This window comes from Poromitra crassiceps, assembly GCF_964638095.1.
Source record: "Poromitra crassiceps genome assembly, chromosome: 1".
NCBI lineage: Eukaryota > Metazoa > Chordata > Actinopteri > Beryciformes > Melamphaidae > Poromitra > Poromitra crassiceps.
In genome coordinates, this window is record NC_139623.1 from 27,637,967 (window position 1) to 27,710,055 (window position 72,089).

Consider the following 72,089-nt stretch of genomic DNA (forward strand, 5'->3'; position numbering starts at 1 on the left):
AGCGGTTTCCTGTCTCCTGTATGTTTCAGGAGGCATGGAAAAGAAACACAGCAACACGCTTCTAAATCTAAATGGCTCGTTTTACTTTAAAAAACTCCCAGATGGCACGTTTGCTTTAACCGTTCAACATACAGAAGAACGACACTATGCAGAAACATGTGCCCAGCACTTCTCCAAAGTAGCAGAGCAATTGGACATTGCAAGGAAGGTGACGACAATCGGTACAGACAGTGCACGGAATATGATAGCAGCAGCAAAGATCATGCCATACAAACACATGCCGTGCATTGCGCATAGTATATAGAGGAGAGGACGATTACAACGTCAATCTGTGACGGTGGTTTTGAGAATGTATTGGCAAAATGCCGCAAACTGGTTGGACATTTCAAGCATAGACCAGCAAATGCAACAGAACTGCAACGAGAACAAGCACAGAAGACAAGAGCCTGAGCCTCTACTCCAAGACGTTTCCACCAGATGGAACTCCACTCTGAGCATGATCACTTGGCTGCTAAAAAACAAAGATGTCATCAGAGCTACACTTGATCTCCATCAGCAAAGGAACACTCCAGCCATGCTGACCAATGCAGAGTTTGATTAGATCCAAAAGCTTGAGACACTACTTGAACCCGGTGAGAAAGAAACAATCTGGAGCACACGGTCAAAGTTAAGGCAATTTAATAAGTGCAAGCAGACTAACGTTTCGACACACAAAGTGTCTTCTTCAGAGTCAAAAAAAGAAAAGAAAATCAGAGCTACACTTGATCTCCATCAGCAAAGGAACACTCCAGCCATGCTGACCAATGCAGAGTTTGATTAGATCCAAAAGCTTGAGACACTACTTGAACCCTGCAAGTAAGCTACTACACACACACTGTTACCTCCTGTCTACATTGCACTTCTATTGAACTGAAAATAAATCTAAAATTCAAGATCACAAAGTACATTTATTTGCATTCATTTGATTCCCAATCACGACACACTGGTAATAATGATTAATATCGAATAAAAAATGCATTGAATGCAAAATAATGGCATTTTAAACATGCAAAGATGCGATTAATTTGCGATTAACTATAGTTAATCGCAAGATTAAAGGATGAGTTTTCCGTGGGGAATATGAATATATATTAAATCTCACGCCCCTAAGGTTTTAGAATCCGTTGAAATTTTTGAAATTGGTTATTAACTGCCATGCCTATCAAGCATCTCTCACATTATTTCCATGTCGCTCTGACGCAAAACGCGTCAGAGCGACACCCCCCGCCTTGCGGAAGTCGTGCACCTATGAACTACAACTGTTGTGAGCCATGGTCCCGCCTCTAGAGGTCCTCCACGCCCCTTCAGAGGTCTTCAACAAAAACGAAAAGGCAGCCATCTTTTTCAACCGCCTAGCCTGCTGTAGCTAATATTAGCTTCCCATAGTTCCTTGCAAAGAGACCATATCTCGGGAACGGAAGCACTAATAGACACGGGACTGGCGGCATTGGAAAGCTCGTCAAATTTTACATCTAGTAGTAGGTGGGTTGAAGTAACGAAATCAACGCTGAGCAATGTACCCGTTTTTACACATTTTTACAGAAAATAGTTACAACATCAGATGCGCGTAACTCCTACGAAAATGCCTTAAAATGCATGATTTTTTTTTTTGAAGACATCTCCCGACATATATACTACAGTTTAAATTTGGTGCAATTTGGAGGCAATTTTATTTTCGATAATTTTCTTGTTCTTTGTATGTTTTATTGTCGAAGCCTTCTTCTTCTTCTTCTTTGAGTTTTATGGCGGTTGGCAAACATATATGTGCATTACCGCCACCTACTGGAGTTTGATATCAGCCAAATGCCTGAGGGGTGGGCATGAAAACGAAGGCCACGCGAGCCCAGTGCATTGTGGGAAATGTAGTATTTCGAGTCCCCGCACCCGCACCTCCCCCCCACCCCCCCCCCCCCCCCCTCCACACACAGAGTGGATTTCGGTTGATATCTCTGTGAGTAAACCTCCAATTTCAAAAATTTCAACGGATTCGAAAACCTTAGGGGCGTGAGATTTAATATATATTCATATCCCCCACGGAAAAGCCGGCCTTTAATCGCGATTAAGAAAATTAATCGTTTGACAAAAAAAAAAGAAAAAAGAAAGAAAATTAATCGTTTGACAGCCTTACTCCCTATATTTTAACACAAATATCTGTACTTTCTACTCCTTACATTTTCAAAACAGGCTAGTTACTTTTAGCCTGCATGACAGAGAAAAACGATGTAACGTTTGTTTGTCTCTCTCGTCTCGCGCTCTCCCAGCTTTCACGCATTATGTGCAGTTTTTTTGTGGAAAAACCATATCACACATTAATTAATTATTATTATTATTAATCAAAGTATAGTCTTTATACATCTTAAAACATGTTTGGGGGGATCTTTTAATTTGAATAATCTTCAAATTGTATTAATATGAAATGAGTTTCAGTTAGATTTGCACAGATGCAAAGCATTTGATACTCCCACCAAAGACAAGATATCTGCTTTGACATCACTGATTGGGGTGTGTGACATCATTGATTGGGGTGTGTGCCATCACTGATTGGGGGTGTGTGCCATCACTGATTGGGGTGTGTAGCCAGAAGTACAACAGGGTTGAACGTTTCAGTTAATAGAGATCAATTTTCTTTCCCTAGAAGTGGATGCAAGACTTAATTTGAATTTTTTTAATTAACTATAGGAAAAATGCTATATAGAAGCCACATAACCATGTAGCCTACAGCTTAAAAAAGAACCAGTGCTGATTCACTCTTGAAGGTAGCTACTGTACAGTACTGTATATTGGGCTGAAAACCAGAAATGCCACTTGCAGTTACAATGTTATAATTCTTGTGTGCATTTTTTCCCATGTTGTTGCAATTTGTGTACTATCGTGGACTTGCTGCACTGACCACATTATATACAATGAAGAAAATGATTGCATCATGTAACCCCAATACTTTTAATACTGTAGCACACTATAGTCACTTGATAGTAAGTTGAGTATGGTTGAGTATCAGCATCGGACTTTACAAATAAAGTGACCAGAAAATAACTAAGATGAAGATAATGTAGAAAATCCTTACCATAGTTGTTTCAGTGATTGATCCAAAGCTGTTAATGAAGATGTTACAGGTGACATTCACAGGGGGACCTGAGAGAAACAGCTTGTCATCATACACACATACTGTATGCAAGTATCATTGGCTGATGGTATTTTCACTTTTCTGTACCCAGCGACTGTCAATGTCTAATAAGAGTGAGAGACATCACTTGAGACCAAGCCAAACAGAACTGAAACTCTAACAACAGAACTGAAACACTAACAACAGAACTGAAACACTAACAACAACAGAACTGAAACACTAACAACATCATAACTGAAACACTGACAATAGAACTGAAACACTAACAACGGAACTGAAACACTAACAACAACAGAACTGAAACACTGGCAACAGAGGCCCATACCACGAATGGAGGATAAACAGATCCAGGATCTGTCCCTTGATCTGGTTTGGCTTAACCAGATCAAAGCAACCGTGCTATTCTGTACCACGATGCCAGTTGGGTCTGTCCATTTGGATTTCTTTATCAGCTCTGAGCTCGTGCACCGGAAAATGCTCGTGAACAGGAGCTCATCCCCATGAAAGAGTTTTGTAACAACTAGCCAATCACAATGCAATATGGACAGCTCCGGATTTTACAGTGTCAGACACGCCTATTTCCTCATTCATTGAAAGCCACATCAAAGTGGCAAATTAACTGAGCTTTACTGCATGTCACAATCAAAGTCTGCATTGGATATGAGTCTGTTACTGAAGGACTGTCTAAAGTTACCACTTTTATTCACATCAGTCATTTGATTTCTGCTGCCGTTTCTGCCTAGTGCCTACACAGCAGATTAATATAGGTCTACTCAATAAAACCTGCATGTGTTTTTTGCGAGTATGATTTCCAAAATCCGTAGGCCTATTTAGATCATAAATTAACGTTAGAAATATAGGCTCTGAATCAACACGGTGCGGCCGTAGTTTTAATTGAATTAAAAAATAGCCTATAAACTTAAAGATAGCACCTCCGTTGCACACAGTGCACCTTAGCGCGCTTTGGAGACGTTTATGGTAACCTTTTTACACAGGTGATTTAGTGATATTTCTCCACGCAGCGTTCAGCTGCAATCGGCAGGGTCAAACGTGCTTGGGAGCAAATAAAAATGAATACTTCACGCTGGAGGAACAAACCATAATCTTAAGGAAATATGAAGAATTCAAATATGTAGTCTAATAAAAACCAAATGCAACACTGCTGCACATAATAATCACAGAGAGGACTGGCAAAAAATGCAGATTGTCTCAATGCGTAAGTTATTCAGCTTGCTTGATTTCGCCACCGATGTTCAGCATCTCCGTTTGCGCACACGGTGCGCTTTGGAGACGTATATGATTAAATGGGTCTTGGTGGTCGCAAGACTCTTCTCTCCTTTTCCAGGAAGCTCATTGGTTCGTGAGCGGTGCCTTTTAAGGTTTAATCTTATCCTTGCAATTTAACCTGCTATCGACCAGGTTAAGTGCAATCTGGGAACCCATCGGTTAAACAAAACAAAAAAACTATTTTTTTCTCTAACCTCTGGGGGCAGCCCTGTTTCAATGTGGTGCAACAGGAACTCAAGAGAGGCGCGGTCGGCAGCGGCAGAAAATCCCTTTCCGCTCCCTGCAAGCTCTACCATTGGCTCCAACCGACCGGCTCTGCCCATTAATGGATTTATTTTCCGTTCCCTGGGTGTCACTCTCAAATCTGTGTGTTGCTATGAAACAATAACAACTCTAGCTCATTGCTAGTAGCAAGTAGCAACTTGCTATACGCTGAAAATGGTAAGTGTTGACAACACACCGGTCACGTTCACTTCATTTTAATCGGGTAAAGCGCAGCATCCGTGCGAGCGCTGTTGCACACCTTTTGACGGAGCCTTCCGACAGATTTTCGATGCAAGTCGAAAGTCTGTCTCGAGAGATTAGGTTAAGTGTGAAGCATAAGTTGCAATGGAAAGATATCTCGGTAAGAAGTTAACTAGCGTCGTAGCACGGCAAACCCAGGGTTAAACCTGAAGTTACCTCGCTAAGCCACTAATCTTGCTTCATGGTATAGGCCTCCAAACTGAAACACTAACAACAACAGAACTGAAACACTGACAACAGAACTGAAACACTAACAACAGAACTGAAACACTAACAACAGAACTGAAACACTAACAACAGAACTGAAACACTAACAACAACAGAACTGAAACACTAACAACAGAACTGAAACACTAACAACAACAGAACTGAAACACTAACAACAGAACTGAAACACTAACAACAGAACTGAAACACTAACAACAACAGAACTGAAACACTGACAACAGAACTGAAACACTAACAACAGAACTGAAACACTAACAACAGAACTGAAACACTGACAACAGAACTGAAACACTGACAACAGAACTGAAACACTAACAACAGAACTGAAACACTAACAACAACAGAACTGAAACACTAACAACAGAACTGAAACACTAACAACAACAGAACTGAAACACTGACAACAGAACTGAAACACTAACAACAGAACTGAAACACTAACAACAACAGAACTGAAACACTAACAACAGAACTGAAACACTAACAACAACAGAACTGAAACACTGACAACAGAACTGAAACACGAACAACAGAACTGAAACACTGACAACAGAACTGAAACACTAACAACAGAACTGAAACACTAACAACAGAACTGAAACACTAACAACAGAACTGAAACACTAACAACAACAGAACTGAAACACTAACAACAGAACTGAAACACTAACAACAACATAACTGAAACACTGACAACAGAACTGAAACACTAACAACAACAGAACTGAAACACTAACAACAGAACTGAAACACTAACAACAACAGAACTGAAACACTAACAACAACAGAACTGAAACACTAACAACAACAGAACTGAAACACTAACAACAACAGAACTGAAACACTAACAACAACAGAACTGAAACACTAACAACAGAACTGAAACACTGACAACAAAACTGAAACACTAACAACAACAGAACTGAAACACTGACAACAGAACTGAAACACTAACAACAGAACTGAAACACTAACAACAGAACTGAAACACTGACAACAGAACTGAAACACTAACAACAACAGAACTGAAACACTGACAACAGAACTGAAACACTAACAACAGAACTGAAACACTAACAACAGAACTGAAACACTGACAACAGAACTGAAACACTAACAACAACATAACTGAAACACTAACAACAACATAACTGAAACACTAACAACAGAACTGAAACACTGACAACAGAACTGAAACACTAACAACAGAACTGAAACACTAACAACAGAACTGAAACACTAACAACAACAGAACTGAAACACTAACAACAACAGAACTGAAACACTAACAACAGAACTGAAACACTAACAACATCATAACTGAAACACTAACAACAGAACTGAAACACTAACAACATCATAACTGAAACACTAACAACAGAACTGAAACACTGACAACAGAACTGAAACACTGACAACAGAACTGAAACACTAACAACAACATAACTGAAACACTAACAACAACAGAACTGAAACACTAACAACAACAGAACTGAAACACTGACAACAGAACTGAAACACTGACAACAGAACTGAAACACTAACAACAACATAACTGAAACACTAACAACAACAGAACTGAAACACTGACAACAGAACTGAAACACTGACAACAGAACTGAAACACTAACAACAGAACTGAAACACTAACAACAGAACTGAAACACTAACAACAGAACTGAAACACTAACAACAGAACTGAAACACTGACAACAGACCTGAAACACTAACAACAGAACTGAAACACTGACAACAGAACTGAAACACTGACAACAGAACTGAAACACTAACAACAACAGAACTGAAACACTAACAACAACAGAACTGAAACACTGACAACAGAACTGAAATACTAACAACAGAACTGAAACACTAACAACAACAGAACTGAAACACTAACAACAGAACTGAAACACTGACAACAGAACTGAAACACTGACAACAGAACTGAAACACTAACAACAACAGAACTGAAACACTAACAACAGAACTGAAACACTGACAACAGAACTGAAACACTGACAACAGAACTGAAACACTGACAACAGAACTGAAACACTGACAACAGAACTGAAACACTGACAACAGAACTGAAACACTGACAACAGAACTGAAACACTAACAACAGAACTGAAACACTGACAACAGAACTGAAACACTAACAACAGAACTGAAACACTAACAACAACAGAACTGAAACACTAACAACATAACTGAAACACTGACAACAACATAACTGAAACACTAACAACAGAACTGAAACACTGACAACAACATAACTGAAACACTAACAACAGAACTGAAACACTGACAACAGAACTGAAACACGAACAACAGAACTGAAACACTAACAACAGAACTGAAACACTGACAACAACATAACTGAAACACTAACAACAGAACTGAAACACTGACAACAGAACTGAAACACTAACAACAGAACTGAAACACTAACAACATAACTGAAACACTGACAACAACATAACTGAAACACTAACAACAGAACTGAAACACTGACAACAACATAACTGAAACACTGACAACAGAACTGAAACACTAACAACAGAACTGAAACACTAACAACAACAGAACTGAAACACTAACAACAGAACTGAAACACTGACAACAGAACTGAAACACTGACAACAGAACTGAAACACTGACAACAGAACTGAAACACTAACAACAGAACTGAAACACTAACAACAACAGAACTGAAACACTAACAACAGAACTGAAACACTGACAACAGAACTGAAACACTAACAACAACATAACTGAAACACTAACAACAACAGAACTGAAACACTAACAACAGAACTGAAACACTAACAACAACAGAACTGAAACACTAACAACAGAACTGAAACACTAACAACAACAGAACTGAAACACTAACAACAGAACTGAAACACTGACAACAACAGGTCAAACAAGAGCAGAATTATCCAGCAAAATAACATCTGCTCCTTCTCTTCATACTCTGCCTGTCTTGATAAATCATCTTATCCAAGATAAACACCATGAAATTGTGTTGTCATTTCCAGTACGCTCCCATTAGTATAGTCCATCTGTCGACCACTGAAACTCTAAATATTTCAGTGACTCATTTCCTAAGAGGCAATGATTTATTAATTTTCCTTTAGTTACATTAGTGTATTTATAGATAATCAGCTGGGATTTACCCAGTATGCACTGGCAAGGATGTGGAGCAAGTATGAAATATGTATGAAATGCCACTCCAGAGAAATGAGGAACAAGTATGTCAGAGGGAATCTTCTGGCTTAACTCGCAAGGAGGGATCAAGATTTGACTGAAGTGGGTCTATGGGGTGACATACAATATAGTGGTAACGACACATGTACTGTATCAAAGCAAATAAATGAATAGATTCTCATCACCTAAGGAGGGTCAACATATAGCCTAAGGTTAATGACACATTTCTTAAAATAATAATAATAATAATAGATCTTTGAGGAAGACTTCTGTGTAAAATCATCACCGCCTGCAGCATCTCTCACTTCTTATCATCTGTGAATGATTTGTGCTACTTTGCTGCCTGGATTGTTATGCAAAGCAACATAGCCTACTCACACCTGTCCTAACAGAGCAGCACCTAACTACTGCATAACATGTTACCTTTGAAGTTGGGCCTGATGCGAGCGTCATAGCCAGATGTCCGTCCCATCAGTTTGTCCAGAAAGTCAGAGGGGGAGGGCGGCCTGATTGCCTTGGTGGGGAACTTCATCTCCTTACCACACACAGACCTGCAGATGACAGTGAGAGCCCACCTCTGGTAGCAGCAAAAGAATGTCACCATGTTTTTGTTTTCTTTGTCAAAAGAACGGTGTTCACTGTGGTGAAACTGTGAATTAGCGTAAAAAATTAAAAGGCAAAAGAGGAACTTAATGCATTGAATTTCCCAATGGAAAAAGTATAATCAAATCTAATGCTGTGATTCCTGTAAGGTTTCTATGATCTATCAGTGTAGAAAGTTGATTGAGTGGTAGTGTACCTTTTTCCGGTATAAAATGTGAGTACAGTAGCCTTTTAAAATGATTTGGCGGAAAAAAGTGCAGAGGCACATGGTGAGATTATTTGTGAAATATCTCATTCATTGGGACACAAATTATTCCTCCACAGTATATTTCTTATCACCTAAAATAATTTTCAAAGTTGTTTCTGTCCAGAGACCAGAGGCCCATACCATGAATGTAGGATAAGCAGATCCAGGATCTGTCCCTTGATCTGGTTTGACTTAACCAGATCTTTGCAATCTAGCTAACCCGTACCCCGACTCTGGTTTTCAACTCGGTAAATTGATCCAGGTTTTTCTAATCCAGCTGAGAGTGCGTGCACATGAAAATGCTCGTGCACAGGAGCTCGTGCACATGAAAGAGGCGTGGTTTTTAACAACTAGCCAATCACAATGCAATATGGACTGCTCCAGCTTTTACAGCGCCACACACGCCCATTTCCTCATTCAAAGCGCAAATCAAGCGTTACTGTATGTCAAAATCAAAATCCACGTTGGATATTATTACGGTAGTCTGTACCGCTTTTATTCACATCAGTCATTTCTTTGAAGAGCGGTTTCTGCCTCCACATATATTCCTACAGCAGCTCAATTCACCCTCTCATAAATTCAATAAAACCTGCATGTCTTTTTTGCGAGTGGAAGTAATGTGTAATCTATCTCAGTCTAAATTTCCAAAATCCATAGGCGTATTTAGACCATTTAGGCTCAATGAATAATAATGATCTCATGATGTGTTTGGTCACACTGATGGAATAATTCCTATAATAGGCTATCAATAAAAATAATAATGATAATGATAATAAAATTAAAAAAGGCTGCTTAACTGAATCGACACGGTGCAGGCATACAGTAGATGTCATTGATAGCCTATATAAATGAATAGCCTAAATAGCCTATTTTGTGGTCACATATATTGACAGCAGAGTCGCATATCTCCGTATTTCATTAAGGACTATGCTGGAAATAATATTAAGTTCAATCACATCATACAGGCCAAAAGCAACACAGTTGCAGCTGCAAAATGCAGGAGTAGCCTAGATATGAATAATCTGTGTGCAGGCGATCCCATATAAAATTGCTTAGATGTAGTAGGCTATTCTGGCATGTATGACCATGTGCAACAACGTCAGCTCCGTTGCGCACACGGCACCGTGCGCTTTGGAGACGTTTATGTAACCTTTTTATGCCAGTTTAGTGATATTTCTCCACTCATCGTTCAGCTGCAATCGATCGGCGGGGTCAAACGTATCATAGCCTACTTGGGCGCACAAAAATTAATATAAAAACATATTCCAAAGTGGTAAGTAGGGCTTAATTTAATTATGTAGCCTGCAACAAGTGCAAGGCTTCAGTCCTCGATTAATTCAACAGGAGCCATGTTTTTTTCCCTTTTCCCCCCCATTTGAATGCAATCTATTTTTCATATGGGGATCCTATATGAATGGCGACTCGCTGTTTCCAGAGAGCTGGTTGGCAAGAAGGTGGGTCTTTCATGGGTTTTGATCTCAACTTAACCTGCTACAGAGCAGGTTAGCTATAGAGCATAAGTTGCTATGGTGATCTATCTCGGTAAGAAGTTAACTAGTGTCCTAGCACGGCAAATCTAGGGTTAAACCTGATGTTACCTCGCTATGCCACTAATCTTGCTTCGTGATATAGGCCTCTGTTCATTATCTGGAACTGTTGTCTCTCAGTTTGTTCTGCTAAATTGAGATTTGTTAAAAGAAAATATTTAATGCATTATAGGCCTACTGCAAAATTTAGGACGACGACGTCACAATTCTCTTGGCCAAAGGCTAGGGAAAAAGCTGTGTATCATGCTAGAAAAAACATACTGTTGTCTTTGTCAAATCATTACATCAAACACACACGCACGCACGTGCACACACACACACACACACACACACTAAAGCAAACAACATACACCTTTAAATAGTTCCAGTATGATTTGCTGGCTAAACAATACTTGCTTTGAATTCTGCTAAAAACTATAAATTCAATGATGAAATAAATTCCAATTATTAAAACAAAATTACTAGATTGTCTCTTACCTGCCTTGCAGAAAAATGACTGATGAGACCCATACCATACACAGGAAGTGTGATTGCATTCTCTTGTGGGAAAAAAAATCTTTACATAAAGGAGAACATATGTAGAAAATTAGACCAATGTGAAAAAAGAAAAGTCAGTGAAATAGAGGAGATAGGAAGTTGCTGTCTCTGCTATCCAGACTGTCTGTGGAATCATCTGCCTCCCACTCTCTCTCTGCAGGTGTACATAGAGGATGCTGCTGCTGGATCATTCAAAATGCAGGGAAGTTTTCTCAGCCTGTTTGTGTGGAGGACTTCAGGCTGAATCTCTTTTTCATGACCATGGCATGCTCCAGCAATTACTGCAAGAATATTTAAAGGCACAGCACCATTTTCAAAGTAGTATGGTCCCAAGCTGAAGATATAAACTCCTGACAGTGACAGCATCCAATTTTAATAGGAACACTTTTAATTCAAACCACAAGTGTTACTTGCTTTTAGAAGATTTTTCACAACAAAAATTGTAATAATAATGTTGCCATTTTTTAAGAATAAGATTGTGTTTTTAGCATCAGCTATAACCTGCAACAGGGACCACAGATGTAAACTAGCCTCAGGCTAATAATCTGGCATATTTACATTTCATGTAAATTTTATTTTATGTAATTGTGTCCCTGATTAAATAAATGAATAATGAATTGGAAACACACTCTGGACTCCGAGCATTTTTGAGTGTGTATATTTTGTAGTTTGAATTTTAGAGTAGTAAGCATCACTGACCAGGAAATAGGCCAGTACCACCCTAGTGTTACTTTTCCTTTACTGTTATTTTTTCCTCCTTGCCAACATCTGAAAGACTCGACTATTGTCTATCTTTTGGAGACACTTGTTCATTAAAATCAACACTTATCCAATTTATATGAATACAATATGTGAATTACAATATGTGAATTATGTGCTTAAGAGTACAAGCAAAGCACATCCCTCATAAGACTGTCAATTGAAGGACAAAGGTTTCTTGTGGAACGGGAAGAATATAACTAGATGTTTTATTTAAGGCGTTAAAAGGGAAATAGGGTTAAGAAATTAAGTTCCAAATTAATTCAGATCGGCTAATAATTTTTCTCTCCCTCTCCATCTTTAAGTGTAATTACGTGTTGTTCAGGGGTTATTTACCTCCCCCCCAGCAGGAATGCCTACTGCTCACGGGTTAATTATTTAATCTTCAAATAGCCAGACACATTCTAACATCCATGGAAGCACCGGTTTACATACTTACATAAAGAAGAGCAGCAAGGCAACTCAATCATTTCCTCATCTAAAATTTAAAGGCAAAGAAAGAGATGCAAGGTTAAGGCTGCACATGCCGACCTCACACTTGTAAGACCTTTCTTCGCTTCCCTCTGGTGTACAGTTCACCATCCAATAGGATGTGAATGTGAGAGAATAAAAAAACATGAATGCATTACTAATAATATGATGCACACACACACACACACCAATGTTTCTGCCTACATGAGCATTTCCACCTCCAGAGTAGATAAGTAGGCCAACCTTCATTTGAATGTTGTGGTTTTTCGTTTTACTTCACTTCGTAGTGCCTCCACACATTGATGTTACTGTAAGTGAATTTGCCAGCAATGCACAAATGTTAAATTGCTTCAGGACAGATGTGTTCAATCAAACGGAATGTTTTCTACATTGTTCAACTGAACACAACTGCAGCTCAGAAGGCAAGTTATCATCAGTGGCTAGTATGGAAGAATAAGAATAATTACAAATATGGGATCTCTTCACTTTAAAAAATAATTTTTATTGCAGCTTTTCTCAATACAAGCTGCTCTGATCACACAGAGGAAAACAATAATCCATGCTCAACATTCTAAGCCTGGTAATACTCTGGGGGAAAGGGGGAGGACGATCACACCATGACCACATCATCAAACATGAGCAAACAGGTTGGTGGCGGCATTAGGATGAGACTGATTGATCGATTTTTCTTGAATAACAACAAAAAAATAAAATTAACAAAAGAGTCCGCAGCTGATACAAACTCCAAATATGAAAATATCCCAGCAACATGACAAACAATTTACAGAAATCTTCCCATTTTATGCCATATTATTTTATCCCTATTTATCATTTGGGTCTTCCAGAGAGCCAGGCGATGACTGTCAAAGTTCAAAGCCTTCACATGTACAGTAGTGACGTCCCCTCCCATCGTTAGTGAAGCTTTCCACTCCAGAGGGTGTGGACCTAATCCTCATGGATGTTGAACAGCTTGGCCACTTCATTCAGATCTGCATGTTCCTCACCATCTTTGATTATCTACAAAAAAGAGTTATAAACACCATGTTATAAAAACATCAACCGATTTTTAATAACCAAATCTATTATTAAATCTATACTTGGTAGATATTACAAAGCCATGGACTACCTTTCTTGCAATGGGCATCCTGTTGAACACATTCCATAGGATAATGCCGACCACCACTTTGTCCCTCAGGTAGAAGATCACTCCTTTGCCGTAGTCGTCTTTCTGCTGCTCCATAGTGGGAGCGGGTGTCGAAGAGGCCACGGGGCTTACGGCCGTGGCCTCCGTCTCACTTTCTGAACGGATTCCAGTTCCTGCAGAGAATTTGAAGGGGAAGGCTCAATCTAGCCCTGGCTCATCAAATTCACTTTGTTTTTTAGATGATTAAGATGACTTTAACTAAATAGTGGATGCCCCTACCCGATTTCTCTGTAGCAGCTTTAGGCGTATCCTTGGCAGTGGCTTTGGCAAACACTCCTACTGTTGGTAGGCTGCTGTCGACTATCCCAATTGCCTCGTAGCCCACATCAGGACCGAGGTCACTCCTGTGAGACACAACATGAGATTGGTAAACATGTGGAAGAGAATTCAACATGTAGCATTCGTCTTCAGAGCAAGGAGCATTTGGTCTTGTTTGATGGTTTATTTAATCCCACACTAGTCTGAGCATCAGTGTTTGTGGAGGGTATCTACAGCTTTCAGGGAGCCAAACTTAAGGCTAGGGCTGCAACTAACAATTATTTTCATTATCGCTTAATCTGAGGAGTGTTTTTTCAACTAATCGATTAGTCGTTTGGTCTATAAAATATCACAAAATGGTGAAAAATGTCAATCACTTTTTCCTCAAATGTCTTCTTTTGTCCTCCTGACCAACAGCCCACAACCCAAAGATAATCAGTTTACTGTCATAGAAGACTAAAGAAACCAATCGATTATAAAAATAGTTGGTGATTAATTTGATGTCGATCAACTGATTAATCAACTAATTGTTGCAGCTCTATTTAAGACTAATAAGACATTTTCAGTGATATGTGTAACTGAATTAAAGCCAGATAAAAAATAATAATAATAAAGAAAGAAAAAACACACCATTTCTAATTGAACATAGCTAATGAAGGTTCTGAAACTATTAGGGGTGTCACGATACACTCAGTTCACGATACGATACGTATCACGATACTGGGTTCACGATAACGATACGATACGATACGATTTTAACAATATTTTTTTTTACTTGAATAATGACAATATATGACTGGAAAAGTACCGTAGTATTTTATTTGAAATGCACAAATACAAAACATGCTGTTGTGGGAAATTGTTATTACAATAACAACTAGAAAAAACATGAGATTGGAGATAAGGCTTATCTTGAAATAGAATGAGTTACACCGTCACTTAGATTTACTAAAAGGTTTCTCAGCAGTATAAATTCTCATTATGCATCTTCAGTTTTTCTTCAAACTCAAACAACAAGACTTTTCTTAGTCTATTTTTTTATGCATCTTCAGTTTTTCCTGTCAAGTAAACAGTTTTGCCAGAAACTCAATTGAATGGTTTCTCTCCTGTATAACTTCTCATGTGTCTCTTCAGAGACTTGTTCAACTGAACTACTTTCCACACATTGAACTTCAACAAACAAAGACGTTTCTTTGTCTACTTTTGAATTTTTTTTTTTTTTTTTTTTTTTTTTTTTTTTCACGATATGAGATTTCATCTCAACGATACATATCATGACGTTTTACTATCGCGAAATTTCGTGGGACGATATATTGTGACACCCCTAGAAACTATAAATGGGTAGGAAATTATTTGTTAAGAGACAGGCAGTCCAATTGTATTTAGCACAACAGATATAGCACAAATTATTAATTATTGTGCGGTCTCACGAAGACTCCCAGAAGTACCCCGGTTCTGATTAATTACCTTGGTATTTGTACCAGTCAAAAAATTCTCTGACTATTTGATGATGTGCAGGCAATGACAATGAGACTAATGACCCTGCTTTTTGTGGACTGCAACAGGCCTCAAGTTGCCACCAGAAGTTTATTTTACCAGTTGGCAAACAAATGTAGACATTACAACCTTCATGATACTTGATATTATGGCATCCCACTCAATAACCAACAATATCCCCTTGTGATCAAAGCAGCACCGTTTTTAACAGTCTTGGAAAAATGTTGACTGCCTTCCTCTGCCTGGGTAACACAGCCCTCTACTGGCAACTCCTAGCCCAAAATAAGGGACCTCTCAAGCCCTTTAAATATGTAACACTTTAGTATTCAGGACTTCAAAGCAATCATGCATGTTTGTCTTACTCCTAAAGGAATTAAAGCCGAGTCATTTTCAGAATTGTAAATGCTGACCCAGCCCCAAGTTATTTGAAGGAATTCTCTGCTTATGGAGCTGTACAATTCCCAATTTACTTTGGGTCTTGATTGTAGACCTACTTTCCTCCACTTCCATCTAGTTTCATGGCTCGCAGCCACGGTTCTCCTTTAGAAGAAGGCTTGAATTTTTGACTCAAGAAAACCTCCAGTCAGAATCATAAACAGCCACTGGTAGGAAATAGGAAGTATTCTAATACCCACCAGAACATGGACTGATGCCAGTAGGGTTTATTGGCTCCTGTCATGTTCTCTCCTGCTAGTCTTCCACTCACAACAGCATGATCATGGTGCTCCACTCGCCTGCGACCCAGTCTGATGTCGTAGAAACATGCAGCATCTCCTGCCTGTACAGAGAAGGGATTGAAGATATGTAGCATGCAATATTATAATATATATATTGACAGGTTTCCATTTAAATGAAACCTACACTGAGCTCCAAAGAATAGAGACATTATTAGGCCCCATGTCCACAGAGATGTACTGTGTGTGCTTGGTGTGTCCGTACATTGAGATAGAGGCACAAAAAGTGCTCAGCGGGCTAATGGGACAACTAGAACGACCGCACCGTGGACATACTGTATGCCTCCGCCAACAAGTGAGCAGTCTACATCCATGTCTGTCCAGACTGACGTTTGAGTCAAATGTGAAGAAATTCCGTCAAGGTGTTACTGAGATATGGTGTTACCGAGCTTGAAAATTACATTCATGAGGTCACAGTGACCTTGACCTTTGACCACCAAAATATAATCAGTTAATCCTTGAGTCCAAGTGGACGTTTGAGGCAAATTAGATGAAATTCTGTCAAGGCATTCCTGAGATATCAAGTTAACGAGCATGAAACGAGTGGTCGTGATGTCACAGTAACCTTGAACTTTGACGAATCAAAGAATTCAAAATCTAATCAGTTCATCCTTGAGTCCAAGTGGATGTTTGAGTTAAATTGGAATAAATTCCGTCAAGGGGTTCCTGAGATATCGCGTGAAAGAGCTTGGAAATGGGGTTCGTGAGGTCACAGTGACCTTGAACTTTGACCTTTAACCACCAAAACCTAATCAGTTAAGGCAAATTCGAAGAAATTCCATCAAGGCGTTCTTGCGATATCGCGTTAACGAGTTTGAAAATGGTGCTCGAGAGGTCACAGTGACCTTCACCTTTGATCACCCAAATCTAAATCAGTTCATCCTTCCGTTCAAGTTCATTTATTTGTTTGTCCCAGAAGGGCGATTTGATTTGCAGCAAAACATATAAAGGCAGACATAAATCACCAGGGAGACATAAAATCACAAGATAAGACACATGATAACCTAAAATAAGACATAAACAAGTACGCAATGTAAGACACATAAAACAATAAAAATCAGGATGGCAGTTCGAGGTATAAGTGGAAGTAACCCAGACAGGGCCTAGCTGAGGTAAAAAAGTAGCAGCACATCACATCCCTTTTTTAGGCAGCAGCAGTTCAAAGTGCTAGTGCAAGTGAGTGAGTAAGGCAAGGCTAGGCTTAGTAACCGCCTTACACATTACAAGAAGATGTAGCTACAATAAAGCTATTGTATTTGTATTTCCCCAGTAATACACATACATGTGTGTGAAATACATAGCAACAAATTTGTAAAACAAGCAATAGATAAAACAAAAACAAAAAACACAGAGGCTGATCATTCAGCGTAGTTAAGTCCCACAGTAAGCAACAAGTTACCTCCTCCTTACATCGGCATTTAGGGCCTGGATAGAAACAAGCACAAAGCAGAACTTATACCTATTTTTTGTGGCCCGTGGAACATTTAGGCGAAGGCCAGAAGGAAGCAGCTTGTACTCAGAGCTGAGAGGGTGAGAATTGTCCATACGAATGGACTTTGCTTTCTTAAGCACTTGTTTTTGGAAGACGTGATCCAGGCTACTGAAATTTACTCCAGCTATCTTTGAAGCCGTTCTCACAATCCTACCAAGGTGGTTCTTGTCCTTTATACTCAGGTTTCCATACCAGCAAATGATGGAGAAGGAGATTACAGACTCAATAAAGGCACTGTAGAACAGTTTCATTAATGATTTGTCGACCTGAAATTTGGCAAGCTTCCTTAAACAAAAGCAAGTCGACGTTTGAGCCAAATTGGAAGAAATTCCGTCAAGGCGTTCCTGAGATATTGCGTTAACGAACTTGGGAATGGCGTTCGTGAGGTCACAGTGACCTTGAACTTTGACCACCAAAATCTAATCAGTTCATCCTTGAGTTCAAGTTGACGTTTGAGGCAAATTTGATGAAATTCCGTCAAGAGGTTCCTCAGATATCGCGTTAACGAACATGGGACGGACGTACGTACGTACAACCCGAATCCATAATGCCTCCGGCCTAAAAATTGATCCACGTCTTTCGCTCAATTTGCCTGAAGAGGGCACTCAGGATTTAAAAGGTCAAAATGTCAATTCCTTCACTAAGTCTTACAATTATGAAGGTCGCCCTCCAAGCCAAGGTGAATCATATTACACCATCGTCTGCACTTTACTGATCGCTGTGCACTTTAACTCATTGAGTGCCAGCCACTTTTGGAGAACGGAAGCTCCCAGTGCCAGAGTTTCAGAGCGTTTTCAGTGATTTCTCGAGGCACACAGAATATTGTGTGATATTACTATGTAAACACCGAACACGCCCAAAGAACGATGAGACTCTCTTCTATCATCAGCAAAAAAAAGTTTATTGATATCATTTTCCGTTCTTTAGTTATGAGCCGGAGAAGATAGGTTGATTTCACCAAAAAGAGACGTTTCAAATTAGAAGCTGAGATAATTAGCCTTTTGTGAACTGAAGCATTTCAAGCACATGACTGACTCTGAAGCTAATATTTTCTGATGTGACACCTCAAAAATAATTTCCTTCAATAAAACAGTGAAAACAAAGGAATTTTGTTTGGCAAAATAATATTTTTTAGCTGCAACCAGCAGCGCTGGCCCCTGCGTGCGTTGCTGGTTGCAGCTTCTTGCTGGTCTTGATTTACTGCTGGTGGGCATCAGATATTCTAGCTTGTTTGCCAATCCTGTCCTGCTGTCTGGGTCTGTCTGGGTCAGTGTTGTATGCTGCCCTGCGTGCGTGCCCGCAGCGGCCAGGTAGGGGCTCAATTGTGGCAGCAGATTGGCTGCTGCAGGCACAGCTAACGTTATGCTTCATGCATATCGATGCATACCGATGCGATTTCCGTTTCCCCATGACTTCTTCTCTCTTTTTTCCTCGCCTTTCTCTAATCTGGAGAGCACTGTCGCCACCTAATGGGTCCGTAAAATAGTTTTTACACATTCAACATCCACCATACTTTCACAGGAGATGGATCTGGCTTTGATCCACGTCCCACCCTCAAAAAACGCAATTGACGACAATCGTCGTCATTGGCACTCTACGTTAGTATTTGAATTGACGACGATTGTCGTCATTGGCACTCAATGAGTTAATGCTACCTTGCACATTTATTTATCGGTCATTGTGTGTCACAAACAAGGTTCTTGATGTTTTACTTAGCCTTTTATTTATTCTTAACTACATGCATGTAACATGTCAACATGTCACTTGTGTTGTTCTTGTCTGTGTTTTTATCTGTATGCCTATATGCTGCAACTCAATTTGCCCTTTGGGACACTAATAAACTTGAACCATCATATCTGCTTTTATTTTATTAATTTGAGAAAAGTGCTATACACATGAAGTTATTATTATTATTATTACCAATTGGATAAATATGACCACCTGGCAAAGGTGTGACCAATCATAAAATTTACCGTAACTCCATGGCAGTTTATCCAGTTCCATGAAATGTGCATTGTGCAAAAGTTTAAAATAGGCGTATAGGGTCCACAACAAAGACCAAAAACATCTACCACTATTTGTACTGCTTAGCATTTGCCAAAATCTAAAAGGTTATAGTTTTGAATTGTGGATGTGGGCATGGCCTACCACATGAGAATATACAATAGGTTGAAACTTACTTTGAAGCAACACAATGTCATCTTTGATCTTTCCTACAGAGCTCTTGATGAGCTCAACACATGTTGAAGGATTTCAACTACAATATGAACACTGAACCTACCACCCAAATGTTGGACCTAGCTTGCAGCTCTGCATTGACCCGATAGCCCCCGAAGTCAGCGTCCACCTCCAGCCCCGCCGACTTCGCAAGGTCAACACTGGGCTCCAGGCCGACAGCTGCAACGATATGATCCGTTTTCACCTACAGTACAAGGGGAAGCAGAAGTCAATCAGTACCCAATCTGGGAACCGAGACAGCCCTACCCTTTTTCCCGGCTTCCTATACAGCGCCTCTCCTGCCACTGTCACTTCCTTTTCCGCGTTTCGGCTTTCGCTAATAACGTTAACGCAAAAACACACTGCATAGAAATCGTCAACTCGTCTCACAACAAGTGGAAATTGTATCGCCAAAGTCGCGGCGCAAGTTGTTATTCAGACTGTGTACAGTGGCGCACGGACACGGAAAAGGAAGAGACGTGGCAGGAGAGGCGCTGTAGGAAACCGGGAAAAAAGGTAGGGCTCTCCCAGAGTCTATTTTTCAAATAAAAATAGACTCTGGGTTCTCAGATTGATCAGTACCCAATAGGGTTTAATATTTTTCCCGAAAATGAGGCATACTGGGAAACGGGAAATGAAGCCCTCTTTCCCGGGAATCGCGGGAAATGTATTGTTTTTTTGTGTGTTTTTTTAATGCATCAAGGAGAAATATACCTATTAGTTCCCAACCTGACCGAATGTATTATTTGGTGGTATTAATTTTTATTAATTAAGGCAAAACATCGCAATTTAATGAACTTTTTAGGCTGTTTTTAGGCTGTATGTATTAGACTATATAGTGCCGTTAGGGTTTATATAATTCACCAATCGCCTGGATTGGCATATGAATAAATCCTGTAGTAGCCTAGGCTAACCATTTTCTTAGAGAGTTGTGGAAACTGCCATGGAAGGAATGCAGCCGTAAACGCGTCGATCAGCCCGTTTTCACGCTCTTTTACGCACACCATCAATGCTGTCTGATACCTGGCACCGTGTCCTTTTGGATATGGGCTGCCGCGCTGCGCTCTGGCGGCTGCACCGCTCGTCTTCCAGCCGTGCCCAGTCATAATCTCCATACCGCATACGGGAGCACGGCTTTATCAGACCATCTCCACCCCTCTGTGCACGGACATCGCCTACAACCAGACCATCATGCCCAACCTGGGGCACATGAACCGAGGACGCACAGCTGGGCTGATTGTCGTTTTCACCGCTGGTGAAGTTTGCACGGTGCTCGATCGCCGTCTCATAGGCTACTGCATTAACAGTCATAGCACAATCAATCCCCTCAAGCAACTCAGAAGTGTAGTAAAAAAGAAAAAAAACATTGTGGGCTTTGTGTTTATTAATTAGGCTAGGTGCAATAAGCTTTCAGTGTGTTCCACGGGCGCAGAGCGCACAAAGGCGCATGGCCAAAACATGCCGAAATAAAATCAGAAATTAATTTCACTCTGCAAAGAATGTCGCATTGTTGTCGGAGAGTATTTAATCTTAAAATCGGCCTTGCAATACCTCTTTATTTGGCGCTATATAGGTTGATTGATTGTTGGTTGATTCACTTTGATGTCTCCGAAATGCATATACATCGTGATCATTTAATGACTTACAATGCTTACAGTAGCCTAATATATTACATGTTCTTTTAAAACATAGGCTATATCATTTAAGAAAGTAAACTGTCTGTCTAAATATAGGCCTATTCCAATATGTTCTGCATGTAAAAATAAAAAACATATTCCCGGTTTCCCGTCATGAATTTCCCGGGAAACGGGAAATGAGTTGGATGGCGTTTCGCGGGATTAAACCCTAGTACCCAATAAGGCTCTTCATTTTCTGGATTACATTGAACGGACTGTGCAGAGATCTGGACTTACCACACGGCCATCCTTCAGATGAATTTCTACCTTATCGTCCTTGTAGGTTACAGCTTTCACCAAAGCTTCTGAAACTATTTTTACACCCTCTGGAAAACCAAAGAGAGAAGGTTTGATGGAAAGCGGAATACACAAAGGAAAAGCATTGTCCTTAGAGTGTGCAATTGGCTATGAGTGGCACAAGCTACAATGCAAAATGGACATGAACCTCTCTTGACTTTTTCTGTTGTCCAATTGCTCAGATACTCAGGCAGCACCTTTCCCATGTTGCCCCTCTCAGGGAACATCTGGATCACCTCCAGGTCAGACTCATTTGCTGAGAAGAGAGAGAGGAAGATGATGATCTAATGATGGGAGTAACAAAGTGATCTTGTTAAGCAACAGTATTGTCATTTCCTCCTGCTGCTCTGTAGTCTTACATCTCCTGCCAAGGGCACAGGCCAGCTCGCTGCCCAAGAAGCCCCCTCCAATGATGGTGATGGATTTGGCATTTCTGGAGACCTTGTCCAATGCTTTGAAGTCCTCAATCTGTACAGTATATGATATGTAAAAATACTGATTAGAGTGAAGTTACACTAAAGTAGGAAACACTTTACAATGGCATTTTTGTGCGTTATCCCTTTTTTCACCTATGGGGGGAAAAGTACAGTTGTAATCCATAAGTATTTAAAGAAAATCTTTAATACAGATTGTGGCAGATGTAAAAAGTGTACCTACATAAAACCAAAATATGTACTTACAACATACTGTTAGGGTTAGTAACACATTGGCACACACATTGACTTCCATCTAATTTATAGAGAGCAGTAAATATTAACATCTGAATTACTCCATGAGACTTTAGAAGAGATTTCCAGTGCCAAAATATGGTAAGCCTACAGTACATTCTAGTGAGGCTTTCTGTTTTCTGCTAGATTTTGCTGAAGCAAAGCACCCCCTGGTGGCAGAATACTGACCTTACGGAATAAACTTGTCCTCTCCATCACCTCGACTCCTGCTCTTTCGATTACCTGCAGATTTCTTGGCACTCCGCCTAGAGAAAACAGTTCAAATTAGCTTCCACCCAGGTATCTGGGTAGTGTAGAGGTAAAAGCACCCGCCTACCACCGCAGAGACCTGGGTTCAATTCCCAGCAGCGGTGAGAAACCGGTGGGGTATGTGTGCTGGTCGCTGCACTAGTGCCTCCTCTGGTTGTTCGTAGTGCCTGTTCAAGGGGAGGGCAACTGGGGGTAATAGCGTGATCCTCCCACGCGCTATGTCCTTCCTCATGGGGCAAACACACTGGAAACAGAAGCAGTGCCGCGCGTACATTCGGCTCTAGTCGGAGCATGGCCATTCACACACACCACAAGTGCTCTGATTTGCTCCGCGCCAGTCACAACTTGTACTGCCTGCCTGGACACAATCGCAGCTCGCGTCAAAAATAGACCAATCGCGGAAAGGGGGCACGGTGGCTCAGTGGTAGAGCTGTCGCCTCGCAGTCAGAAGGTCCTGAGTTCGATTCTCGCCTGGGACACTGTGGGCGCTGTGGTTGTGTTCCCCCCATATCTTCAGTGCCTACTGCCCAGGTGGGGTATCTCGTTGTAAGGGCCTTTCTGTCTGTGTGGAGTTTGCATGTTCTCCCCGTGCTCCCCCAGGGGGGTTCCTCCGTATATAACCCCCCCCCCCCCCCCCCCATTAAAAACATGCAGAAGATCAGATCGTCATCGTCATCCGACCAGTGACGACAACATCCGAAGTCGGTCCCCGGGCGCTGTACGAGAAAGCGACCACTGCTCCTGGCCTGCCCCCCGGAGGAAAGGACAAAGCCAGGATGGGTTAAATGCAGAGGACAAATTTCACCGGCCACCGTCAGCATGTGTGTGTTGTGGCCGTCCGTGCATGTGTTGATGTGTAACCGTGTGACAATAAAGACGGGCTTGTCCGTCTAAAATCGTGTTTTTAAGTCTTGCTGCAGGGCGCGAGCTGGGGTGATTAGTTTCCAGTGTGTTTGCACTGTCACTGTCAGGTGGAAAGAAGTGGCTGTCGACTACACATACATCGGAGGAAGCATGTGCTAGTCTACAACAAGTACAATTGGCGAGAAAATGGGACAGGGGGGCTTCCACCCAGTTTGTAGCTCCAGGTTGTTCAACAAACTTTTTAACGTGGCTTACCTGTGGCAATCAAACACTTGTCATAAGAAATCTTTTGAATGTGGCTTACCTGTGTATTTATAACTTATAACTTACCTGTGGCAATCAAACACTTGTCATAAGAAATCTCAGTGTCGTCATTCAGTTGCACTTTGTTTCCTCTCACATCCATGTGCACCACCTAGAAAGATTTAAATACTCTATGAAGTCTAAAATATATCCAGAAGAATACTCAGCAAAGTATACATGAAACAGCCAAAGAAATTAGTCTTGCCATGTTTTCAGTTGAACTTAATTTCTTTTACATTTGTCAAGAACTTATCCAACTATTTCAGTTATCAAATTTAATTATGAAATCAACATATTGTCCAACAATTACTGGAAAACAGTTGTACACAAACCTTTTTTCCAGTGAGAACAGCTACTCCTCCATTTTCTGCACTATCCAATTCTTCAGGACTAATGTAGAATGAGGGTGGCTGGAAGTGGATACTGGTGAATAAACGCAAAGGTGTTAAAATAACAAAGGACTGCTTTTCATCCTAAAATAAATTGTGTAACTACAGGTGGAAAGAATGATTAGCCTTTGTGATCCAATAACAAGTCATAGATAAAGCAGCTTAAAGTAATGATACATTATATAATTAAAAGTGTTGTTTTACTGCTCTTGATATGACTGATCTCTATATTACACAATGCTGACTCAATCTATACAGAGTTCATGACAGCTTTTAATTTGCTGTTCTAAACACTATGTTTCCTTGGGGAAAATCTTCTGTCGCACAGTAAGTGAAGCAATGAGGGCTTGTTTGGTATAAATGGCAGAATTCAAGTTGTTAACAAGAGCAGCGATAGCAACCATGGCTGAACAGACAAAGAAAAGGCCAGTGCCTACAGCACGGCTATTCAACTAAATTGTTCAGGGGGCCACATTGTCAGAAATCTAAGGGGCCGGGAGCTATTAATCCCATTATATGTACACTTGACACAATGCGCCACCACATTTTCAAAATTTGTATTTCACTACATTGCAAAAGTAGCTTAATTTTCATTTAAAAGTGCTTAATTTCAGTGCAACAAAAGCTGTGTTAAAGCCACAAAAATAAACACATATTTGAAACAAATCTACGGTAAGTATTCTACAACAACACGTCAGCCATTTGAAATATAATCTGGTCAATTCTGACATCTCAGCATTGTAAACATTTATAGTGCATCAGGAAAGGAAAACTGTAAACATTATTTCTTGTTTAGAACCTAGCAGAGTAGCACTCATGAAAAACTATTAACTCATTGAGTGCCAGCCACATTTGGAGAACGGATGCTCCCAGTGCCAGAGTTTCAGAGCGTTTTCAGTGATTTCTCGAGGCCCACAGAATATTGTGTGATATTACTATGTAAACACCGAACACGCCCAAAGAACGATGAGACTCTCTTCTATCATCAGCAAAAAAAAGTTTATTGATATAATTTTCCGTTCTTTAGTTATGAGCCGGAGAAGATAGGTTGATTTCACCAAAAAGAGACGTTTCAAATTAGAAGCTGAGATAATTAGCCTTTTGTGAAATGAAGCATTTCAAGCACATGACTGACTCTGAAGCTAATATTTTCTGATGTGACACCTCAAAAATAATTTCCTTCAATAAAACAGTGAAAACAAAGGAATTTTGTTTGGCAAAATAATATTTTTTAGCTGCAACCAGCAGCGCTGGTCCCTGCGTGCGCTGCTGGTTGCAGCTTCTTGCTGGTCTTGATTTACTGCTGGGGGCATCAGATATTCTAGCTTGTTTGCCAATCCTGTCCTGCTGTCTGGGTCTGTCTGGGTCAGTGTTGTATGCTGCCCTGCGTGCCCCCCCCCCCCCCTCAACTGCAAACCCCTCCTCCGTGGGTGTGTCTCTGGTGGGTCTCTGCTGAGTTTGCTCTGCACTGAAAAGTGCGCTACATCCAGCTTTTTTACAGCGTTCCGCGTGTATTTTTCACCGGCTCCCATCGCTTCCAGTTGAGAATAATAACAACTCCACAACTAATCATGCGGATGGGCTATCGCAGCGGACACGGAGTGGCTCAATTGTGGCAGCAGATTGGCTGCTGCAGGCACAGCTAACGTTATGCTTCATGCATATCGATGCATACTGATGCGATTTCCGTTTCCCCATGACTTCTTCTCTCTTTTTTCCTCGCCTTTCTCTAATCTGGAGAGCACTGTCGCCACCTAATGGGTCCGTAAAATAGCTTTTACACATTCAACATCCACCATACTTTCACAGGAGATGGATCTGGCTTTGATCCACGTCCCACCGTCAAAAAACGCAATTGACGACAATCGTCGTCATTGGCACTCTACGTTAGTATTTGAATTGACGACGATTGTCGTCATTGGCACTCAATGAGTTAATATTGGATCTTTTGTGTTTAGCTGCTGTATGTCAGAGCATTGTAACATTGTAGTGTAGGAAAATTACTGTAAACATTTTAACCATATTTCTTGTTTAGAACCTGAAAAACCATTTATAATGCATCTTTCTTGCATTAGCTACATCACAGCGCCATCTCCTGAAAAAACATTAATATTGCACCTTTCTTGTGGCTACATCACAGCATCTCCTGAAAAACATTTATAGTGCATCTGACTTGTTTAGCTCACATTAGCTACATCACATCTGAAAAACAACCATTTGGGTGTAATAAGTAAATTAAGTTTAATTGTTACAAGAAAAATCTCATCCGGATTTGGCCCGCAGGCTGCCAGTTGAATAGCCGTGGCCTACAGAAACTCAAACTTGATCAACAAGCGCTTTGCAAAAGCACCACAGCAACGGCCACTTATCACCAAAGATTAAAAAATGAATGAACAAATAATGAAACTAGAACGACGGCACCGCGGATATATGCCTCCGCCAACAAGTGAGCAGTCGACATCCATATCTGTCCAGACTTTGACGTTTGAGCCAAATGTGAAGAAATTCCATCAAGGTGTTACTGAGATATGGCGTTACCGAGCTTGAAAATGGCGTTCGAGAGGTCAGTGTCCTTGACCTTTGATCACCAAAATCTAATCAGTTCATTCTTGCGTGCAAGTCGACATTTGAGCCAAATTGGAAGAAATTCCACCAAGGCGCAAGATATTGCGTTAACGAACTTGGGAATGGTGTTCGTGAGGTCACAGTGACCTTGAACTTTGTCCTTTTTAGGTATATAGTTTTTTGTGTTTCTTTTTCAGACATCGGTTCAGTACCGTCAGCATTTGGGTGCGCACACCCAAGCAAAGAACAAAACAAAACAACAAACAGATGGAACAGAACCCACAACAAATAGTGTTTTCAAATTTCAGGCCTGGAGGGATTTCGAAACGTACCTCGACCGTAACGGCGGGGGCCCTCGCTGGCGACGCTAAATTTTTAGCTAACCTGTTCACATCTATGTTCGCAATGGCATCCCAAGTATCATCATACTATTATGGGATGCGATGCGAACAGTTGTATTATGGGATGTGCGTTTCCCAGGCAACAACATACGTTGACATGTTTTGGAACAGCGGCGCATGCTGGCACAATGCTCCTAAAAGCAAAATGCTTATTGTTTTGAATGATTTGGCATCTTCTATTACTGTCAACACTGTCAACACCAGTATTGCTGTATTGTAATAATATGCCATAAAGGTTTATTGAAATTTTGGGGAGAGCAAAAAAATTAAAAATTAAATCTTTTTCTGGCCTGGCGGGGGCGCCGTTGGCCTGGTGGGCCCGCCAGGCCTGTAGAATGGTAGGGGAAACACTGAAATAGTCATCAGATAAACTGCGTGTAAGAATATAATGCAACAGCAGCATTGACCATGTGAAAGCTTGGTCTGAAAACAAACTGTTTTCTCCCACCCCATGAACTTAATCCCACATCCAGATGACTGTACAGGTTTGGTTTAAAATAATCAAAAACAAACAAATTCAAACCGAGAGAAGAAGAAAAAAAAAAAGAAAAAAAAAGACAAAAAGCAAACAAACAAAAACCTTACGACATGGTGCTACCAACCTACTAACCTACGAGAACTTCCTGATTGTGTTAGTCCTCAGAGACCTGAGTCTTTCCATGCACACTACTGAGACCACATGTCTGTCAGCCACAGCTGAAAGGAAGGTGGAGAAGGGGGCTTCCAGTCTTTTGTAAGTATTTTGGCGACAAGCATCCCCTGTGTCAGGGATTGCTGCACAGCCATGGGGAGAAGTAAGGAGGATTCCGAGCAGCCAAAAATGGCAAGTTCTGCCTCCGGCTTAAGAGTTATCCTGTAGGCCTTAGAATACCAGTCGAAAACTTTAGCCCAGAATCCGGATATTAAAGGGCAAAGCCAGAAAGCGTGTGACAGTGTACCCTCTAACACCTGGCACCTATCGCATGGTGGTGAGACAGATGGGTAAATCTTGTGCAATTTCGATTTGGAATAGTGAAGACGGTGAGTAACTTTGAATTGGATCAGCTGGTGTCGGCTGTTGACTGAACAAAATTGGACCATAGACAAACTCCTATCCCATATAATCTGCGATAGATCAACACCGAGTTCGTCCTGCCATGCCTCTCTAATCCTCTCAGTGGAGGCCCTGTTATAGTTATCGAACAAATGTAATAGTCTAGAAATAAGGTGCCTGGAGTGGGGGGGACTCAACAAGACATCAGAAAAAGTGTGTTCGTCTGGGAGAACTTCAAAGTCTCGAAACTTATAACGTATATAATCTCTGATTTGTAGATATCTAAACCAATGCGTGTTGGGTAACTCAAATTTCCTCCTCAGAAGATCAAAAGAGGCAAAATGGCCATCTATGTATAAGTCTCTGATTAAACAAAGCCCTTTCTCACTCCAGGCACGACAGGTTCTGTCTGACCGCGCGGGCAAAAAGGTGTGATTAAAACAAATTGGTATATGAGCGGAAGCATCTGGTATACTCAGAACTCATCTGATCTGGTTCAGGATTTTGACTGAGTTTTTCACCACAAAGCTTAAATTCTTGAGAGCCCCTGGCGTTTCTAGTTTAGAGAATAACATTGCTGACAGGGAGGAGTCTGTGATAGAGCTGGCTTCCATCTTTAGCCAAAGGGGGGTCCCAGGAATGAAGCTGTCAGGAGTCCCCTGTCGCCAAAACATCGAGGCTCTAACGTTAGCAGCCCAGTAGTAGTGCCTGAATACTGGTAAGGCCAGTCCGCCTTCAAGCCTGGGTTTTTGCAGATGATTTTTCGAGATTCTATGATTCTTATCATTCCAGATGTAGGATAGGATTATAGAGTCCAATTCTTTGAAAAACTTTTTTTACACAAATAGAGGAACCTGGGGAGTGACAACATTTTTACGGAATTTATGCAGCCAATCATAGACAAAGGGAAGATTTTTCCTGCTTTCTATGCATTGTTTAAGTCTTAAAACAAAGTCACCAAAATTCAACTTAAATATTAATTTAGGATCTCTGGGTATGGTGAGGCCAAGATAGGTGAGCCAGTCCTTTGCTAATTTAAATGGGAGATTTTCCAAGAAAGAGAGATCAGAGAGAGGCATAAAGTCACTCTTTGTCCAGTTGATTATATATCCGGACAGCTTACCGAAGGAGGTGAATAACTCTAGAAGAAGGGGAATCGATTTATCTGAGTCGTGTAGATATAATATTACATCGTCAGCGTATAAGCTAATATGAGTCTCGATACCTCCGATCTTCAGGCCTTCGATATTTGAATGAGAACGTATTTTTAAGGCAAGGGGTTCGAGCGCGACGGCGAAAAGGGCCGGTGAAAGAGGGCAACCCTGCTGGACCGAGCAAAGTAGTGGAAACTTTGTCCTTTGACCACCAAAATCTAATCAGTTCATCCTGGAGTCCAAGTCGACGTGTGACGCAAATTTGATGAAATTCCGTGAAGGCGTTCCTTAGATATCATGTTAACGAACATCGGACGGACGTACGGACAACCCGAATCCTTTAGCTCAGGAGGTAGAGCGGGTCGGCCAATGACGCAAGGGTTGGCGGTTCGATCCCCGCTCCCTCCCAGCTGCTGTCGTTGTGTCCTTGGGCAAGACACTTAACCCTCCTTGCTCCCGATGGTGTGTAGGCACCCTGCGTGGCAGCCTGCCGCCATCGGTGTATGAATGGGTGAATGTAGACTACCTACTGATTGTAAAGCGCTTTGGATAAAAGCGCTATATAAATGCAGGCCATTTACCATTTACCATAATGCCTCGGGCCTGGCTATCGCTGGTGGAGGCATAACAAAACATGAGTAACTTGAGGATTACTACTTTGACACACCTCCTCTCCTTTCCATTCCACTGTTTGAAGCGTAGAGTGTCTGTCACACTGGGATCATCAGAGAACCACAGCTCCTTAGACAGAGGTGGTCTCATGTATGGAAGTTCTGGCTCCTCAGTCACGATTAATACCTGGTAAAAGAAAGAGAGAGAAAAAGCTTAATATAGGCTTTAATGTGGCTTCAAATGATAGATGGAAAGAAAACAGTCAAATTGAACTTATTGAACTAATGAAATTTATAGGAATTAATTTGATTAAATTTATAAGACTATTTTGATCATATGAATTGAATTTTGATCTTCACTATCATTAACTGAATCAGGCCTTACTGACCCTGGCACCCGGGTCTCTGGCACGAATAGACCGTGCAGCAGCAAAGGAGGCTGTGCCTCCACCAATAAGGAGGTAGGGGGTGTGTGAGGGCAACTTGGCAGGGCTGGGTGCAGAGTCTGCTGCTGGAGCTTACATGAGACAGCAAGAGCAAGCACAAAAGAGAGACAGACAGAGAGACAGAGAGAGAGAGGCAGAGAGAGAGAGAGAGAGAGAGAGCAGGAGCGGGAGAGACAAGGTCAATACAAGAGCCATGTCTGGAGCTGATCAGTACCCATGGCAACTACTCCTGAAAGGAATGAGATTGAAAGGGAATCAACAAATAAAATGTTTTCATGTGTGAGAGATTAAGCGTTAGCACTACAAGGGCCCAAACAATGTGAGATATGAACAGCCAAGGACAAAAGCTGTAATGAAGGAAAATGTTAAAAATAATGTAATGAACAAAATAGAAGGAGAGAAGGTTTTGAAATAAACATTAACATGTCTAAATGGGAAAACATATTGTTGTCGGGTCTGCCCGCTTCCCCGCTCCAGCAGAGGCTGGACTCTGGTCTTACCACTCTGTGCCACCACTTCAGACTGAGGCTCGGCTGTTTCTGCTGCAGGGCTTTCTGCTGCTGCTGTAGATTCTGTTAGTTTAACAGGAGCATTAGCCAATTAAGACAAAAGAAAGCCACAAATGCTGTAATTGAAAATCACTTTTCCCATACACTGTTTGAGTGCTTACCACTCTCCACAACAGGTGCAGGAGTAAGCTCAGGTGGGGAAGGGTCGGATGGGGGCTCTGTAAGCTCAGGTGGGGACGGTTCAGATGGGGGCGCTGGTTCTGGTAGCATAGTGGCAGCATTACATTATAAGCACAACTTTGGCCTAAGGTTTTGTTCACACAGGGCACCTACGCCTCGCCTCAACCCACGCCTACGCCTACATACCTTGAGCTGGGCGTGAACCTATCACACGCTTTTGCGATCACACTGGACGCCTATTCCACGCTGAACCTGAGCCGAGTCACAAGCGCTTCTCCTCTCTCCCATTTAACAACAGCGATATTGTTTACAACGCTATAGCCATATGTTTGACCTATGCATGCAACATCACCTACACTCAGTAAATAAATATGGTTTTGGACCATGGGTCAAAAACGGGTGTGGGTTTTTTGACAGTAGAAGATGTGTTGGATAGGTAGGCTACTCAAACTGATGAAGAAAAAAAAAGAAAAGCTTACCTGAAACTTCATCTCCAAGCTTGCTTGCGATGGAGTCAAAAATTGCAGCTTTGATTGCTCGGTCCTTGTTTGGGTCACTGCTGTCATAGAGAACTGGATGCTGTTGTACTAAGTGGATTAACTTTTCATTGTCCATCTATATTGCTTCTTCGGTCGCTATTCTATCTCCTGAAGATTTGTTTACCGACGGGGAGAAAGCCCCACGTGATAGCCACCCGTCAATCACTCTCTCTCTCTCTCTCTCCTCAACGCTGTTGTAGTAACACAATTTTATTTTGAAATTCAGTTGACTTTGCCATTTCCCACGGATATTGTCGTGTTCTTCCTTCATGGCTTGACAGAAAAAGTCTGCCTTCACGCGCCTAGTCGGCTTGAAAATAGAACTCACGCCTAAACGAAAAAATCGGCGCAGCTCAGGCGAGGCGTGGGTACACGCAAGGTTCACGTTGAGGCGCCCTGTGTACACAGCCTCATTGACTAAAAAGGACGGCTATTTAAAAGCGTGGGTAAAGGCAAGGCGTAGGCAAGGCTTGGGTGCTGTGTGTGAACGCAGCCTAAGGCTAGCAACTAATTCATCATCAACCTTGAGTTGAAGAATTTGAGTGCTCCAGTGACTCAGGTAGATGTAGCTACAGTGCCGGCTCTGTTGGCTTAACAGAGTGAAAGGGAATCATCAAATCAAACGTTTTCACGTGTGAGAGATTCACCGTTCGCACTACAAGGCCCCAAACAATGTGAAAGAGATATGAACAGGCAAGGAATAAAGCTGTAATGAAGGAAAATGTTAAAATAATTTAACAAACAAAATAGAAGAGCAGATTTTGAAATTTACATTAACGTGTCTAAATGGGAAAACATATTGTTGTCGGGTCTGCCCGCTTCCCCGCTCCAGCAGAGGCTGGACTCTGGTCTTACCACTCTCTGCCACCACTTCAGACTGAGGCTCGGCCGTTTCTGCTGCAGGGCTTTCTGCTGCTGCTGTAGATTCTGTTAGTATAACAGGAGCATTAGCCAATTAAGACAAAAGAAAGCCGCAAATGCTGTAAATGAAAATCACTTTTCCCATGCACTGTTTGAGTGCTTACCACTCTCCACAACAGGTGCAGGAGGCGGCTCTGTAAGCTCAGGTGGGGAAGGGTCGGATGGGGGCGCTGGGGGCTCTGTAAGCTCAGGTGGGGACGGTTCAGATGGGGGCGCTGGTTCTGGTAGCATAGTAATAATAGTGGCAGCATTACATTATAAGCACGACTTTGGCCTAAGGCTAGGAACTAAAATTCATCATCAACCTTGAGTTGAAGAGTTTGGCTGCTCCAGTGACTCAGGTAGATATAGCTATAGTGCCAGCTCTGTTGGCTAAACATTAAACATTTTACTCCTATACAGTCTATGATATTAAAGTATCCTTTCTCCACATATCTTACCATCCTCAACTACTGGTGTAGCAGGATGTTCTGCTGGCTGCTCTTCAGCAGATGCTTCTACCACAGGTTCAGCTGCTGTTGAGGCAATCCACAGTCTGGGGTTAGATTGAACTCTTCAGAAAGTGATTGATGGGAAAGACTAGCTGGATTCATGCTCCCCCCTCCCACCCAGGTCATATTTTGTTGAACCTGCACGCTTTATACACCTGGGAGCAGCCCAATACAACACTTGACCACTAGGGGTCAATTCGTACTTGAGTGGGAAGTGTTCACTTCCCTGATGCAGCTTTTCAGAGACATTGCAAGGACTTCAACCAGCAGCTTTCTGGTTACTCTAACCTTTAGACTTTTGACTTTACTACTGCTGCCGACGCTTCCCTATCTCGCCTTCTTGTGTGGGGAACAAATTGCAGGATTAAGGTGATGTTTGTGCGTATTTACAAAATGATCTAAGGACACGCTCTCTCTCTCTCTCTTGTGTTGATGGCAGAGACAACGGGCCCTATCTTCGCAAAAGCGGTAATTTAGCGTTTGCGCTCGTTTAACGCCGTGCGCAATGCAAATTGTGGGCGGGCACAAGCGCATGCCTGTTATAATTGTACTGGGCATAGGCATGCCACATGCCAAAGCAGGCGTTTCAGCGCTAAAATGTGGGGATAGATGGCATCATCCTATCGTCAGCAGCGCGCAATTACTTTGCGCCAAGAGCTTTGAAAAGCACCTCTTAGGCGCTAAAACACTCGCTGCGCTTGAGCGCACCATAATCTCCGCGCAGCAACAGAAAAGTCATTACGCACGGACGTGCCACGCCAGGACATCAAATTCTGCTGCTAAAATTGGGTAACCAGCAGATTATTCGGTGAGGCAATCAACTATAATTCACTGAGAAACTTTTATCACATCGCAAGGAGTTATGGTAAATGAATTAAGAAAACTTGTACATTATAGCCTACTTGCAATAGGCTATTCACCTTCACCTGCTACAACCCGGAGGGTCATTGGCATCACAGCCGATCTGTCACAAGCTCTCTCCATCTCTCTCTGTCCTCGGCAACAGCTCAGTGTTTCACCGAGTTTTAATTGAGCCCACTGTAAATCCTCCAATCTTTCCTTTTGTCTCCGCCGTTTACCCGCTGCAAACACGTTTCTATTGTCCCACCCCAGTCAACAAAATAACCCGAATTGCATCAAAACACAGATGTTTTTAACAGGTATATGATGTGATGGTGTCGTTATGAGACAGGGATAACATATACAGTCAATAGGCCTCCGCCTATCCAAATTACGCATGGGGAGAATTACAGCATGCCTCACGCAAACTGTATTACAGGGACTGCAAGACGGGAATCTGGTTTGATTGATCCAACGCTCAGGCATTGCCAGGCCACACCTGTAAATAATTATGGTGGTTACACCGCCGAAATCCCGTTTGCGCCGTTCATAAATGATTTGGCAAGCCTCTAATCTGCGTTTGCGCCCGTTGTTGTGACGAGTTATGCTTCCCTGCAAGTAATTACATTGCCCCCATATTTTGGGGCCGTTTTAACTTAAAAACAGGGAGGTCACATCTACCCAAACAATTATATTAGGGATGCACGATATGGATTTTTAGAGCCGATACGATAACCGATAAATATATTCTTCTCGGCTGATAACCGATACGATATAACCGATAATTATTATAATAACAAGGCCAGGTCGAAACCTGGCATAGCCCCGGTGCATGGTATCGTCACCCATTTTTTCCAAAGGTGGGTTGTATCATTTTAGATAGTTATTGTCATGCTAATGCCTGTGCAAGTGGTCATTTTTCTGATCAGTTTGTTTTTAAGTAGTTATTTGACATATAAAAAGGGATGATTGACAGCTGTGGCAGCCAGTCTCAAGCAGTCATCTACAGGCTACAGGCTCTTCACCTTATAGATCTATTTTACATAGAGAAGACACTGCTTGGTAAAACCATGGGTAAAACAAAAGGAAGACACTGCTTGATCTGTCTACCAGACTGTATATTGATGGACCGCAATAAAAAGGACATTGTTTTGAGAAAGCTGCGCGAAGTTGGTTGGGGAAGTTCAGAAAATAATGTGTTTTATTAGTTACTCCAGCTACGTTATCGTTTATTTTAATACACAATGGTTTTAATGGAAGCAGACTAGCATTAACCGCTTGTCTGTTTTGCCGGTTTTTGTCGGCTTCATATTACTCTAACCTAACAACCGATAACGATAGCTGGAATAACACAATAATAGACACATATTTTCAGAACTTACCAGGTTTTCCAACTACCTGCATATGCCAGGAAATGTGTTTTATAATGTTAACTCCCGGGTCTAACCATAACATGGGGCCTACACAAGTGTACACAACAACCAGCCATTAGCTAATCGCTAATGCGTTAGCGTTAGCTTACAGACACTGGAGGTTTTATTTTTGGTATTAAAGCAATAAACATTTTTATATAGATATCTCAGGGAAGTGCTTTGACTGTGGGGATGTTCGTTCAATCTTCACAAGCTCCTCTCTTAGCTGTTGTAAGGATATACAGAGAAGAGACCAGGCAGGCTGGCGAACATTGTGTAAAACAGAAGGAACACACTGCTTTATCCGTCTACCAGACTGTATATCAATGGACCGTGTTAGCTAGCTAATTAGCCATGTTAGCTGCCTCAGTAGGTAACGTTAGCCTATAGAGAGTATTTATCTGACGTTTATGTTAGCTATTCCTCAAACCTGCGGGTGGAAATGGTTTATGCGATGCGATGTATGTTGAAGCAAGACAACGTTTTAATGTACCTTGAATTTGACAAATTACGACGGGTCGTGCTCACGCAGATCTAAGCCCTGGCCATCCAAGGCTCAACGCGAGACTCATCAGTCATTCGGATGAGTCTCGCGTTGAGGCTATGGCCATCTGTATTTTTACAATAGCCGAAATATTCCCATACAGCCGACGTTTTTAGATGGGGGAAAGTTCAGGGGGGTCCTTGCGTTCTCCTGCTTTATCCTACACACGGTTGTAAACACACAGGGACAGCTCCTCACAGCTCCTCTCTACTGTGCGTCTGGCATGCAGCAAGAGGGAGGGGCCGTGTAAGCTGCACTCTGCAATGTTAGCGACCTGGGCACGTTGTTTTGGGGAAACCGCTGATACCGTGAGGAAGGTATGACGGCAAATCTTAGTGGGGCGGCGGCGCCCTCTAGTGGCCGGCCGCCATTTACTCGCCTAAAACCGTGCCAAATATGTCTTGGCGACATGCGGGAACGTAAGGCCCCTGGTGCATTACCAGCACCAGGGCCAAAAATAGATATATATATATATATATTTTATTACCTTTTTACCTGTATTTTAGGCACACCTGGGGTTAAAAAAGGGTTAGGGTAGTAGATGTATGGATGTAGTGAGCATAGCTCTGACCTAACCAAATCTAACTGACATCACTATGAACGCAAAACAAAGAAAACTTCTGATATAATATGATTGTTTTAATAAAGTGTATCACTCAATTATAGTCAATACAAAAATAAAGGCTTTTATAGAACGGAAAGCCAAGCTGCTTAGTCTGCAGATAAAACACAATGACAAAAGGCATAGTAATTTAGACTCTTATTGTCATGTTACTGATCTGTTCAAATTTTGCATTGGTTCCAGTTCTCAGTGAATTGTAGGCTGGGCCCAATGAATGGGGCAGGCACTATAAACCATCTGTGTCGTTTCACTTTTTACTGAAAAATGCTGCCACCAGATTAAAGAAAAGACACTATGTGATGTTGACTGACTGACGCTTTTTATGTAGCCTAATGTGCGCGACTGCGCCTTTGTTTTCATTATTGGCTCTGTTAGATGGCTCTGTCCAGCAGCTAACGCTAACTAGCTAGGGTAAAGGGGTTTCCATTAGTTTCTATAAATTTACACCAGCTCTGTGTATTAAGTGCTTTTGCGGGGCTGTTTGATCACAAGCCACAGACTGTAAATGTCACAAGCAGTTTGTCTGCCAAACGGACGAGCCTGCAGGGTAGGCCGCGCTACGAGCTAATGCTAACAAAACTCGCTAACAAAAACAACAAACATATCCGCTGCATCATCGCCAGCTTTGGTTTAACGTAATGCCAGCTTAGAGGTTTCCCCTCCTCTCGGAACCTGTGTGGGACATGGATTGCAAATTACAGTAGCTTTCTGATCATTCTGAACCTGAAAAACAGCAACATACTTGGAGCAGCCATGTTTGCGTCGCAGTTGTGATGTCACAAATGTGCGACTACAAAAGCTCCGCTTCCGAGGCCAAAAATAAAGCATGATTAATATCGGAAAAAGGCCATTATCGGAATAATAAATAACGCAAAATGGCCATATCGGCCGATAATTTATCGGTCCGATAATGATGGTGCATCCCTAAATTATATCATTTTTAAACAGTTATGTTTCTGTATAAATCATTACAATATGCTCCCGTGAGGTGGGGATGTGTTTAGCTGCTGCCGGGCGGGGGTGCAAAACTCAGCATAACACCTGACAGCGGACTGCAATCTTCCCTGCCTTAAGGCACACGCAAACAGGTGCGCAAGCGCAAATAGGGAATATCGCCTGTACCAATATAGGGCCCAACACCTTTATCCTCTGGTGTTACTAATCTTCCTCATGACAATAGTACTGTTGAAGAGAACATTATTGTTTATTTTAATAATTATTGTTTTAAAAGTATAGGCTTCTCCATCAACTCTCCTCACAAGTTCATGAGCAATTGGGACTAATGTGGTTTCTGTTTCAAGAGATAAAGGAGCAACTTCTGTGATGGCATTTCCCATCTTTAGGCACTGGGGGGTGTGGGTGGGGGAGGGGGGAGAAGGGGGAAAAATGCCTTGAGGAAAATCAGTAATTCATTACAAAAGGCAACCTCCATTCCCGAAAACCCCCCAACATTTGTTAAAAAGGACACAGGAAAGACTTATTAGTATTAGCCCAGAATAAAGTGTGTAAGTACGACAACTCTCCAAGAAAATATCAAACAGGAGAGGTTATATTTACAATCACAAATGTGTTGGTTAAGCACCATAAGCAACGCATTTGCTGAAAGGAGTCAGAAATCCACTGAAGGTGCCCCACATAAATTGTAATATTTCCATTATTTGGACAATAATAGCTATGAAGAAATATTACACAGAATATTTCTGTATTCTGTAATTTAGTTGAGTATGTGAGTTTTCAAAATCTGTGCTGCCTGAAACACAGATTTTAGCTCAAATGGAAACAGAGCATGACACACAAATCACTAAATACAGGAGGTTAAATCATTTAGAATAATGAACACACACAACATAAAGTCCCAGGGCATGCAACAGAAACCAAGATAAATCTGATCTTATCTTACATAGGCAACAACAATGTTAAATTCCCCACGAGTACCTTTAATACTGACCTCATGCTGCACCAGTAGAGGCAAATATGAATTCCAAACCAATAAACCAACCATCAGATATCTTTTACAATCCTGCCCCTCCAGCCCTCCCATCAAATAAAACTGCCTTGCTCTCCCTGACTGATATTCCATTGGTTTTCAAAGTCTGAGACTGTGGGCCTCCCCCAGACAAAGCTTGGAAAAGATTATGTTAATTATCCAATAGACACTCAACAATTGAGCCAAGATAGGCTGATATTGCTGTTTGACATACTTCAGACTACACCAAATACATGAAAAAGGTCTGTCTGAAGGCATTTATTAGTTTCTGACTCTGGGAAAGTGAAAAAAACTGTCAAATTCCACAAACGACTGTATCTCTGAAGTATCCACACACATTTAGGCTATTCTATATTGTCTCCTTTTGATAACAAATAATAACTAATGTAATATTTTTTCACTTCCATTCACTGAGCCTCCCCTGAAACTGCTTGGAGCCCCACTCCACTTTGAAAACCTGTGGTTTAGACTTTTCAATGATCCCTCACTGCATTGTGTCCTGCTCCAACATTATGTTTCAGCAGGAAATATATCAAATCAAGGAAGGAAGTAAAGATCCCATTTCATGGGCTCTTTAAGGTATAAATGTTTGAATACCCAAAGGGCCTCATGTATAAAACTTTGCGTAGACTTACAACTTATTCTCGTCATCATAAAACTGCATTTGGACATAATTGTGTGCGCCAGACCCCCAGTTATGAGCAGGCCATAAAAAGACAGGTTTGTTTGGGCTAGATCTCTGTTTTGCAATGGCCTGCCTTCACCATTCGGTGTCGCCATTTCAAACACTCTGGCACTCTTTTCAAAGTATGCAAACACATGGAGTAGTAGGTAGGTAATTTTTTGTGCAAGCAATTTGGTTTTATACAGGAGGCTCATACATATACAGGAGTCATGCATGTACAGTAAGTATGTAATGGCTATAGAATCTGTGCAGACAACCTGGTGGAAGTTCAGTTGTTTCACTGGGGGCCGGTTCTTCAGCAGCAGGTGCTGGAGGGCTGGACTCTTCATCAGCAGGTGCTGGAGGGCTGGACTCTTCATCAGCAAGTGCTGGACGGCTGGACTCTTCATCTGCAGGGGCTGCTGGAGGCTCTGAGACCTGCTCATGGACTTCTATGAGATGAGAGAAATAGCAAAGACAGAAAAGACAACATGGAACCCTGCATTAGTGGTCACTATCTTGCCATTAAACAGACATGTGTTTTGAGAAGAAAAAGTCTGTAAATACATCATGTTGGCTATTGCCACACAGCTTTGAAATTATTAATTTGCAATAGTATTAAATTATGTTTGTTTTGTTGTTGTGTGATATTGTGATGGTTTGTCATTCTGAATGGTTTCAGAACCAGGTGAAAGTAACTGTCAGGGATCACTAGTGTGGTTGGCTTCTCTGATATCAAACATAGAAACATAATCAAAATCTAGCTACTGCTATCTGCTAAATAAATATGAGTTAATTTAGCATTCTCAGTGGCTAAATTCTGCTGATGTTTATATGACAATAAAGAGCGAGCCAAACCATGCAGTGTAGACTCACCTGACTCTAAGCCTACTCTTACACCAAAGAATCATTTGATTATGAGATTGAAACTAAAACGTCTCAATCCAAAGAGTGTCGCAATCCAAAGCAAAGATGATTGTATGTTCTTATGATGTTTTTAGCTTGTGCACAAGCTCTTGGTTAAGTGAACGTGCCATAGTTAGTTAAATGTTACCACTTAATTGAGCTATTAATAGACGTGGACTTCGATCTATAAATGGTAAAGATACAATTGACAATGAACTCACCCTCTGTTTCAGTGGCTTCCACAGCTAAAACAAAAATTACACATAATAGTTTAATTTTCTAACACATTTTCAACTCTTAATTGATGATAAAGAGCAACAAACAAGAATGTGGTTTCAGACAGGATTTGAAAATTTCTAAAATTGTATAAAAATAAAATTCTGCGTTTTAGTACCAAGGAAATGTAAAGCCTTAGTGCCAAGAAATGAATATAAACAAAGAAAATAAGTGAATAAAAAAGTCCTCTACTCACCAGGAGCCTCTGACTGAATGTATGCGGTAGGTTGTCCTGCAGCTGCTTTATTTGGTCTGGATGCTATTTCTGTCAGACGGTCCTGATATCTTTGTTTGTCTCCCCTGACGGTTTGGTATGCCTGTGAAAAGCAATAGTGTCCTTGTTTTACTCACAACCCATTCAACAAATACACTATGAAGTAGCCTAAAAATATGCTATAGAGCTCTCACTCATCATGGTTTATGAACAGGAAGAAAACCACAACAAGAGTCACTTGTTTGAAAAAGGTCCATAACTAATCATTTGTAGGACATTCTGGATGAATCCCAGCCAGGAAATAGAACCCAAAGCATTATGTATGTATTTATGCATTTTCAATTGTAACACATAGTATTTCACAAAAGACTATGGAAGATGGTACTCAATAATGACAACAGAGTAGTGTTGTCACGATACCAAGATTTTACCCTGCGATAGTATACCAGTCAAAGTATCACGATACCACGGAGAAATCTATATATTTCTTGTTTTATGAATGTGCAATGTATTTACCTCCACAAATTATAATGTATGATGACCTTAGGCAAAAATACAATGGTTTCACAGTATCTGAGGGACCTCTAAAATGTGTTATTGTAAAATATCTGCACGCGCACTCTCACTCACTCACTCACACACACACACACACACACACAGATATTTTTACAATAACATAGATAGATAGATAGATAGATAGATAGATAGATAGATAGATAGATAGATAGATAGATAGATAGATAGATAGATAGATAGATTTAAGGCTGGACAGTGTGTGCCATTTATACTATTGTACTTTTATACTGTTATACTTCTCTAACCATTTGTTGCGCTGCACAGCTAAAAAAAAATATGTTTTCTCTCATAAGTGACACAATTTATGCTTTTACTCTGAAGGCACCCCAGCCCAACTTCCTGGCAGACCTTCACCTTGGCACAGCTATACCTAACTTCCTGTCTGTTGTTTGCTAACTCGCTAACTCTACAGACAGTCACTCAGCGGTCCCATGTGAACTAAACACAAGATTTAACCGTGCGGTGATAACGTTACTGTGTCCTTGAAACGCATGTGTCTGTCTGTCTCGAGACTCCTGTCAGCTGAGCCAGAGATCGGCTGAGCTAACTACAAGTAGCGACCTGTATGCTAATGGCTAATGGCTCCACATCTAAAGTTATATTTTCCCTGTTGTTGCTTCCAGAGGAGCCGCAGAGAAACAAACAGGGTGGTGTTTCCAGAAGATGGTGCACTAACGTCAATATAGGATTATGAATGCAGCCAGAAACCAATGAATTTGGGAACGGAGGTAAAGCATTGCTGCTGCTGGCACCGTCATTCCACGGTAGTATAGTGTCTCATGGTTGTATCGTCATTTAAAGCAGCTGGTATAGTAGGCACCGTGACATTCAGGCTAGGGTTGTGCGATGTCAGCCAAATAACCATCACGATGGTTCCACACTGAACCATCACAATGGATGATGGCATCATCATTGGCCGGGGAGGGGGGGGCGGGTAACATTTTTAATTGTCTTATATGGCTATTATTAGGGTGGGGGGGGTGGTTCATTAATGATTTATGAAGTCGTTGCGGACGGTGCTGCTTGGCTACCCGGCCCGGCACCGCAATACACAATACAGCCAACTTCTGCTATATTCTCCCCTCCCCTTCTCTCCGACCACTCTGAACTGCGGTGTTGGTTTAATTCCACCCGCGCGTCGCGGGTGAGTGCAGTTGGCCTCTTTATTATTAAATCTGTACAATTTTTGTTTTAGAACAGTTAATTAATCACGATGGTCCGATGTAGAAGGCTCAGAGGTCGATGGGTGTCGGAAACAATCACGATGGTCGATGCCATCGTCCATCACGCCAACCCTAGTTCAGGCACCGCGGTAGACGGTAGGAACCGGTAAACCGTGCAACACTACAACAGAGCAGAATAGCTTACTCACATATATTCCCCCACCAAGGAAGGTTGTTCCAACCAGAAGGAAGTATAACTTGTTATCTCCACCACCTCCGCCTCCCCCACCAGTGGACATGTGGGCCACTGGAGAAAGTGCTGCTGTTCTGCCATTGGTCAGCCCTGTAAACATTCAAAACTTCAAACCTAGATTGGTCCAAGACCCCAAACTGCATCAATGTCAGTCTAACAACTAGGAAAGTCTATCAAAATCGCAATAGACCTCCCAAGGTTATGTAACGGACATACTTTAACAATACATTTACACTTTGATCAATTTGTACATTATCTGGTCAGTTTGTTAGTTTTTTATTTTTCAAAGTGTCATGCACCTTAAGGCAGTGGTTCTCAAATGGGGGTCCGCGGACCCCCAGGGGTCCGTGGCACTTTGCCAGGGGGTCCGCGAAAAGTTTTCAGGTAATTTTTTTTTATTTATTTTTATTAAAAAATAAAATGCTACATGTTACTTATTCCTTCTCAAACTACTTCCTACATGGTGCTAGTCTATCAAAATATCCTAGCTGTCATTGATTGTGTTGCATAGTGGTTTTCTGTACTGTTGACAAATTGTGATATTGTAAGTCGCTTTGGACAAAACAAAAGCGTCTGCTAAATGACGTAATGTAATATAATAAATAAATAAAAAAATTTTTTTTTGCAAAATCTTCATAGTTCAACGAAAATAGTTTATGCTTTAAATCTAAAATGGTTCATGGATTACATTCGAATAACAAACCGATCAAATTAAAAGTCAAGCACGTTACCGTGGAAACAATTAAGCTTAGCCCAAAATCACAAATCAGAATGAGGGGGTCCCCGGTATATTTTCTATCTTGTAAGGGGTCCTTGGCTGAAAAACATTTGAGAACCTCTGCCTTAAGGTGCCCAGCCCACATGGGCTTACAAGAGACTAGATTCAAAACATACAGGAGCAAGAAAAAGAAAACGAAAGAACATTATATGATATATCTCTGAACGTGTCAGACGATGAAAAAAATATTTTACTTTCTGGTAGTCTTTGGGTCAAAATAACTACATAACTATGTTAATGTATTCTAAGACGACAACAAGGCAATCTTAATCAACAGAGTCAAATCACCGTGACAGAGAAGAATGACTGTGAATGCTACATTTAATATGACTGAATAACCTGCTGGCTTAATGAAAATGTGTGTGAGAGATAGGCGGACAAAGATATGCAGGTAGGCATGTGAGTGAGTGAGTGTGTTTACTTTTGCCCTGATAACATGCCGTCTCTCAGTATGAGTGTGTCACATCAACCTCAGACTGAAATTGGGAAGTTTAATGTTGTGTCGATCAACAACAATTGTACATAGCTTCTACATGACTCAAGACTTTTTCAAGAAATAATTGGGTTTGTAGGTAAATTCATCATGATCCACGAAGCAGTGCTTATTTCAGTAAAAATGTCCACTTTGAAAACTGATTAGCATTACTCTTACACATGTTCTACTGTCCCATGCTGTGTCATTTGGTGGCAGAAAATTGCATAGGAAAAACTATCTACAAAAAAAGTCTAAAGTCTTGATTTACAAGGCTAGTATAGATGGTTTTAACTTGACAAGATACACATCATTCTAAATTGAACCACATGCTGTTGCAGTCTTTGCTAATAGCAATCCTGGACTGACAATTCTGTGAAAACCGTCTATATTTGCAGATATGCAAAGCCATAGATTTCTACATGGAGTTCCCCAAAATACAAAGAGAGAGATGGCACATAGCTGGGCTCTGTCTAAACTGTGCACAAGTTATCATGCAATTAACGAAACCCCAATACAATTAGAGTTGGGCTTGCCTTGGGTTTAGACAGTTGGATCCTGGACTTTGTGACCAACAGGCCCCAGATATGATCTGTATTGTGGGTGATTTGTTTGTATGCACAAGATTATGTTGTGCAGTAGACTCACTGATATTCCTAGATGATTTCCTGCTGCTTCTTGGCATTGCATGCCTCTACCACCTCTCAGATTATTTTGGTGGAAGAACCACCACAAATAAATGGCAAGTCCATTTTAAAAAGTTACATCTCATTTCAGCAACTGTTCAACGTTTACTGTTTGGCGGAGTGGAACTATGCTGAAATAAAGAGTGAACTGGTGATGACAGGAGAAAAAGCCTTAAGCCATGATCTACAAGGTATTAGTATGCAAGCAAACAAACATTTAAATGCATAATATAACGTGACATGCATTGAGCGAGAGAATGACAGGTGCAGGGCCGAACCAGTGTCTACAATGCGTTACGCTGGATCAATCGTACACGTAATGTAACTGTAGACTAGACAACGTCAATTTATTAGACTAGCCAAACGAAGGTCAGGATAACTCAAGCTAGTTAACGTTGCTGATTTAGTTAACTCGGTAGGCTGAGCGGAATGGGACATGCTGTGAAAGTATGAGTTTAGTATGATGCCAGCTAACAAGTACACAGAAAGTGACCGAACTGTTACTTACTGCCTGTTCGTCTCACATTTTGCCGACACACTGTTGAAGAGGCTCTAGCTAGAGGTGCAAGCTTCTTCCACACCGTTTTACATTTCAGCATTGTGGCTCTGCTTCGCTGTAACGGCTGCTACTTGACTATTTGTCGGACAGGAACACTAATGAGACAGCTAACGTTATACTAGTTCTACACAGCCACACACCGCCGGGGAACTAGCAGCACAGCACTGTGCTACACACACACCAAGGCCAGAGACAGGTCACAGGATTCAAAGGAATCATGGGTATTCACAAAGACGTTTTAAAATGACAAGATAATTCACAAGTGGAAAATCCATAAATCGGTCTGGGGAAATGGCAAAGATGGCGTCGGCACTGACGAACGGAACGGAACTGAACTCATTTGTTCTGCAAGTGTTTATTAAATAACTACACGTTAATTAAGTCCCGTAATTGTAAAATTACGACGTCTTTATTAAAAAAAAAAAAGTCAGTTTGATGATACTGCTGCTTGACATTTTTAAACTATCGCACCCAACATTTTATATTCACTCTCCCGTGATTCTTTGAGCGAGCTACAAGCTGTCACTCTTTCCATCAAGGCTCTTTGGTAACTGCTCCCGACTGCTCCGGCCGGAGGCAGTACAGAGCATAGTACAGAGCAGGTCCTACAGAGCACGCCTCTAAGTACAGAGCACGCCTCTAACTACAGAGCACGCCCACTATCGTCTAGTTTCCTACGTCCACTTCAGCATTACACCAGCCGTAGCTAGGATAGCTAACCCAGCATCTATTGTGGGCGTTCCTAGAGCCTGTATGGGCGTTCCCAGACATGCCGACTGTCTCTATGACGTCTGCCACCCCTCCCACCCATGGATGTATTAAAAGAAGAAAATACACCCGTATATAGCTCTCACTGGCTTCTGAAGAAAAAAGAACGCCATAAAAAATTATTTGATAATTAAAAGAGTCGTTTTATACTTTGAGTGACACCCGGATAAAATTCCCCTGGGTTTAACAGCTGCCGGGGTCCCCATGCAAGTGGATGGGAATTTTCCTTTCTGGGCTGCATGACGTCACGTGACGTGAGTCGTGAGACACAGAGGCAAAGTGGAACGTGACTTCCTGCTTCAGCACCGTACCAGAGATTTCCATCCATTTATTTTCCCATAGACATTCCGTCAAATGCTTATAAAATAGTTGTACTTCGTCGAACCAAAGGGTTCGGGAGAGACCATAGAACATTTCACTCTGACCAAAACTTAAAAAACAACATCGAAAAAACATTTTCTTTAAAACCGCATTTTTTACGTTTTGGTCCAAGTGAAATGTTATGCGATCTCTCATGTTTCTAAATATATCTGTACCGTTTGGTTTGGACCAGTAAAACTATTTTTATATGCATTTTACGAAATGTGGATGGGAAAATAAATGGCGGATGAAAATCTCTGGTACAGTGCTGAAGCAGGAAGTAGGCGGTCACTTTGCCTCTCTAGTGATGACAGGGGAGCCGTTGTTTTGCGGTGCTGATCCACTTCAGTCAATAACCACATATTCCTCAATCTTCATGAACATGAACACATGCCTACTCTACTCTTATCGCAATGGCCCACTGGCAGATAAATACAATGCTTTTCAAAATGCACACATTCACTGGGCAAAATAAGAAAACTTCAACTTAATTAAAAACATGCCATATTTTCACATCATACCTACTCTTATCGTGATGTACACCAAAACGTTAGTAACGTTAGTGTATTGCGTGCTATAGCAAGCAGTGGAGAGGAACAATATACATTTCTGAATGGAGTTTGTGGGTGCTAGACTAGTTCCCATGTAGCCTAACCAGGGGCGTAGCCAGGGATTTCAGGCCCCATGAAAGGATATCACATCGGGTCCACCGATGCTGCCGTCTGAAGGGCGGCGCCGGAAAATGTTGGCCATTTGAAGCCCAATTTAGAGGAATATCTCATTTTAAATCAGAGAGTTCCCCAAACTTTTGAGTAGCCAGTCAGATTGAAAAAGTAGCCGGATCATGTTCGCGGCGTTTGTTCCAGTGGTCCTTTTCCCAATTAATAAACAAACCTCAAATATGTATCGATGAGTGTGACAATTGAAATAATACAATTAAACATTCTTATAAAGGCCCAATGCTCAATTTAATTATAAATAAAACAATATCCATATTGCAAAACACAAACAGGCAATGTATATTTTTAAGAACAAAGAAAATACTAATAACTGTGTTTCCCACAGGATTTGGAGAGATGGTGGTGGGTAGACCTTGCTTGGACCCTCTTAGGGGGTTCAGGGGGCCATGCCCCCTGTAAGAAGAATTTGTACATTTTAAACTAAAATGCATGAATCTGGTTCACTTTGAGAACCAATTTAAGAGGCTAGGGGGTGGGCAATTATTTTTCATGGGGGGCCACATGAGAAACCCAGATTGTTGCTGGGTGCTGAACAAATATTGTCATGCCGTAACCCAGGAACTTTGATGATAGAGAGGAGCACCAAAAAATGTCCTCGCCACCAGAGGGCCAGATTTTGCTGAGGGTTGGGGGCCGAACGGCGCTGGCGCGGAAAAATTGGGGGCATTTGAAGTCAGGTTTAGAGGAATAACTCATTTTAAATTAACAGTTGTGATGTCATTATTCAGTCTTAAACACCAATATTTGATCCTTTTCTCACTCACTCCTATGTCACCACTTGCTCTCCCTGCAGGGCTTGAAATTAGCTTTTTTGGCCACCTGCCAATATGGCTGCTAGAAGTTACCAGCCAATTAGAATTTCCACTAGCCAAAATGTTTTTCTTGAAATAAACCAGAATATGAGTGGGTTAATTTAAGCACAAGTATCAGTAAGTGGCCCGGGATTCTCAAAGCCTGTGTTGAGGGTCACACGAACAAAAATGCACTCTTGAAGCTAAATAAATCCAAAACCAACAAGTTAATTATTATTTTTTTTACTTCAATGTAGAACAGTCATTTCTTACACATGCGATTACTTTTAGCCTTTTAGTCATAAATATTATTGAAAGATATTCCATATTCCAGACTGAAATGTTATAACAGAAGTGGAGTATTGGTCAGAATGACATGAACATTTGGACACTTATTCAGCGGGTATCTTGTATGTTGCGGCCCTGAGCCTAACCTACCTGCATGTGTCATTTGCTGAAATGTCACAGTGGCTTCACTGTTATATGTCTGTAGTTTAGTGTGATGGATGGTATGTTATTCATCTGTAGGTTAGTGTGATGTGATGTGATGTCTGTAGGTCAGTATGATGGTCTGTTATATGTCTGTAGTTTAGTGTGATGGATGGTATGTTATTCATCTGTAGGTTAGTGTGATGTGATGTGATGTGATGTCTGTAGGTCAGTATGACGGTCTGTTGTTTGTCTGTAGTTTAGTGTGATGGATGGTATGTTATTCGTCTGTAGGTCAGTGTGATATGTTATTCGTCTGTAGGTCAGTGTGATGTGATGTGATGTGATGTGATGTGATGTGATGTGATGTGATGTGATGTGATGTGATGTCTGTAGGTCAGTGTGATGTCTGTTTGTAAGTCAGTGTGATGGTCTGTTGTAGTGTTGGAGTACTCGAGCTTGGTCTCGAGACCAGTCTCAAGAACACATTTTGATGGTCTCGGTCTCGTCTCGGACTCGCCCTTTATCGGTCTCGGTCTCGTCTCGGTCTCGGGCAAGCCGGACTCGGGATTTTATTTCAAGACCAGCCAAGACCACAACTGCAGTGACATCATTATTTGCCTGGGTATATTTTGTTTACTGTGATTGGTGTAAAATTCCAAACTTCAATCGCAACCAATAACCTTGTGGGTTGAAAGCTTCTAACGCTGTAGCCACACTGTAGCCATTTATATCTTACTATAATTCCTAAATAATGATTTATTTCGTTGTTAGCAGAGCAATAGTGTAAAGGTTAAATGGTCTTGAAAATGGTCTCGCATTTGTCTGGTCTTGGTCTTGGTCTCGCCCACCCTCGGTCTTGGTCTTGCTCTCGGTCTCGCCCGCCCTCGGTCTTGGTCTTGTCTCGGTCTCGGGTTAGGTGGTCTCGACTCCAACACTAGTCTGTTGTTTGTCTACAAATCAGTGTGATGGTCTGTTTGTAGGTCAGTGTGATGGTCTGTTGTCTGTCTGTAGGTCAGTGAGATGGGTCTGTTGTCTGTCTGTAGGTCAGTGTGATTGTCTGTTGTTTGTCTGTAGGTCAGTGTGATGGTCTGTTATTTGTCTGTAGGTCAGTGTGATGGTCTGTTGTTTGTCTGTAGGTCAGTCTGATGGTCTGTTGTCTGTCTATAGGTCAGTGTGATGGTCTGTTGTTTGTCTGTAGGTCAGTGTGATGGTCTGTTGTTTGTCTGCAGGTCAGTGTGATGGGTCTGTTGTCTGTCTGTAGGTCAGTGTGATGTGATGGGTCTGTTGTCTGTCTGTAGGTCAGTGTGATGGGTCTGTTGTCTGTCTGTAGGTCAGTGTGATGGGTCTGTTGTCTGTCTGTATGTCAGTGTGATGTGATGGGTCTGTTGTCTGTCTGTAGGTCAGTGTGATGGGTCTGTTGTCTGTCTGTAGGTCAGTGTGATGGGTCTGTTGTCTGTCTGTAGGTCAGTGTGATGGGTCTGTTGTCTGTCTGTAGGTCAGTGTGATGGGTGCATGGATCTATTATATTATGGGTGTGCCATGAAGCCTGCTTGCTGCCTGCTGTGGCTGCAGAGTGTGGGCGTCCCAGCCAGGCCCTTCAGCCAGGTCTGCCGTCCAGCATGCTGCCCAGATCCACTCAGCCTCCAGTGCTGTCCAACACCCAGAGCCAGGTAACCTGAACCCCTATCTGGGTACCCAGTGTCTATCAGTCTGACTAATAAGACTCTGGGACAGACAGACAATTAGCCTATTTCACATCCCACCAAAATCAGCCATTTTGTGTCTAACATGCAGTAAGTAACATGTGTGTGTAACCGAGGTGAAGCAGCGTTGATTCCTTGTGGTAGCGAGTGGATTGGTTAAACTCACTCCCTAGTATAAAGGCATGTTAATCAGCTCCGCCAAGGGAGCTAGCTCTCTTGGTGTTGTGATCTCACCCCTGGACAAGCCCTTCACATGGGTTACCATGTTACCACCATGTACAACCACCTACACAACACCGTTACATGTGCAAGCAAAACAATTAGAGTGCTGGGACAGCTGATCCAGTCCCAGCACTCTAAAATTAATGTCTTACTTGCACTCGTGTTCCTGCATTTTAGACACAAAATGGCTGATTTGGGTGGGATGTGAAATAGGAGTATATTTCAGGCCAGGGTTTTCCGAGTGGAGCAGGCGTCAAGACTTCCGCTTCCGTCATTGTTTACGGTCCGACGACGTCTCATATGCTGTCTCATAACTGTTTATTATAGAGATTAGCCAAAATGTAAAACACCTACAGAAAGTATTGATCGGTCTACTCCAACTCATTCTTGCGTCAGTCGGACTGTAAACAATGAAGGTTATTGTGGATTTGGGTTTCCAGGGGCTTTAAGTACATTACACCACTGCATATAACCAAAACAAACTGTCATCTGTAGGTGCTGAGGCATTTCCACGGCAGCCCAGCCTGTCTGAAGAGTGGCCGGCCCATGCCTACAGTCTTCCTGCAGCCCAAAAAGGAGAAGTTGCTGATGGCTCACAATGACCTGTTTGAGCGCATGGCCAGCAAAGCCAAGAGCAAGGCCATGTTCAGCAGGGTGCTGGAGATGTCCACCCAGAGGGACGTGAGGCGCGGCGGACACGTGGAGTTCATCTATGCCGCCCTGAAGAAGATGGAGGAGTTTGGTGTGGTGCAAGACCTGGCCGTCTACAACAAGCTGCTGGATGTTTTCCCCAGAGGTTTTCGTGACCAGGAACTTTATCCAGCGCATGTTCAACCACTACCCCCGCAAGCAGGAGTGCAGAGTGCAAGACCTGGAGCAGATGGAGAACTATGGTGTGTGTTGCTTTATGAGGGTGCCCCCTCCGGTCGTGGATTATCATGGAATGTAGGCAGGGATATTCCAGGCAGGGAAAGTTAGGGGATTTGATGAAGTATCTGGATAAGTCAGGGACTATTAGGGAATTTTATGAATGGGTTATATAGTTAATCTTCTTCTTCTTCTTCTTTCGGCTGTTCCCGTCAGGGGTCGCCACAGCGGATCATCTGTTTCCATCGGTTCCTGTCCTCTGCATCGTCCTCCGTCACGCCCGCTGCCTGCATATCCTCCTTCACTGCGTCCATGAAGGTTCATGGACGCCTCTTGGGCCTTCCCCTCCTCCTCTTTCCTGGCAGCTCCATCTCCAGCATCCTCCTCCCGATGTACCCCACCTCCCTCCTCCGCACGTGTCCATACCATCTCAGTCTTGCCTCTCACTTTCTGTCCAAACTGCGCGACATGGGCGATTCCCCGGATGTAATCGTTCTTAATCTTGTCCAGCCTCGTCACTCCCAGAGAGAAGCATAGCATCTTCATCTCTGCCACCTCCAGCTCTGCCACCTGCCTGTTGGTCAGTGCCACCGTCTTTAGACCGTACAGCAGGGATACTCAATTTGCTTTGCCCGGGGGCCACCTTCGTGCAATGATAGAAGGCCAAGGGCCAGCTAATAAACAAACAATATACATTTTTCTGTAGCGGATTGTAGGTTTTTGGGGTGTCAGACAGAGTTTAGTCTGACAATGTTGTGCACACCGGATAGTTAGGTTAAGTTGGTTAAGTACATACATGAGTGATGGGTAGCGAGCATGGCGGTATTTGACAATTTAGCAGCTAAATCATAGATTATTGAAAGATATTCCATATTCCAGACTGAAATGCTATAACAGAAGTGGAGTATTGGCCAGAATGACATGAACATTTGGACACTTATTCAGCGGGTATCTTGCATGTTGCGTTCAGGTGCACTGTAAAAAACAAGGCCAGGTCGAAACCTGGCATAGGCCCGTGTGCTGCTAATTTGAGTGGGAAGAGGGAGAGGATTTGCTAGTGTAACAGACTGTTCTGTATCTGTTAATGTCTACTCTTATTATGATTCAGTGCCATTGAACTTAGGCTACTTCAATGATTGCAGTAGCCTAATGGTACAATGTCTGTATGTAGTCAACGACTAACTGTTAAATGAAAATAAACATCAACAAAGTTTATTTAGTTTTCATATTTAACTGGATTAATTATAAATAACTAGCCTACACTAATAATAAATACATGTTCTTTTCTCATTTCAAGTAAAATAATGGCTGCATTTAAAAAGAACATACAACAGAGTGCTTTGGGAAAATGTGCATCTTAAAAGTGCTTTAATTTGAGAAAAAAATCCCCTTTTCTTCCCTTTACGCCACCTTTTCTATTGAGAGAAGTGAGCTCCCTATCTATATATCTATCTATCTGTCTGTCTGTCTCAATGTATCTATCGGTCTAATCCAAAAAGGTTCATGACGTCTGACTTAGTTTTACAGTATTAGATATTTCATATGAAAAGACGTTATTTTGTTTTTGTCATACCTGACAGTTTCGACTGCTTTGCTTCCTGCAGCCTTCTTCAGAGACGTCACATGATTGCTGTGACGTATATATGGATGGTTTATGTGGGTTTGGCCATCCCACCTATATAGGTGGGATGACCATGTCCCCCGCTGGCCGGTATTTTATGGAGGACTGCATCCCAGGTATGCGAGAGCATGTAGGCCCCCTCGTCCCGGTTTACAGTCGTGTGGGCACGCTTCCGGATCTCTAGTGCCTCCCTGATCCAACGGTGGTATTTGTTGTTTTCCGATCGAATGACCTTGGCCTTCTCCCAGTCCATGATGTGGTTTTCCCTTTTGCAGTGATCCGAGATGGCTGACTTCAGATTCTCCTGCTCCGCTTTTTGTTTGATTGCACGTGTGTGATAGGGCTCGGTCCGGATAGGACGGCGTCTGGGTCCGGATGCGGACCGGAGTCCGGACTTTGAGGATCGCTGGCCTACACCATTCAGCATGCATTCCGATATTTCAAACTTTAAGAATGTTCCTCCTAAGACCAGCTTCGAGGTGCATTACCGCCACCTACCGGACTGCAGAGAGGTGAAGGACCAGCGGCCAAATAGGCCAGTAAATAGGCCAGCAAAGTCATTCCCGACAGACGGGAATCTAAGGCCCTGTGTGTTCTCACCACACACGGGCCAAAAAAAAAAAGTGCAATTCCATCGCGGGCCGCAAGTTGAGTATCACTGCCGTACAGCATGGCTGGTCTCACTACCCTGCTGTAGACCTTTCCACTCTCGCTGGTACCCTTCTGTCACAGATCACCCCAGTCATCCTTCTCCACCCGCACCACCCCGCCTGCACTCTCTTCTTTACCTCCTTGCCACAGTCCCCACTACTCTGCATGGTTGACCGCAAGTATCTAAACTCATCCACTTTTGGTACCTCTACTCCCTGCATCTTCCCTCCCGTTCACACACATATGCTTACTTTCATCCCTGTTCTCTCCAGCGCATGCCTCCACTTCTCTAGATTTTCTTCCACCTGCTCCCTGCTCTCACTACTGATTGCGATGTCGTCTGCAAACATCATAGTCCACGGGGACTCCTGCCTGACCTCGTCTGTCAGCCTGTCCATCACCATTGCGAACAAGAATGGGCTGAGGGCCGACCCTTGGTGCAATCCCACCCCAACCTTGAACCCCTGTCACTCCCACTGCACACCTCACCACCGTCGCACTGCCCTCATACATGTCCTGCACTACTCTCACATACTTTTCAGCCACTCCTGACTTCCTCATACAATACCACACCTCCTCTCTTGGTACCCTGTCATATGCCTTCTCTAGGTCTACAAAGATGCAATGTAACTCCTTCTGGCCTTCTCTATACTTTTCCATCAGCATTCTCAGGGCGAACAGTGCGTCTGTCGTGCTTCTTCCTGGCATGAACCCATACTGCTCCTCGCTAATCTTCACCTCTCCTCTTAATCTAGCCTCCACTACTCTTTCCCAAAGCTTCATAGTGTGACTCATCAGCTTTATGCCCCTGTAGTTGCTGCAACTCTGTGCGTCTCCCTTGTTCTTGAAAATAGGCACTAGCACACTTTGCCTCCACTCCTCTGGCATTTTCTCACTAACCAAGATGTTGTTAAACAGTCTTGTTAGAAAGTCCACTGCCAACTCTCCTAAGCATCTCCAGGCCTCTGCTGATATGTCATCTGGGCCTTCCCTCTCTTCATCCTCTTCATAGCTGCCCTCACTTCCTCCTTGCTTATCTGTTGCACTTCCTGGTTCACTGCCTCCAGTCCGTCCTCCTCTCTCTCTCATTTTCTTCATTCATCAGCTCTTCGAAATACTCCTTCCACCTTCTCATCACACTGTCCTCGCTGGTCAGCACATTGCCCTCCTTATCCTTTATCACTCTAACCTGCTGTATATCCTTCCCTGCCTGGTCCCTCTGTCTAGCCAATCGATATAGATCCTTTTCTCTTTCCTTGGCGTCCAACCTCTCATACAACTCGCTGAATGCTCTTTCCTTTGCCTTTGTGCCTCCGCCGTGTCTCCTTGTATGCCTGGCTACTCTCCTCATCTCCAAATTTATCCCACTTCTTCGCCAACCTCTTCCTCTGTACACTTTCCTGCACTTCCTCATTCCACCACCAGGTCTCCTTCTCTTCCTTCATTTTTCCTGAAGACATACCAAGTACCTTTCTTGCTGTCTCCCTCACCACTTCTGCGGTGGCTGCCCAACCAACCGGCAGCTCTTCTCTACCCCCCGCGCCTGTCTTACCTCCTCCCTGAACTCCACACAGCATTCCTCTCTCTTTACCTTCCACCATTTAATCCTTTGCTCTATCTTCCCTCCCTTGGCTTTCTTCCCCTTGGCCTTCACTGTCATCCTACAGACCACCATCCGGTGCTGCCTAGCTACACTCTCTCCTGCGATTACCTTGCAGTCCCTGACCTCCTTCAGATTACACCTTCTACATAGGACATAGTCTACCTGTGTGCACCTTCCCCCACTCTTGTATGTTATCCTGTGCTCCTCCCTCTTCATGAAGTATGTGTTCACTACTGCCATCCCCGTCCTCTTTGCAAAATCTACCACCATCTGCCCTTCCGCGTTCCTCTCTTTTGCGCCATACTTTCCTATATACAGTAGTTAATATAGTAGAATGTATTTGTGTCTTCTTCTTTTTTAAACCAGCCTGAAAATGGATGCACAATATATGAAGATTTCATTTGCAAAAACAGGTAAACACCATTCTTAAAATGAATAAACAACACCCGTTTGATACTCCCTGTACTGCACATACAAAACATTTTTGAGGTAATTTATGTGAAAATTACCAGATGAATATGTTTTAGTTGTGATTGATAGTAAAAATGTACCAAAAATTAATAAATTACAATATAAATACATCAATATCTAATTTGAAACCATAAAGAATACAAACGGAGATACCTGTTTTTACAAATGAACTCTTCATATATATATATATATATATATTTTTTTTTTGGCCAGATCCAATATGCCGATATTTTCCAGCTGTTTTGGTTGATTGCTGATACCGATATATGCGCACCTTTTCCCCCAACTAATTTCAGAGAACATCAAGTCTCTCCTGTAGTGGAATTAACACATTATTATGCCTACTCTTATTGTGATGTCCCACTGGCAGACATAATGTGGAGCTGTTTCTCAGGAGGTAGAGCGGGTTGTCCACTAATCCCTTTGGATAAAAGAGGTCGGTGGTTCAATCCCCGCCTCCTCCAGTCCACATGTTGAAGATGAAGTCCACATGGGCAAGATACTGAACCCCAAATTGCTCCCGATGGTATGCCAGCATCCTGTGTGGCAGCTTGCTGCATCGATGTATGAATGTCTGTGTGAATGTACCTACTCCTTGTAAAGTGCTTTGGATAAAAGCACTATAAAAACCTGGCTATTTACCATAAATACAATGGTTTTCAAAATGTACACATTATGGCAATCACACGTCCTTAGTTAATTCTGTTTGTGTGTGTGAGCAGGTGATCTTCGGGGAGAAGAGCCACTCTATGAGGAAGTACAGTATTTAAATAAAATGTTGTTTCTGTGCTAAATGGCTTTATGATTATTTCATCCTTGAATGCTGCTTCATTACAGAGAGCATTTGACAGTAAGTCTCAAAGGCCACAGTATTGATAATTTCAGGAAGGGTGTAAGAACAAAAGTGGGGAGCTATGACATGTAGCATACACCCATGTAATTTCAATCAAATGTACCTGTCATAGGAAAATTGGGAGGAGGAAAAGTAGGCAGGTGCCTTTGTTAAATGAGGCATTGAGGTTGAATATGAATGAAGGCTGAAAAATTAAGTTCCCTAAAAGCCCCTGAGTGACTCCTGTGAAAATCTGTACAGAGGAATACCTGCAAACAATGAACATGATTATATTGTCCTATGGAAGCCAAATTATATGGAAATATAGCTATATATTTAATTTTCCACATTTTCTTAAATTACCTTTAAACAAGTAAATGTAGAGGTAAAAACACTAACACTATCTACATAAGGTCCCATCTCCCATCATAAACTCCCATCATACTCTGGAATAGTGGAATAGTCGACCCATGACCAATAATTTTTTTTCTCTAAAGTTCTGAGACCAATGAGTGAGCCAGGTTTTCATGACTTGATTACACAATGAACTATTCTCATCAGTGTTTAAGGAGAGCGCTGTTGTAAAAGTGATTCTGAAATCTCTGTGTGTCGCTGGCTTCTCTGTGGAGGCAGTGTCCTTCTCCTTGTTTCCCCCAGTGTTTCTTCACATTTATTAACTGTCAGCATTGGTCAGCATTACATGTTCTGCCTATATGGCAATGGCAGAAACACAAGCAGTATACAAATAAGCTGTCAAGGACCTACTGGTAGCACGTTACATTACAGCTTACAACATGATAGGGGTAATAGTGTGATAATAAACATGTACTAATATCATATACCATGTATATAGAAATGTAAAAGCTGTATTTCATCTTAAAAAAAGAAACACCTCACCCTATAAGATCAAACATTATGCTACATTTTCCTCTCACCTGTAGTGCTATTATTCCATCTAGATCGCTTTGTAAAATGTGTGTTTTATTTTAATTTTTATTATGTAACATTTTCTTGTTTGGGAAGGAGCGCTTTGGACTGTTGTTTGTTTGAGGTGGTCTTTGGATAGACGGATTCGCATATGGGCGTGTACTTGGGGGGCGTGCTCTGTACTGGCCCCGGCTGGAGCTGGATAATATAATATTATTAATAATATTATATTAATAATATTATATTATTAATTAATAATATTGGCAGCAAACGCTCTGGCTTCTTCTTGACGTTTCAAGAGTGCACTGATGGCGTGTTGCTGCCCTCCACAGGTTAAAACGAAATATTAACCTGGGGAAGAAAAGCTATTGCATTAAAAGCTGACATTTTGTGTCTACAAGGCAGGATAAACACAGGTGTACCAAAACATTAATTAGGTTTTCCAACTTCCAGTCCATTAGGTGTTCCAGTGCTGGGCCTCTAATTAGTGAGTTGGTTGCACCTGTGTTTATCCTGCCCTTTAGACACAAAATGGCAGCTGTGAAACGGGTCTATTTGAAATAAGATGACATGGACCTTACCTTTTTAGAGAAGCTTTTCATTTATAAATGTATTGATGATCTGCTGTATTATTAACTAGGTGTGTTTTATGATGTTTGTGCTGTTCTAGCTGTTAAGTGCTTTGAGTTTTTGAGAAAGCACTATATAAATCGTATGTATTATTATTATTATTATGGAATCAGTTTAAATATAATTACAATAATATCTTACAAATTGCAATTACCTGCAGGCTGCTAACATTGAAGTTAAGTTTATATGTTTTATTTTGCAATGAACTTCATTATATGTCACAGTTTGTGATCGTATGCATTTAAAATTAGCCTTTTGTTTAATTAATGCAGTTAATTATTCATAAGCAAACTCCTCAAACCCATGGACACCATCTCCAACTAATTTACCATCAGTCAATGCAACTCATTTCTCTCGCACTTTCAAACCAAAATCGACACCATTCACAATCAACTGGCCAATTCCTCCACCTCCATTGTCTCTGATCCGGAACCCGACCTCCCCCCGCCTCCAAATCCCCCACTCTCATCCTTCTCTGAAATCACAGCATCCGACCTAACCACCATCATGACTGGCATGAAATCAACAACCTGCATCCTGGACCCTCCCTAGTCAAGGCCTGCCTCCCCTCACTCTCTCCTCTGATCACTACCGTCATAAACTCCTCTCTGTCCACTGGCCTTGTCCCCCCCGCCCTGAAACTCGCTGCCATTACACCACTGCTTAAAAAACCTGGACTAAACCCTGACAACCTCAACAACTTCCGCCCCATCTCCAACCTCCCCTTTCTGTCAAAAATTTTGGGACGAGCCGACAGAGCCGTTGCTTCCCATTTATCATCCCACCTTGAAACCAATAACCTCTACGAACCCTTTCAATCCGGCTTTCGCACAAAACACAGCACAGAAACCGCTCTATTAAAGGTCACCAATGACATATTACTTTCCGCTGACTCTGGTTCCCTCTCCATCCTCATCCTCCTTGACCTCAGCGCCGCCTTCGACACCATCAACCACTCCATCCTCATCTCTCGCCTCCAGTCCACCATTGGAATCACCGACACTGCCCTCTCCTGGTTCAAATCATACCTCTCCGACAGACACCAATTCATCTTCACCAATAACTCCAAATCCCCCACTGCCCCAGACCCCCACGGTGTCCCCCAGGGTTCAGTACTTGGTCCCCTACTATTTATCCTCTACATCCTACCACTTGGGCACATGCTCCGTAAACATGGCCTCCAATTCCACTGTTACGCAGATGACACACAGCCCTACCTTTCCACCAAGACCATCACTGCTGCCACCCACTCCACCCTCATCACCTGCCTTTCTGACATTAAAATCTGGATGCAAAAAAACTTTCTGAAACTCAACTGTGACAAATCCCAAATCATCATCATTGGCCCAAATTCCCTCACCCGCTCCACCCATGATTTTTCTGTCAACATTGACGGCTCCACTGTCACCCCCTCCACCCACATCCGCAACCTTGGAATCATTCTCGACCCCACCCTCTCCTTCATCCCGCATGTCAACCAGATCAGTAAAACCGCCTTCTTTCACCTCAGGAACATTGCCCGTCTACGCCCCTCACTATCCTTCTCTGCTGCTGAAACACTGACTCACACTTTCATCACATCCCGACTGGACTACTGCAACAGCATCCTATACGGCACACCCACCAAAAACCTCAAAAAACTCCAATACGTCTAAAACTCTGCTGCCCGCATGCTCACCTCCACCCCCGCTCCGACCACATCACCCCCATCCTCCACGATCTCCACTGGCTCCCCATCATGTACAGGATTCAATTCAAATTATTACTCATCACCTTCAAAGCCCTCAACAACCTGGGCTCCTCCTATCTCTCTGACCTCCTTCACCTCCACACGCCTACCCGTCGCCTCAGGTCCGCAGATGCTAACCTCCTCCAAACCACCAGAACGAAGCTCCGGACCTGGGGCGACAGGGCCTTCGCTGCAGCTGCCCCCACCCTCTGGAACGCCCTCCCCAGCCATATCCGTCAAGCAGACACTCTGTCATCATTCAAACACGCCCTCAAAACCCACCTTTTCACCCTTGCTTTCAACCCATGAACTCCTTCCTCTCTCACCTTTTATTTATTTTCTTTATTTTCTTCTCTATTCTTAAGTTATTGTTTTGTATTGTTTTGTATTGTGAAGCGTCTTTGAGCACTTGGAAAAGCGCTATATAAATCTGATGTATTATTATTATAAGAAATATCTTTTATATGCACCTGGAAATTGACAATAAAAATAAATTACGAGGTGTACATTTTAAAAAGTGATGTTTTGCCACTGAAAGCATGGGTGTTACTGTATGACCATGTATAAAGTTCATTGCAATATAATAAAAAATCTAATTTATTATGAATAATTATCATTATCATAAAAACATGTAATTAAATTTCAATTGCATTTCAATTGCATCAGTAAGAAAGTTTTGCATGATTTGTAATGGCCTAATGTCATTCTTTTCATGGCAAATCATTACATGCGTAGGCCAATCAACTTAGCAATGGGTGTTAATGGAGGGAGAAGTGCAAATCTTTCCTGTATTGTTTTTTTCCCTTTTGACTTATAAAGTACAGTACAGTACTTGCAAATTATAATCATTACTACATTTGAATTATTATGTTATCATATTTATATATATTTCTTATTAGTGAGGATCAGCCTTTGAAATCATAAAGTATACGAAAAAAGGTAAGTGAATGTTGTAATCAGCTATGTACAGCCCCATTGTAATTGCTGTTTATTCTTATTCTTCCGTAAAAGTGTATGCACGTCAGCAATCATAAGGCCCACAGCAGCCAAACTTTGCACATAGGTTGGAAATGTCACCCACTATACTCAGAAACAAAAAATTACACCAATCTACCAAATCTTGGCGATATAACAACAGCCCATTTCACGTTTTTAGGCCTCTGCAGGTCAATTGAGGTCAGTGACATCATCACCATAACCATCATTATACAATGATGTTAGTTCCGGCCGAGCAATTTGATTGGACAAGAGGGATCCTACCAGTGCTGATATTTCACGATAACGCACTGGCGCTTCACTGTGTGTAGGGGTAGGCTATATCACTCCGCTTCACAGCTGCTCTAATCAACAAAACGCTTCACAGCTGCTCTAATCAACAAAATGCTTCAAGCAATATCACACGGGAGGGAGTGCTGTTGTCTAAAATGTTTCACAGCTGCTCTAATCAACAAAACAAACACCAGCCATGTTACATTGAACTCAATAATGTGTATGACAAAAAGTAGACAGCCTGCAGTTAATTAGACTACATTTTCGGCAAAGCGGAAAGCTGAGGGGACTATTTTTGTTGGAGGAGGAATAAATCGAGAAATCATATATTTTCTCAGCTTTTTGTCATTTTTTTAATCAGCTTTGTTTAATAGAACTGTTGTATAAAAGCAATATCACACTTGAGACAGCAACAACAGCACTCCCTCTCGTGTGATATTGCTTAAATATCATTGGGCCAATATCCGGCCCAATGACAGATATTGGTGGTTACTGTCATATCTATTAATGTAACATAGGAGAACACAGTCATCCAGCCCTCCTCCCCCTCTGATTTGGAACAGAACTAGATGCCCTAGAAATATTTTTTTCATTCTCATACTTTTTAAGCGGTGCAGCCGCTTCTATGCGTGATTTTGCTCGTATGCACCTGGAGGTCAGTAGTTGACCTGGGTGAATCCATCTCGTGTAAAAAAAAGTGTATAGTCACCTGTAGGTCAGCAGTTGACCTGGACAAAACCATGTTGTGTTAAAAGGTGTAGTCACATAATAGGTTATTATAGGTCAACAGTTGACCTGGGCAAAGCCATCTCGTGTAAAAAAGCGTGTGAAGTGATGTCACTCAACTGGAAATGATGTCATGCAATTGCTCGACGGTGATGTAATCAGGTTGTGCTGTGGTCACCTATGAGGTCACCTGGAAGTGATGTCACTTGGGCAGTTGTGTGTGTGTATGTTGAATTTTAACTAAGACGACAATTGCTCGAGTGACATCAGTGATGACATCACAACTGCCTGATGTCACCTGTAGGTCAGCAGTTGACCTGGGCGAATCCATCCTGAGCGAGTGATGTCACTGGTGAGTGATGTCAGTCTACTGGAAGTGATGTCACACATTTGCCCAACTGTGATGTCATCAGGCAGTTGTGATGTCATCAGTTCTGAGTGCTTTTCTTTTTTCTTAAGGATTTGTTCAAGGCTTGAACCCCTGGTATTGCCACTTGCGACTATATTTATTATTATTGTTTATTTATTTATTTATTTATTTATTTATTTATTTATTTATTTATTTATTTATTATTATTTATTTATCTAATTATTTATTTATATATTTGTCAAATTTAGCACAATAACATAGTGTTTTGTCAAAACATGCCAGGATACCTTTATTATGGGGGCATTTTTCCATGTCATCAGCTACATCCACTTGCCTGTTGCCCTTGAGAAAATAAAACATCTCCCTCCCTCTCTCTCCCCTCCCTCCTCTCTGTCCCCCTCCCCCCCTCTCTCTCTCCCGCCCTCTCTGTCTGTCTGTCTGTTTCTCTCTCTCCCTCTGTTAGTGTGATCAATTTCTCGACTTCCTCATTTTGGGGTGGCTGGGCTGAGCAGCAGAACACAGGATATGCTCAGTGCTGCTGTCAGTTTCGCAGCAGCAGCAGCAGCAGTAGGAGGAGTGGTGGTGCTGGTGGTGAGGACAGCACACTCTGCAGTCAAGATGAGTGCTGGGGATGTGGTGTGCACCGGCTGGCTTGTCAAATCCCCCCCGGAGAGGAAACTCAAGAGATTTGTGAGTAGTAGACCATGCTGGTCACTTTACTCCTATTCTTAAGCCTTTACCGGAGCAGCACAAATACCAGTTTATGCTGTAGAGCCTGCCTGGTGTGTGTGGTGTGTGTGTGTGTGTATGTGTATGTGTGTGTGTGTGTGTGTGTGTGTGTGTGTGTGTGTGAGTGTGTGTGTGTGTGTGTGTGTGTGTGTGTGTGTGTGTGTGTGTGTGTGTGTGTGTGTGTGTGTGTGTGTGTGTGTGTGTGTGTGCGCGTGCGTGCATGCTCTTTGTATGCTTTTTTGGATATTGCTTGTAACATAGAAGCAAGAGTCTTATAGCTCTTTGTAGACTGGAGTCTAATGGAAGCTCCATTGTATCCTCTTCCTCATTTCCATATTATTAATGCCTATAGTGTTGTGGCTTCTAATGTTGAGGATTTTTTTTATGTTTCTAAAAGAAACAATGCATATAAGGCTTACTAATAATATGTTGGTATTGCACATATATGTCAAACATGGAAATTACTCACAAGAATATGCAAACGTTTACATCAACAGTATGTGGCCTTATGCTGTTGTGTGGTTGTTGGGGTCATGTGAGAGTGTTACAGGCCATCCGCTCTGCTTTCTCTGCTGCTTCTGTGTGTGTGTCTGTGCGCACGCGTGCGTGCGCGCATGCGTGTGTGCATGTGCGTTTTCTAAGAAATTAGGGTGTGTATTGTGACACATGGGAAGTAATGTCACTCCCAGGCACTTGAAAAATGAAAAATGAACTTTGTATTAATTGTATTAAATACAGTATACTTACTATCAAAAGTAAAACAACTCTCTTCACTGTACAAATGTTCCATCTCCTAAACATGAACCTCTGTAGGTAAAGATCACATTGCCAATGTCCAGTTATGGCTTACTTTGGACCTTGTTTGTCTTATTGACACTATGCGTGGCATGTCTGTCTAACCATTTCCTGCTATAAACACTTCAAATCCCAACTGACTCATCATGCAGGAGCAAATTGCCAACATGCAGGAAGGTAAAGCAGGTCACTGCATGGACTTAAAGCTTAGAAACCACATGCAACCAATGCAGGTGAGCCACTGCCCAGAGACTGCCACCCTCTGGGCAGTGAGGGCTCAGCATTATGCTATTGCATCGAGGATTTCAGAGCTAAAACAAAATACCTGATACCAGTTTCAGTGTTTCCCTATAAAACATTGATCAACTGTATAAACAGCTTGTTCTTCTTTGTATTAGACATTTCTGTTAAATACAGTGAACTTCCTCTTCTTTGCACTTCTGGGAAGTATGAGTTGATGTTCCGCTTAGTGACAAAAAGCAAGAAATATGGTGTAAAGTTGATAAGTTATAGCTGATGAACATGAGGTGTGATCTAATTTACAGGAGTAAAATGGTGTGGAATCTTTGGAACGATGCAATAATGTACATGAATAATATGAAAGTATAAATACAAAGTGTAAAGGTATACTATGCAACTTTTTTAGGGCCCTTCAAACGTAAAGAAACTTTTCTATATTCTTTTTTACATTTTAAAGTATCTTTTAGCTCAGACAGAGCTCCTGATACAAGGAATATCAGTTTGTAAGAGCTAAAAATTAGTTTTAGATGTACTTGAAAGCCATAAACGGTCTGTTTACATTTGTATTGTTTGCAAACATTGGAGAAAAACAGGCTTGTGTTTGGAGTTTGACAATTAAAAGAGCACATTGTCCATCTAGAAGTCATCGGGCCCTATCTTCGTACAGGCGATATCCCCTATTTACATGTACGCTTGCACACCGGTTTGCGCTTGCCTTAACACAGGCAAGATAACAGTGCGCCTTGCGCATTTGTCCAGGTGTTATGCCGAGTTTTGCACCCCCGCCCCGGCAGCAAAAAAAAGCATCCCCACCTCACGGGAGCATAATTGTATTGATTTATACAGAAACATAACTGTTTAAAAATTATATAATTGTTTGGGTAGACATGACCTCCCTGTTTTTAAAGCCCCATTCAGCAACTTTTCCAAGTTTTGCTATTGGAGAAACTGCGCCCTCTGCGTGCAACAGTATTGATATCGCCATTCAAAGTCAACAAAACACAGCACCAGAAAGCTCTATGTACATGTTGTGACATCAGGTACTCACCATGTCATGAAATAATAATCCATAGTGCTGTCAGCTGTGACTGTGTTGTCCATAGTTATATAATAATACATCCATGGGGTATACTGACTCTGACCCCCCCCCCCCCCCCCCCCCCCCCCCCCGGAAGTGGGCGTGGTTTCGGCCGGAAGTGGGCGGAGATTCGACCCATTTTTTGTTGTTGTTGTTCCTCTCCAAATTTACAGAATAGTTTCAGCTATCAGCTTCATCTTGTTTCTTCGGTCGCTATTCTCTCTCCTGAAGATTTGTTTTCCGACGGGGAGAAAGCCCCACGTGTTAGCCACCTGTCAATCTCTCTCTCTCTCTCTCTCTCTCTCTCTCTCTCTCTCTCTCTCTCTCTCTCTCTCTCAGCTCAACGCTGTAACACCATTTTATTTTGAAATTCAGTTGACTTTGCCATTTCCCACGGATATTGTCGCGTTTTTCCTTCATGGCTTGACATGGAAAGGGAAAACGATATGTATCATAGCGCATTTCATGCGCATATGCCAATCTGAGTCATTTCGCAGTGTGTATACGCCGTATACCTGCGTATCACGTGGACTACACCACTGCTCCCACTGTAGAGCGCATGCGTGCATCTTGCCTCCAGGACGCAGGCACCAAACTGCTTAGTCCCAGGAGAGGCCTTTGGAGGGCGCTGTGTGACCAATAGAGGTGACATTCTCCCTGTTACAAGTCACTCTACCATCCTCAATGACTAAAAAGCTGTTATATTAAGGTGAAAAAGTTACTGATTGGGGCTTTAAGTTAAAACAGCCCCAAAATCTCGTGAGGATGCAATACTCGCAGGGGAGCATAACTTATCACAACAACGGGCACAAGCGCAGATTAGAGGCATGCCAAATCATTTATGCACGGCGCAAACGGGATTTGGGCGGTGTTAACCACCAGAATTATTCACAGGTGTGGCCTGTACCGTGATCAAGCGCAGCAAGTGTTTTAGCGGATAAGAGGTCCTTTTCAAAGCTCTTAGCGCAAAGTAATTGCGCGCTGCTGACGATAGGATAATGCCATCTATCCCCACATTTTAGCGCTGAAATGGCTGCTTTGGCATGTGGCAGGCCTATGCCCAGTACAATTATAACAGGCATGCGCTTGTGCCCGCCCCCAATTTGCATTGCGCATGGCGTTAAACGAGCGCAAATGCTAAATTACCGCCAGTAGCGGCGCATACACCGGGGCAGAGGGTGCGCCCGCCCCGCCGCCCCGGGCCCACTCGTCAGTGGGCCCCCATCAATTTTTTTTTTTTTTTTTTTCTGCAGGCCAGGCCACCGGGCATCAGTCCGACGTACCCGATTATGCAGTCCGCGCCTGTCTGTGTGTGAGAGAGAGAGGGAGACAGGGGCAGACAGGGTGCTGTCTGTGACAGCCTGTCGCTGTCCATCTGCGGTGGTGCTGAACCGAGGGCTGTGTCTCGGTGCTGAAACATCTGAAGAGGCCTGGCTGGCAACCTGTGTTTTTCTTTTTCTTCTTCAGAACAAGCGTGTCTGTAAAGTGGCTTCACTGTAGGCGTTCTTGGACATAATATTACTTGGCTCATTGAGTGACAAATTGTGGATATAGGGGCTATCAGCTATTTTACAGTTGTGACTTAAAATTACTTTATTTAATAAAGTCAGTGGTGTGAGTGTGAGAGGAATTCAATCAATAGACAATAACATTGGTGTGTTTAAAATGAGATATTCCACTAAATATGGCTAAAACAGATTCAAACATGCAAAAAAGGCAAATTCTTCTTCGTGGCCTGGCCCCTGCCTGGCCTTAAAAAAAAAAAAAAAAAAAAAATTGATGCCCCCCCTAAGAGCTTCGCCCCCTCTGGGCTGATAGGGTCGCTGCGCCCCTGATTACCGCTTTTGGGAAGATAGGGCCCCTACTCTTCAAGAATATGACTTCAAGTTTGAAGGGCCCATAAAAAGTTTCTTCACACTCAAGTGTGACAAACTGCTTGATACTTTATCCCCCAGACATGGAGGAAACGCTGGTTTGTGCTTCGAAGAGGTCGCATGAGCGGTAACCCTGATGTGCTGGAATACTATCAAAGCAAGAACTCCAAGAAGCCAATCCGCATCATCGACCTGAAGGAGTGCGAGGTGCAAATGCAGAGCGGGCAACTTCGGATAAAGAGGGAGTTCCTGGAAAAGCACCTCTTTCTCGTGAAGACGTCATTTCGCATCTTTTACCTGGTCGCCAAAACTGAGGAGGAGATGAACAGTTGGATCAAAAGCATCAGTCAAATCTGCCACTTTGGGAGCCTGGAAGAAGCAGGTAAAATGATGACAGAGACGGAGAGATACATGATATACTGTTCAGTTTGAAATGTGCCTTTGTTAAAGCTGCACGATGCAAGGGCTTTATATCATATATATAGCTTTATATCAAATCTATAGCTATATATCATGTAGGCTATGTCTTATCACCCTAAATCACAAAGTGTGGCTACAATAGGGAAGTGGGTCCCTCCCTGATTGAGACCCCATAGATTCACCTTATTTACCTAAATGATTATTAGGCTACTATTTGGTATAAAGCATCACAGACCGGCCGGGTTGGTAAACATGATTTTACTGATGTCAGATTATTGAAGTGCTGACATTTCAAATAGTTGCCTCTATCACTGTGATTAGGAGCCTCTATCTACAGTTTGAAGTTGCCCAGTGCAGCGTTGTTAACTGAGCTATAGTTGAGCTACTTGATGTTCCAACACGATCTGTGCTGGGTTGGAAGGCTGCAAAGACATCAGGTCACCTTTAAAGTCTGAGAGAATTTGAGGTTAGATTTGAGGTCAAAATGATTCCAATTCCAGTTAATATAGAGCATATTACTGGAATTTGTTTTTAACCACAATTTGACCCGCATAGCATTGTGGTCTTCAACAGCCACATTCAGGTCAGCCACACTGACTCAGCAGCTAGCTACACCTGATCAGACATTATCAGTGTGGTTAAAAAAATCTGGTCTTTACTCTGCAGCATACACACACACACACACACACACACACACACACACACACACACACACACACACACACACACACACACACACACACACACACACACACACACACACACACACACACACACACACACACAAACACACACACACAAAGGGAAGTAAAAGCTATATTATTCAGTCGAAATGTAATTTAAATCTTTACATGTTTGTAAAGATTTACATTTTTTGCACAAAGCTCCCATAATCATCTTCTTGTATGAAAATGTAGCCGACTCAGATGATCATGAAGATGATGGTCATGAAGAACAGACTATTTTCATCAGTTAGTTTACATGGCATGCTGCAATACAGTAGGCTAATGTATGGGGATATGGCTAAATATTTGTATGATCAGAAGACAAACTATACTCTGAAAATATATATAATAAATTGATTACATTGTTGTATAAGCAGTCCTGTGTATGTACAGTAGGTAATATATTATTAAACATATTGGTTGCTAATGTTAACCAGTAAGCCAATGTTACTGTATTCTCCATAGAAGAGATGGAGGCAGCTGATCAACTAAAGAGCCAGAGAGCACAGATCACATTCAATCACATTCATTTCCATGTGGCTCCTATGTCTCCCTGGCTCTTCTCTTTCCTTGGCTTCTCTTACACCCTTCTCTTTCTTTACCTACAAGTTCTTTGATCGTGCATAATCAGAATAATAGGGGCACAGGAATACTTACATCTATTGTCAGGACAATGTGGTTTTTGACCCTTGCACACAATGATCTTGGTGAGCTAGGAATTTCAGTTTATTCTAGTGTTGCAGCAGTCATTTTAATTCTGGGTAATAGAATTTAAAAAAAAATTATATTTTGGAGGCAGGCTTAAGAACTGGCAGTTGGAACGTTGTCATCTGTGTGGAGCAGATAGAGCAGGCATGATCCCCAGAGAGAGAGAGCATTTATTACTGACAGAGGAACAGCACAAAAGCTGATACTGGAGCCCTGCATGTTACTGTCAATGACCACAAAATCATGACATGCAGTCAATACACAATCTGTCTGACTCTATATAGCATACATAGTTATATGTACTGTAACATATTCCACTAAACACGAAACACTGTGACACAGATTATTAATAAAATAACCCACACATTAGCTATATTTCAATGGCAAAGTAATCTGAGGTGGAAGAGGCAGGCCCGGCTCCAGACCCAAATTACAGAGGGGGGCTGCCCCTAGCTTGGGGGGGGGGGGGGGGGCCAAGCTACCCAAGGGGGGTCCATGGGGGTTCTCCCCCGGAAGAAGATTTTGTACATTTTAAAGTAAAATTCGTCAACCTGGTGCATTTGAAAGCAAAATGAAGAGGATAAATCTATGAAGAACTACACACATCTCTAATGTGTTGTGACTTTACAAATAATTAGGCCTAAACAATTAATATTAAATGTATTTACACATTGTGCACAAATTACATTCATTGTGACAAATTTACAATAGTTAATATCCAGCCAGAATCATTGCAAATGGATGTTCAAAGTAACAGTTAGCAATAGCACTGCGTTAATCAATGCCTAATGACAGCCAGATTCCGTTTTAAACTTTAAAACAGAAAAACGGAAAAACGTTTTTAGCAACAACAACAACAAAAAAAACACACAAAACGTCAGTACAAATAACATAGAATAGCACTCTTGAATAATAACAGTGCTCCATTCAGTATTGGACTTGTGCAAGTCATTTTTGACAGAAACATTCTGATGTTTTTGTTCACTGCTGTGTATTTGAAGCATGATTTTTATTTAGACTGGAAGAAGAAAAGTAAGCACTATTGATTACCTGGACAGCTAGTGTATCAAAAAAAAAAAAAAATCTTTTCCATTTATTTTCTTCAATTTCAGATTGGGGGGGGGGGGGGTGAAATGGAAAGATGCAAAATTTCTGTACCTCACCAAAAAAATATTGAGAAAACATACAATTAACAGCTTTTGTCCTACAGTCACATTGGGTATGCGGCTAACCGTTAATGTGCAATTAATGTGCCTGCAAAAAATAACATTCCTCTTTTTCATTCCACCTGATGCCTTGTTTCAATCAGCCTTTTTATGGTAAACTGGGTACACAGGTACAGGTAGCAGACAGCTGTGTAGTTTCTGTGCATGTTTGTGATTTGCAGCCTTGTTAGCAGAGTTGGCCCTGGGTGTCAACATAATGTTAGCTTTTTATGGCTCCTTACTGGTTTGAACATCTCAGATACATGTTTTCTCACTTTCTCCTGTCATGTTTTCAAAAGAGAGCTCAGAGGAGGGTTGTCCTCACACACCAACCTCCCAGCAGCCCTCACCTGTAAATGGTGACAGAGGGTCCATATCAAGCCAGCCAGAAGAATCCAGTCATCCACTGGACTACCTCTTTCTCTCACAGTGTGAGACAGGGGCAAGTGTAAGCATTCGGTATGTTCAATCTGTAAAACTCTGACACAAGATGACATAATAGCAATATTTTTGGTTGTTTAACAAATGCAATATCCCCCCCCCCCCCATCTTTGTAGATGTGACAGCTTTTCAAACTCTGAGAACTCTCTGGAACAGAAGTCATCAGACGATAATTTCATGGACATTGTTGCCTCACCTCTTTACACCAATTCGTGGTCTTTCTCTCACACTGGCCCCTGCCCATCTCTTTTTACCCATGGAACATTGACTAACCCCCCTTTCAGTGCTCCGTGCACCCCCATGGCTTCAACATCATCCTTTTCTTCTCCACTACCACATCACTGTGAGTCAAGTGTCTTCCACTTTGACAAAGCTTACTCTTCTGCATCATTTGAGGCAACGGCTGATAGCCAAACACCTCCTCCACTGCCGCCGAAGCCCAATCACCTCTCAGAGCAACTAAGTGATGAAGGAGCTCATAGGCTGCGACCAATGAGTGCAGACCACCCTGAACTCATTCCCAGGAGGATATCTTTGTCAGGCCTGGACCATTTCAGAATAGGTATATCCACAACACAAGATTATTTTTAGTGTGTACAATGCAAAAGATGGAAAGAAACTGGGCTAAAGAAAATGAAACTTACTTCTTGGTCCTATATGTACAAATTTTGTTGTAGACTCCCAATGCAGTACCTAAAATAACTTAGTAAACGTGATGTGGCACATTTTGAACTTTTCAACATCTACTTGATTGTGATGGTTGATAAAAGCCATCTTTTGTTTTTAGGAGATGTTGAGACCAGCTCAACGAGGAACATGGGGCAGAGTGTTCATTTGGTGAGAGGACATCAATGGCTAAAACAGGCACTTTCAACAAAAAGCACAAGACTTTTTTGTAAATCTGTCAAAAAAACACTTTATCATGTTTAGCCCAACTACACTGACAGTATGATATACATTTGACCTTGTGATGCACTGTCTTTCAGCAGCTTTGTTTAAATTCCACTCAAATACCAAACTACGAGGAAGACTATGTCCCCATGGATTCCCCATCTTTCTCTGTTACCGCTGGTGTATCTGACAGCTACATCCCCATGAGCCCCAGAACCATGAGTTTCCTTCATTCAAACTGCACTGTTGAGTCCCCTCTGACTCTCAGTCCAGCTATGTGTCAACCTGGAGATCTGGCCCCGCCTCCAGTCAACCGGCATCTGAAGCCTCGTAGGAGAGGTGAGAGCAAACTTAATAACAGGCCTGATTCATAAATATTTATATTCCTAAATGTTAAAAACTAAGCATTAAAAAAATTCTTGTTATTTTGTCTTATTCCCTGCAAGAGCAAAGAAAATGACAGTAGCAGAGTTTACTCTTATATTCAATTCTTGTTTGACTTGACTTTTGTACTGCCTTTCTAAGAGTCTGCTGGTTTACCTCATATCATTCACAATAGGCAGATCTCTCTCTCTCTCTCTCTCTCTCTCTCTCTCTCACACACCTTAGGTAGTTGATATGTTCCTCAGCAGCTGTGGAGTACCATAAGGCTCCATCCAATATCCTATTTAGATTTTTAAGTGGGACATGCTCATATCAATTAATGACCATTATAGTTATTTTCGCTGGTGTACTACTAATGATACACAGCTGTAAAACCCAGTACAGGGTTAATACAGGTCTATTATCAGATAGAAACACAACAATCACAAACATAAATATCAACGACAATTCAACATAAGTGTATCGTTGGTCTTTACATGTCTTTGCCTTTTACCCAGCCATAATGGTACCTCAAAGCATAAAAAGTGCAAAAGGGTTTGACAAAAGAAGATTTAATCTAGCAACATGTCGAACAAGTCCTTTTTGGAATGAGCT

General features: G+C 42.0%; 3 protein-coding genes across 7 annotated transcripts in view; 1 reads left to right on the forward strand and 2 right to left on the reverse strand.

The window, feature by feature from the left end:
* glra4b (glycine receptor, alpha 4b) overlaps positions 1-11,352 on the reverse strand; it is a gene marked incomplete at both ends in the record, with an annotated part of 24,336 nt that extends 12,984 nt beyond the window's left edge. Inside the window, 3 exons of the mRNA XM_083637138.1 lie at positions 3,104-3,171; positions 8,843-8,970; positions 11,294-11,352. Of these exons, the coding sequence (XP_083493264.1) occupies positions 3,104-3,171; positions 8,843-8,970; positions 11,294-11,352 (255 nt within the window). The remainder of the gene's footprint in view (positions 1-3,103; positions 3,172-8,842; positions 8,971-11,293) is intronic.
* Positions 11,353-13,064: 1,712 nt separating this feature from the next.
* aifm1 (apoptosis inducing factor mitochondrion associated 1) lies at positions 13,065-45,458 on the reverse strand. Of its 4 annotated transcripts, XM_083646928.1 has the most exons (23): positions 45,243-45,458; positions 42,755-42,888; positions 40,789-40,909; positions 40,538-40,561; positions 39,689-39,862; positions 33,291-33,365; positions 32,955-33,071; positions 32,785-32,856; positions 31,372-31,470; positions 31,202-31,273; positions 30,645-30,772; positions 30,312-30,442; positions 24,435-24,525; positions 24,130-24,214; positions 22,855-22,931; positions 22,318-22,426; positions 22,107-22,214; positions 21,899-21,987; positions 20,050-20,190; positions 16,178-16,320; positions 14,007-14,131; positions 13,710-13,900; positions 13,065-13,600 (listed from the first exon to the last, which is right to left on the reverse strand). In XM_083646928.1, exons 1-23 carry the CDS (start codon positions 45,331-45,333, stop codon positions 13,529-13,531), a joined length of 2,469 nt encoding a protein of 822 aa, XP_083503054.1. In that variant the 5' UTR covers positions 45,334-45,458; the 3' UTR covers positions 13,065-13,528. The 4 variants fall into 4 exon arrangements, with proteins under 4 accessions (XP_083503054.1, XP_083503055.1, XP_083503056.1 ...); XM_083646929.1 differs by lacking the exons at positions 31,202-31,273; positions 31,372-31,470; positions 32,785-32,856; positions 32,955-33,071; XM_083646930.1 differs by lacking the exons at positions 31,202-31,273; positions 31,372-31,470; positions 32,785-32,856; positions 32,955-33,071; positions 33,291-33,365.
* Positions 45,459-62,530: 17,072 nt separating this feature from the next.
* Positions 62,531-72,089, forward strand: part of gab3 (GRB2 associated binding protein 3) — a gene marked incomplete at its 5' end in the record, with an annotated part of 21,904 nt that continues 12,345 nt past the window's right edge. Inside the window, 6 exons of one of the 2 annotated variants that reach the window (XM_083650139.1) lie at positions 62,531-62,695; positions 66,803-67,103; positions 70,079-70,238; positions 70,337-70,782; positions 71,008-71,057; positions 71,207-71,450. In XM_083650139.1, the coding sequence (XP_083506265.1) occupies positions 62,531-62,695; positions 66,803-67,103; positions 70,079-70,238; positions 70,337-70,782; positions 71,008-71,057; positions 71,207-71,450 (1,366 nt within the window). The remainder of the gene's footprint in view (positions 62,696-66,802; positions 67,104-70,078; positions 70,239-70,336; positions 70,783-71,007; positions 71,058-71,206; positions 71,451-72,089) is intronic. The other variant, XM_083650140.1, reaches the window with a different exon arrangement.

Bases quoted from the DNA above. Each gene is read 5' to 3' on its own strand.
- aifm1 (XM_083646928.1), bottom strand. From the start codon at position 45,333: ATGCTGAAATGTAAAACGGTGTGGAAGAAGCTTGCACCTCTAGCTAGA. The intron at 42,889-45,242 runs GTAAGTAACAGT...GAATGTTTACAG, and splicing joins AAATGTGAGACGAACAGGCA to GGCTGACCAATGGCAGAACA. The intron at 22,932-24,129 runs GTAAGTTATAAG...TGTTTTCTCTAG, and splicing joins CAAGTGTTTGATTGCCACAG to GCGGAGTGCCAAGAAATCTG.